Genomic DNA, 72,089 nt, shown 5'->3' with positions numbered 1-72,089 from the left:
GGACAAGAATGGCGCGGGAGATCACACATATTTTTCGGCGAACCCGTGACCTTCGAGGGTTCTTCCAAACACTCACAATCGTGCACGGTGAAGCAAGGGTATGAAAATGGTCCACTCTCTTCCTTCTTCATTTTGGTACATGGTTTGGATGTTGGTTTACGTGTTTTCCATCGGCCAGAGCTATAGCAGCTCCGGTGTTCTTCCCTGAGCACCATGCAGGCCATCCAGGCCATTTCAGAACACCCACGGGCCTTAGCCCGTATTTGGACCAACCCAGCTTTCTTTTTTTGGTTATTTGGCCTGCAGGTCGTTCCTTGCATGGGCTGAGTGTTGTGTGGTGCACGTGTATGAGTGTGTGTGGTACACGTGTGTGAGTGTGTGTGTGTGTGTGTGTGTTGTGCCATGTGTATGTGTGTGTGTGTGCTGTGCTTGCATGTGTGTGTGCTGGCGTGTGTGTATGTGTGTTGTATGGGTTTGGGCTCAAGCCCAAACCACCCCTTTTGTTCTTAAACTATACAAACCCAAAACCCAATAGGTCCTAACCCTATTTAACCTAAACCTAAACCCTAATCCGGATCCAAACCCAAGACCCATTTCCATTTCTTGAAATTCTATAGTTGGATAGTTTGATAAATTGTACATTTTTATGCTTAGGTGAAGTTGCTAGTGGGGATTTCCTTAATTCTTTTTCGCACAACTCTGCTGCTACGGAGTATCTATGAGTGGACCCCTTCTAAAATTTGCATAATTTTATAGTTTATTTGCATAAATGAAATGCATGCCTTACAAGTTTATGAAATGATTTTATGTTAAGCATGTTTATTGAAATGTTGATTATCGTCTTGTTATTTTGTAAGGAATTAATTGTTGGCCTATGTTGAGCTATATTTTAATATATCGTATTTTCTATAAAAACCATGAACTGGTAGACTATCTGATGGATGACGATAGGATGCTGGAACATGTTTTCAAAACCCCTCTTTATAGTATAGACGATGGATGACTTTATACTATAAAATGGTTATATTTGAGAGGTGTAATTATTTGTGCGTACCTAGTGGACACTATGCCGCCTGGGGCGAGGATCTGGTGTTGGCAGTTAGGCCAGGAGAAATAATCCCTAGTTATGGGTTAAGGGACACGGAGTAGGCATTGGGCTGAGAGTTGGTAATCTCTGGCTACAGGCGCAGAGACCACGGTGCTGGCATAGGGCCAAGAGTTATATTTATTCAGTGATTTTACTGGCAGTACACCATGCTTACGAGACGATCTGTGAGACGATTAATATTTTGATTTCCGTGTTATGTCTTTTGAGATGTTTTCGGCATGCTAGGATTTTTAGTAAACCTATCACTTATTATGCTAGTAGTTTTCTTTATATAAACTGTGGGGGTTAGTACCTTGATAACTGTTTTATTATTATTGTATATATGAAGTTGGTCCAGTCACCGTTGTTTTGCACCCCCATTCAGGTCTTAGAAACGAGGACTACTACACAACGTATGAGGCACTCCCTTACAAGTAGCAGTCTATCACTCACTTGGGTGATATCTTGTAATGATCTTTCCTTTTATGATCTTGAATTAGAACGTATTCTGTGCACTCTGATACCAATCTGACATGCCCCGATCCGCGCAAAACAAACATGAGTGGACCAAGTTGATATTGTGAAGCTAAAAATATTTACTAGGCGACACATGGATTTTTGGACAAAAGAGGACAAAACTACCCTTGAGGCATACCAGGATTCCTACGCACGAGCAGTGGGCAATCATCTTTCAACCAAGTCAAAAGTGCCCAAAATAGGTAACAATTTAAAGCCTATTTCATCAAATCCTTTCTATAAGGTAATTCCCAAAACCTAATTTATTCTATATGTTTTATATTCCATTATTTAGCTAATCAATTAGCTAATAATATATTCCTTTCATATTTCCTAAAAATTGACTAATTAAGGGATTAATTACCTAATCAATCCCTTAATTATCAATTGAAACACCCATTCAAACCTAAAAATACTAAAGGGCCGGCGGTCCCCATTCAAAACCTAATCCATCACTTTTTCTACCTTTTTTCACCATTTCTTCCCTTTTATTAGCCAATTAATTCCATAACTACCAAAACATTTCCTTTTATGTTTAATTAGCCAATTAATTGGCTAATTAAACCAAAATAAAACCTAAAAACCCTACTTAGTGGCCGGCCACATTTCCTCTCTAAAGTGAACCAACCTAGCCCTATAAATAGGCTCCTATTTTCACCAAATATTCATTCCAATTCTCTTACAAAAAATCCCAAATGCTCTAAACATTCTTTCTCTCTAAAATTCTAACTTTGGCATCAGAGGTTCTTTGGCCAAAGCCCCTCATTCATCGTGGGCGCGTGAAGCTTTTGGCCTTAACCTAAGGTGCTAGTTGTTTTGTAGGTGCAAAATCGTCCAAGATCGAGGAGGAAGAAATTTGCATCCACAAATTAGTGCTTTCATTGAGGGTTGAAATCCATACTCGTAGAAGACTCTCGCACAAAAAAAGGTTTTTACTTTATTTTCTAGTCCATTTGAATATTTTTCATACGTTCTTATTATTAGAATTTTTTACTTGCAAAGGTTCTTGGATAAAACGTATAAGAAAAATATAATGGCTAGAAATTTAGAAAATTCCACAAGGAAAATTCTAATATTCAAGAAATGGGATTGCGGAGATCCGTGAGGCTAAATGTGACAATAAGTGGAGCGGCACCACCACCACGAGTTTCCACCATGGGAACCACCGCGATGGCTACCTCAGTAGCTACCCATGGCAAGGTCCATGATGCCTTCACCATGGCTCGAGCCGTGCCATCCAAGGCCCACGGCACCAAGGCCACGGTTCAAGCCATGTCACTCCAAGTTCAACGCGAATTTAACGCGTTACCAAGCCAAGCTTAAGCCTCGCACCCATATGCATCACACTCTGAGCAGCCTGCTCCCGTGGCCCAGCATGCTCCAACCGAGCAGCCCACTCATGTGGCTCAGCCTGCTCCCGCCGAGCAGCCCACTCCCGTGGACTAGCCTGCTCCCGCCGAGCAGCCTACTCTCGCAGCCCAACCTGCTCTCGTGGCCCAACTTACTCTTACGGCCCAGTCTGCTCCAGTGGCTTTCTAAGCAGCCCAAGTCAGCCCAAGATTATCTCAACCATCCGGAACTACCATCGAGCCGGGGGTATTCTCACCATATTTTTTTGCGGATTTGACATTTCCTTACTCAAATCTCGCGCCCGGAGTCTACCACCATTCCATTGCCCAATTAGGCACATTCCTTCCAAGCTTTTCTAATCCAAGTGGTGAACAACGCTTGTTTCGACAAGTCATAGAGTTGACGAGTACCCTCGCACAACAGACGACCTTGGTGAACCAGCTCTTGCAGCTCACTGAGATGAAACATGCCCCAGACGAGGTGTCCCGAAGTAGGACAAGGGCAGACAAAGAACCTCTCCAGCAACGTCCTGGCGAGCAGTTACTCGACCAGACACAAACTGAGCATTCAGGGAGTGTACACTCTCGATTGGTCCCCCGAGATAACGTATACTCCCATCTTAGAACGCGGAGAAGCGTGCACTCTCGATTAGGCCCACAGGCGAGCATACATTCACAATTAAGGTCATACTCCGATAGTCAACATAAGCAACCTTATAGGCGAAGTGTTCATTCCCAACTAAGCCTGCAAAGAGCATCCTCTATCTCACATCGGAGTAGGCACCACGACGGACGGAGAGAAGAAGTCACTCAATCCGGCTCAAGTTCAATAGACAGCCTGCGAAGAACTCGCTCACCTGCTAGGAACACACCACACGCACTGTATCCGCAGCATAGATGAGCCAAACACATGGAAGAGCAGCCTAGACCAGCAAGTTACAACTGCAGGCAGCCGAGAGCTCCGCTACCCCAACAAAGGTAAATTCAAGAAGAAGTAGAGAGATTCTTGACTAAGTGATTGCGCAATTTCCAACGCAATAAGGTCACCGATAAGGCACTACGACGGAACATGACCAACATAAGCAGGTCACCCTTCAAGGACAAGATCGAGCAGGCAGAGCCTCCACGCGAGTTCAGTATGCCACATTTCACATCTTTCAAAAGGGATGAAGACCCGGAAAGACACTTAAAGCACTACCGAAGCGCAATGATCCTCTATCAAAACAACGATGATCTCAAGTGCAAGATATTTGCCACCACTTTACAAGGTGAGGCGTAAGATCGGTTCTACATCCTGCCGCCACAATCCATCTGAAATTTTGACGAACTTTCTTTGGTTTTCACCAAAGAATATTCATCCTATCGCTCGGTCAAAAAGAAGTCTGACCATTTGTTCGACGTCAAGAAGAACCCAAAGGAGTCGCTTCGAATCACTCCGGAGGCCAATCCTCAGCACAGAAGGCTGTTAACGTAGGCTACTACTGGCCTACCATGCACCCAGATACTAAGGAGTTAATATTAAAGTGTGATCGCTGCCAACGTTACAAGCCGGTACCAGCACTGCCTGCCAGCAAACTACATCCGCAGACGAGTCCTAAGCCGTTCATGCAGTGAGCGATCGACCTGGTATGGCCAATGCCTCCCGCTACTGGGGAAAGAGGCATGACAATCGTGGCAACCGATTACTTCACCAAATGAGTAGAAGCAGAGCCCATGATGATCATGACTCAGACGAATATAGAGCGCTTCATATGGAGGAACATCATTTGTCGATTTGGCATCCCTCAATCCATTGTCACTGGTAACGGCCCGCAATTCATGGGCAAGGATTTGGTGAAGTTCTTCCAAAAGTACGGCATCAAGCAGCACATGTCCACGCCGAGATATCCTCAAGGCAATGGGCAAGCCGAAGCATCAAACAAGACGATCCTCGACTGCCTCAAGAAATCCCTCACCAACAAGAAGGGAAAATGGTCAGACGAACTCCCCGGATGTCTATGGGCATATCGTACCACTAAAAGACGAGCAACCGGTGATATTCCTTTCTCTTTGGCATTTGGCTAGGAAGCAATCACTCATCCCAATGTCATCAAGCCAAGTATCATCGCTCTACTACCAAGCATTGAGCATAACAGTAAGGAGATGGCTACAAGCTTAGATCTGGCAGAGAAGAAGCGCGAGTAGACCATCACCTGTATCACAGCTTACCAACATCAGCTCTTCACCAGCTACAACAAAAGAGCCAAGATCCGGCAGTTCAAGCCCGGAGATCTAGTCCTAAGAAAAGTCTTCATCACTGCCTGCAGAGAAGGTTCTAAAAAGATGGATCTCATCTAGGAAGGTTCGTACAAGATCAGCAGAGTAGGCGACAAGAGTAATTACACATTGGCCAACATGAAGCGACAAAAGGATTGAAAAGCAGTGGAACGCCTACAATCTGAGAAACTACAATGTGTGACCTCTCATTACATTAAAACCTGAAGACTCAAAAAGCTCGACGGGCACCACCTCACAAGCTGAAGACTATCCAGTTGTTATGCAGTTCTTACTTTACAGCTAAGTTCTCGTTCATTTCACTCGTTTTTTCAATGAGGAATTCAGAAGTGATCACAAATTGGCTCGGCTGCATACTTACAACAAATGATCACTCATGCACTTCAAAAGAAGATTATGCTCTACTTAGGGACTCATCGCAGGAATTGCGCCCCCCGAGGGACCAACCATGCTCTCTAGTGCGAGAAGGTAAACTAATTGCTCTCCAGTGCGAGAGGGTAAACCAATTCCCCGACACCCATATGGGTCAGCTTTCCAAGACGGGAGGATAAACTTTACACTCCGAATATCCAGACGTGGATGAGCCTGGCTACCCTAGTATAACTAAATGCATGATGGCTTGCGCAGGGATTCCTAGAAGTAGCCACAATTGTCTTTGTCAAGACTTATCTAACTGAAGGATTTTTGGTCTCTTGGCCTAATCCATGGGGAACCGGGCCCTAGAGACGGAGGGGGAACATTATGCAGTACGCCCTACAGACGGCAGACCTGGAACCCTAAAGTTGCTACCGAGTGCACTAAGGTAGCCTACGGATTCTGGAAGACTTCCTACGGCTTGCCCTTCGAGCAGTAAAATCGCGTTAAACTTATACAACCGCATATTCTTATGGAAGGTTAAACAAGCTAGCATGCATATATGAAGTTTTATCCACTGCCGACATGCTACGTAGTCAATAAGCTTCACCTCTGCCAAGCGCGGAACAACCTACACCAAGTCCTAAAGTGTTGTGATACTTCCTACGCAACCTACAGAATTGGAGAAAGTCAAGTTAACAGCCTAGTGGTTACGCGGACTTGTCTGCTTCTGTAAGTAAGGCATTCGGCTGCCAACCCTATGGCTAACAACTTTGTAAAGTTCTACACCAACACCTATAGCTGCATAGGCTATGCGAGCTTGTCTGCTTATAAAAAAGTAGCATGCCTACCACTGGTCTATCAAGTCTAAAGGTTAAGGCATGAACAAAAGAAAAGAAGTTGAAGAAAAACGAAGGAAAACATGTTTATAAACAACTAGCAACGGCCGAATGAGTTCAAGCAAAACAAGAGCTACAAGGAAAAACAAATAAAATCCTAAAGGCTACCTAGAAGACTATAGCAGCTTGGACATCCCACGACTACTCGGTCGCCATACCTTCAGCAGCCGCGACGCTCTTAGCAGTGGTATCATCCAGCGCTTCACCTCTAGCTACCCCAGCCTGGGCACTAACTTCTCCAACTACACCAATGGAAGCCTCAAAAGTAAAATCAAGCAAGTCTTTCGGAGAAATAGAGAAGGTCTCGAAACCCCAAGCCCAGCATTTTCACTTTTCAGCTGCTCATCCTCCTTGAGCAGACCAACATGGATGCTCTGCATCTCATCCACTTCCTTCTTCAGACTTTCAATATGCCTTGAAGTTTCAACACTTAGGGTTCAAGCCTATCGATGATTCTCTTGAAATGGATCACTTGGTTATAAGCAGCAATCAACTTTTCATCATTTGCAGCAGAACGAAGCTAAAAAATGACATGCTTAAGATCTTGAATCTAAGGCATGTGACATCTAATCTCCTTCTCTGTACTTTCATGTTTAACTTGGATCACGTCAAGATCTCTTGGTGAGCGGTCTCAAGCTGCAAAGAAGTGGGGGCAGAATATTAGACCCCTTCAAAGCAACGAGCTCAGAATCTACCGTAGTATTTGCCATCTCCTTAGCAGCCTTGCTATATCTGCATCATAGCAAGCAGAGCAGTCATTCTATATTGGGTCGTATGTTTGGCAAATCAGCTTGGGCAAACAACCTTTCTGACGCCATCAACAAACTTGGCACAAGCGTCCATGTTTTCAAGAGATCTGGTTTCAAAAGCATATAGATCTTAGCAGCCTCCCCAGAAGCAGGCTTAGTGGATTTCTCACAGCTGCCTACGCGAGTAGTCTCTTCATTCCCAGCAAGCGAATCAGTCTTAGCAGTATAAGGAATGGGCATTGGTGCCACTTTAGCAGCAGAGTCCACCTTATCGTTCTTCATAATAGCAAGCATCTCCAAAGGTGAACTGGACTTAGCTCCTAACAGACGTCTCGGTACAAAATTCTGCACTAGGGGCATGACAAGGCCTTTATGCCGAACAATCCTATCAGCAATCGTACTAGCCATTCTTGACATGGCAGGCGCCATATGCTCCGATCTAGCAGCCTCATTTTTCGCCCCCTTGGAAAAAGTCAAGTCAATCACAAGCCTGGAGGCAGTCGGCGAACTTGCTCGAGCAGCGAAATAAGTCTTTGGTTTTTTCTCAGCTGACATCTCTTGAGCAGGCAGGGAAAATCCATTTTCCCACCTTCACTTGCAGCAGGATCCACAACAGTGATTGGATGAGCCAATGCATCCGTCTTGATCCTATTCACCTCCTCTTTTAGGAGCAGCCCACGTTTCTCCTGACGAAGAGAGTTAAAGTAGCTAATGTCATTCGTGGTACCTAGCTAGGGAGTTTAACCCAATATTCCAGTAACTCATGAGGCCCACAACCTCTTCATTGCTCTCAATCGCCAGCCTAGCTCTCGTCATGTCCAAAAGCGTAAAAAGACATGAACTATTTGACTCGCCAAGTATTGCACCCCAGCGCCACAATCCGCGACCCCAGCCACACAAGCTGCCCTTGGTTCTAGGCAAGTTGAGCAACTTAAAGCAGTGGTCCCTGCCACAATACCTCCTCGACCTATGCCGAGCCGACTCTTGGCCCATACGAGCCGACGTGCCGCACCATCCTGACGACTGCCCCGCGGTAGCACCATTTAAGAAGAAGACAAGGAAAATTAATTTTTTCTTACCTCAGTGCGGCATGAAGAAGACGAAGAAAGCAACGAAAGACAGTCATTTGCACGGGCAAGATGTAGAATATTGCTAGAGGAGGGGAAACAAATATCCTTTAAGCTATCTCTCTCTTGTAGGGTAGAATAAATCACTCTTCAAAGTTGATTTAATAACCCACTTAAGGTGGACTTAAATAGGCTTGAGAGAAATTTATTTCCCTTTCCTAGAAGGATCTAATTTCCTATTAAAGAGAGAATCTACATCAAAATAGGAAGCAGTCCTAAGTTTCCTAAAGCAAGAAGATCTCTACATCTGCTGCCCTTTTTTTGCAAGCATCCCAGCAGGTGTGGGGGCATTTGTGGAGCCAAAAATATTTACTAGGTGACACGTGGATTTTTGGATAAAAGAGGACAAAATTACCCTTGAGGCATACCAGGATTCCTACTCATGAGCAGTGGGCAATCATCTTTCAACCAAGTCAAAAGTGCCCAAAATAGGTAACAATTTAAAGTCTATTTCATCAAATCCTTTCTATAAGGTAATTCCCAAAACCTAATTTATTCTATATGTTTTATATTCCATTATTTAGCTAATCAATTAGCTAAATAATATATTCCTTTCATATTTCCTAAAAATTGACTAATTAAGGGATTAATTACCTAATCAATCCCTTAATTATCAATTGAAACACCCATTCAAACCTAAAAATACTAAAGGGCCGGCTGTCCCCATTCAAAACCTAATCCATCACTTTTTCTACCTTTTTTCACCATTTCTTCCCTTTTATTAGCCAATTAATTCCATAATTACCAAAACATTTCCTTTTATGTTTAATTAGCCAATTAATTGGCTAATTAAACCAAAATAAAACCTAAAAGCCCTACTTAGTGGCCGGCCACATTTCCTCTCTAAAGTGAACCAACCTAGCTCTATAAATAGGCTCCTATTTTCACCAAATATTCATTCCAATTCTCTTACAAAAAATCCCAAATGCTCTAAACACTATTTCTCTCTAAAATTCTAACTTTGGCATCGAAGGTTCTTCAGCCAAAGCCCCCTATTCATCGTGGGCGCGTGAGGCTTTTGGCCTTAACCTAAGGTGCTAGTTGTTTTGTAGGTGCAAAATCGTCCAAGATCGAGGAGGAAAAAATTTGCATCCACATATATATATATATATATATATATATATATATAATAAAACAATTATCAACATACTAACCCCCACAGTTTATATAACGAAAACTACTAGCATAATAAATGATAGGTTTACTGAAAACCCTAGTATGCCAAAAACATCTCAAAAGACATATCGCAGAAAAACATCGCGGAAAACAAAATATCAAACATCTCATAGATCGTCTCGTAAGCGCGGTGTGCTACCAGTAAGATAACTGAACAAATATAACTCTCGGCCCTATGCCAACACTGTGGTCTCTGCGCCCATAGCCAGAGATTTCCAACTCCCGGCCCAATGCCTGCTCCGTGTCCCTCAGCCCGTAACTAGGGATTATTTCTTTCGGCCTAATTGCCAACACTAGATCCTCGCCCCAGGTGGCATAGTGTCCACTAAGTACGCACAAATAATTACACCTCTCAAATATAACCACTTCATAGTATAAAGTCATCCATCGTTTATACTATAAAGAGGGGTTTTGAAAACATGTTCCAGCATCCTATCGTCATCCATCAAATAGTCTACCAGTTCATGGTTTTTTATAGAAAACACGATATATTAAAATATAGCTCAATATAGGCCAACAATTAATTCCTTACAAAATAACGAGAAGATAATCAAAATTTCAATAAACATGCTTAACTTAAAATCAGTTCATAAACTCGTAAGGCATGCATTTCATTTATGCAAATAAACTATAAAATTATGCAAATTTTAGAAGGGGTCCACTCACAGATACTCCATAGTAGCAGAGTTGTGCGGAAAAGAATTAAGGAAATCCCCACTAGCAACTTCACCTAAGCATAAAAATGTACAATTTATCAAATTACCCAACTATAGAATTCAAGAAATGGAAATGGGCCTTGGGTTTGGATCCAGATTAGGGTTTAGGTTTAGGTTAAATAGGGTTAAGACCTATTGGGTTTTGGGTTTGGATAGTTTAGGAACAAAGGGGGTGGTTTAGGCTTGAGCCCAAACCCACACAACACACATACACACATGCCAGCACACTCACATGCATGCACAGCACACACACACACACACACACACACACACACACACAGGGCACAACACACACTCACGTGCACCACACACACTCACACACGTGCACCATACAACACTTAGCCCATGTAAGGCACGGCCTGCAAGCCAAATAACCAAAAAAAGAAAACTGGGATGGTCCAAGTACGAGCTAAGGCCCGTGGGTGTTATAAAATGGCATGGATGGCCGGCATGGTACTTGGGGAAGAACACCGGAGCTATTACAGCTCCAGCTGACAGCGAACACGTAAACCAACATCCAAACCATGAACCAAAATGAAGAGGGAAGAGAGTGGAGTATTTTCATACCCTTGCTTCGCCGTGAACGGCAGTGAATGTTCGGAATAACTCTCGAAGGTCACGAGTTCGTCGGAAAGTGTGGGTGAGCCTCCCCTGCGCCTTTCCCGTCCTCAAAACCTTGGAAGAACAATGTAGATTTCAACACACAACGCCCAACAACATCAATGGCAATTTCAAAAGGAATTTAAACTTACCTAGTTGGAAAAATAAATGGAGAAAACCGCCAGAGGTCTTTTCTTTGGATTTCCAGATCTCGCTGTGACGGAGAGAAAGAAAGAGATGGCGCAAGGAAGATGATGATGATGATGGTCTACAGCAAAAGCCACATACAGGTCTATTTGGTTGGTCACGGTACAAAGAGAGAAAGGGAGAAATGAGAGTTCCCGTGAGAGAGAGATATTTCAGAAAATGCAGAGAGAGAGCTCGGGAAGAAAAGAAAGCTAGGAAGCTGCCATTTGGCAGTTTAGGAGGAATAAGGTATCTAGATCGACGGCTAGGATTAAATGAGATAAGGGATTAAATTGATAGACTTAAACATGTTTCAGGGAGGAATATAGAAATATAGATAAAAATGTGGGGGTGGGTATAACAATCTACCCCCTTTACAGAAATTTCGTCCTTGAAAATGCGAATTTACAAGAAAAGAAAGGGATATTGGTTCCGCATTGATTCCTCTGTTTCCTAAGTAGCTTCTTCGACTGCATGGTTCATCCACTGTACCTTTACCAAAGGAATAACTTTGTTCCGCAACACCTTATCCTTTCTATCAAGGATAACCACTAGTTCTTCTACATAGCTAGCATCCAAATTTACTTCCAATGGCTCTAACTGGATGATATGAGAAGGATTTGGTACATATTTATGAACCATGGAAACATGGAAAACGTTATGGATCAGTGACAACTCCGGTGGTAGCTCTAACCTATAACCAACTGCACCAATTCTCTCAATAATCTGATAGGGATCGACGTATCGAGGACTCAGCTTTCCTCGCTTACCAAAATGAACAACACCCTTCCAGGGAAACAACTTCAAGAACATAAAGTCGCCCACTGTAAACTCACGATCCTTGGAGTGTTTGTCTGCAATGTTTTTCTGTCGGTCTTGTGTTGCTTTCAAATTCGCCTTAATTAGTTGGATATTAGGGTTGGTGGTATCCACAATCTTTGGTCCCACCAATGACCTTTCTCCTGCCTCTATCCAACATAATGGCGTCCTACACGCCTTCCCGTAAAGTGCTTCAAAAGGCACCAAACTAATACTCGAGTGATAACTATTATTGTAAGCAAACTCCACCAACATCAAATAGTTATCCCAGCTACCTTTCCACTGTAACACCAACACTCTCAACATGTCTTCTAAAGTCTGAATCGTCCACTCGGACTAACCATCAGTTTGTGGATGATAAGCAATGTTGAACAATAATTGAGTACCCATAGCGGCATTAAAGGCTTTCCAAAACCTGGAAGTAAATCTGGGATCTTTGTTTGACAGGATGGAGGCAGGTACACCATGTAGACAAACAATATTATCGACGAATAATTTCGCCAATTTCTCCAACGAGTAGGTCTGTCGAACTGGTAAGAAATGAGCGGTCTTGGTAAGCCGATCGACAATTACCCAAATACCATCATACCTTGACGGTGTTCTAGGCAGTTCGTACACAAAGATCGTGCGACCAGGAATCAACAAGCAGCCCTCTCTCCCAGGTTGTCTCTCTCCTCTACTTCACGGTGAAGCCTTCACCATCATGAAAATCAGAAACCAAATATCGAAGAAGCTTTCCGGCGACCTTCATAAAGCCAAATATCGGAGAAGTCATTAACATTGGATTTGAACTGCTGGGGACAAAGTAGTAACGAAATTTTGGGGTGGCAGACTTCTTGTGGGGGCTCGCTTTTTGTACTTCAGACGGCGATGATGATGGGGATTTGGGGAAGGAAGGTGGAGATCACTGTGAGGCTTACGAAACTGGGTTTTGTTACTTGATCCGGAGGATCCGGACGGATATGTTCCAAAGAGGATCCTGTCCCGCATATTTTGACCATTAGATAATAAATGTATTAAGTTAATCCATGTGGTGTAATTAGTCCCCATAATATTATCTCTATTTCCAATGAAAACAAGGGCTCAAATGAAGGTGGAAATCTGGTGAGGGACCAGATATATGTAACAAGTTAGCACCATATCTTTTGTTGTTTTGGTTGTAATCACTTTATTTATTTATAAGGATTTTTTTATTGAATTTTCTAAATAAAAAATCCATGCCTTTTAGTGATTTGATTAAATATTTTTTTGTCATAATTTTGGTGCTGTATGCACATTATATTATAACAAATTTCTTATAATTTAGCATTTTGATTACACTCTCTCCATTAGAGATAATTGTTAAAAATAAAAAAAATAAAAAAAGTTTGGTTAGATTCAAGTTATTTTCATAATAATGCTACAATTTAGCAATAATTATCTACGATTTAAGATATTTTCTTTCCAAAATAGTTTAAAATATTTTTAAATCCCACAAAATCAAACGTACCGAAATAAGTTTTTCTTTTAGTAAGTTAAGAGAAAATAGGATTGAGAATAATATAAACATACCAATACACAATGTGTACAAAATAAAAATAATGTACCAATATTAACAATATGTATCAAATCAAATGTACCAAATTGCAAATAAACGTACCAATTAATGATTTTTGTAAATTCAAACGTACCCGCAGATAATACATACGTAATGTATTGTACCTAATAATAATTCGTCAACAACTATATTTTAAAAAACAGCAAAAAAATATAATTTCACAAAAACTTTTAAAAAAAAAATCACTGAGCTTTTATGTTGATCACCAACTATTTGAGAAAAAAAAAAACCATTTGGAAAAAGAAATAATATTAAATGTTTGGATACCAAAAAAAAAATTGTGATCGAAAAAACATATGTGGAAGAAGAGAAAATATAATTTAATTACTAATACATCCACTAAATAAGGAAAAGTGCATCATGTAGATAAAAGAATAAATTCAAAAATTATTTTAATTTAAAAAAACTATAATAATGACATGTAATTTAGCTTGAGGTGACTATCGGTCAAAGCACTTTAATCAAATTTTAAAAAGGAACAGATGTTTAATATAAATGATATAGAAAAACTGTAAGGAATTCTAATTTTCTCTTATTTATAACTGTTGTTTGACTTAACGACAAAAAAAAATACAAGAGTTGTCAACTAATTCATAATTCCGCTTTAAGAGAATAATAGCATCATCGAGAAAACCTATACGCTCAGCCACAAGCACATCAAGTCGTCAAAAGAATTATCTTCACTCACACATGAAAATTTACGAAAATAAATTACAGTGCATATTTTCACTAGACGGGGCACTGCCTAATACAGTAACAATTAGACTTTGGATCGGTCCCTAGTTGTTAATGTTCTTTTACTGAAGTCTTGTTGGTTTTAGTTTTTTGTTGAAGTTCCTAACATTAATTTAATAATGTAACTTAAAAATTGGAATTTGTAGTTGTAATTGTTTATATTAATGAGATTTTAAATAAAACCCATAATTATCACTTAGTACTACAATCTAGTGATATTCATCTTCACTTGTAAATGAGAGGTTTTAGGTTTGATTCTCGCCAAAAACGAATTTGAACCACATTATTGCTAGTCTATTGTGAAGCTAAGCCTACCTCCTACCCCTCCCCCTAGTGTTATAAAAAAAAATAATAATAATCTCTACTGATTAATAAAACACTCATTGTCAACTAAAATCCTATGAAATTACCAGTTTAACCCTCTAATTAAAAAAGAACATGAATAAGAAATATGGGACAGAAATGTAATTTCACACAACCAAATTTTGCTTTTTTTTTCAAAGCCTTACATACATGTAATCCTAACATATCTTTAATTAAAAAATTAAAAAAAAATTATATTCTCCAATATTATATAAAGTATATAGATAACGCTAAGGAGACCAAAATCTTAAACCGAATTTGCAAATCAAATGATGTTTTACGGTAAGAAAAATCGACACTTAATTAATAATCCAATCATCTACAATCACATCATTTGGTTTTGCAAATTTGGTTTAAAAAGTTTGGTCTCCCTAGCATTGCTCATAACCTTACCCATATATATATCTAAACTATATAATAGAGCCCACTTTGTCAACCAAAATATGGTGAAAATATTATTTGGTCTTCTATCACAATAAAAAAGTTAAGGGCAGTAATGTAATCACATAACAAAATTTTACTGTTTTTTTTTTTTAAACCTCACCTTCAAATGATTTTAATATCTCTAATTTTACAAATAAAAAATAAACCTCTCTCCTTTTGTCCCTACTCACACATTCTCTCTCTTCCTCTCCTTCAATTTTAATTAAAAATAAAAAATTTCACATCTATATAAACACGGTTACATTCATCAAAATTAACCAAACTTTTTTTATTGTACCAAAATTTGGGTACATTCTTCAAAATCATACAAAATAATAATAAATATAAGGTTTAATAACATTAGTATATTTCTTCAATTAAACTTGACATGGATACATTGTCAAATCAACGAAAAATAATGTACCCATATAAGTTTAAAAAATAGTTTTAAAAAAATTGAATGGATTTTTTTATTATAAAAATGAGTACATTTTATGTTAAAAAAAAGGTACATTTTGCATATAAATAATAGTATTTTAAAATGGTACATTTAAGATTAAAAATATTGAAAATTATATGAATGGGTAAATTTAAGATTAAAAATTGAAAAAAAATTTTATAAAAGATTAATGATTTCAGAATTATTTTTTAATTTTTTATTGTGGAAATGTTTTGAATTGAAATTAATTAGGAATTTAGTAAAGGTGTGAGTATTAAAATCCTAAATCAATTACTAATTTAAAAAAAAAAAAATATGTAATTGATATTTAAATTCATAGTACATTGATGTTAGAGATTTTGATCAAAATCTAAAAACTAATAATACTTCAATCAATGAATATTAGTAGCTAAAGACCGAATACTAATTTTTTTCTATAATTAATTTCGAGTGATTTAAGCTGCAGTTGTCACTTGTTTGATTCAAATTGTTTACGAGCCTGGCCTAACTTGTTTTGAAGTTTCAATTGTTCGTGGGAATTCGATTGAGACTTCATGATTTATGTCTATGCGGAATTATTGTGAATCTAAGTTGAGTGTTAACTCAAATTACAATACGCATGCATAAATAGGTAATTACAGAGACACTCGTACGTGGCCATGCAGTGAGTCTGCAGTTCTCCATGTCTCTTTATATATATGGGATGCTTCCCCATGCGGATCACAACCATTTGTCCTTTAAGGGCTCTTGAGGAACTCCCCGGCGAAAAGCATTATTTTTTTGGTTTAAGATCATACTTCATAATTAGTTAAGTGCTCTGTAAATTAAGATAATCTAGGATGTGGAAGCTTAGGTTTGGAGCTGAGGGTGCAAATACTACGAACCCTTACTTGTTCAGCACAAACGAGTTTGTGGGAAAGGCAGACATGGGAGTTTGACCCTCATGCAGGCACGGCAGAAGAGCGAGCGCAGGTTGAAGAGGTTCGCCAAAACTTTTACAAGAATCGTTACCGGGTGAAGCCCTGTAGTGACCTTATCTGGCGAATGCAGGTACATTATATGACTATACAAAATGCATATCTTGTCAAACTATGAATCTAAACCTTATATTATAAGAGGAATTAATCTGACTAATAATTCATGATTTCATAAGAACATTTTTTTAAGTAAACAGTGACATCCTACCACTAGGCGCACTCTACATTTTCGAATCTGCACTCTACGTATATAAACTTGCATGTTGTTCTACTTGGGGCTGTCATCCCATGCACATAAATTAAGGAAAAAACATGTCATATGGAAGATGCTAAAGTGATCAACAACAACGACTGAGATATATCCCACTAAGTGGGGTAGGCTGTATGAATCCTAGAATGTTATTGCGCACGTTTTTGAGCCAACTCTTCAGTTAGCTTCAAGTACCCCATATTTTTGCTTATAGTCTCTTTCAAAATCTTCCTAGATCTTCCTATACTCTTTTTTCCTTGAGCCTCCGTCTCATAGTTGCATTTTCTAACCGGAGCATATGTGGGTCTTTGCTTCACGTGTTAAAATCATCTTAACCGATTTTCTCTAATCTTATCTTCAAATGTGGACACTCCAACTTTACCTTGGATATCCTTGTTCTTAATCCTATCCTTTCTCCGACCAAGGTATTATACCTGCCTCACCCGAATTCGAATAGAAAAGAGTACTTGATAAAAGAGAATTTTACAGCTAAAGTCTGCATTAAAGCTTTTATACTTCATTCACATCTTTTTTTTTTTATTATTTTTTTCTAACTGTTTCTTTGACTGGAATAAATGTAGCTTCTCAAAGAGAGAAATTTCAAACAAACAATTCCACAAACAAAAGTAGAAGATAGTGAGGAATGCACTTATGAAAAGGCCACGGCTGTATTCAAAGGGGCTGCTAGCTTCTGGTCTGCTCTGCAAACACCCCACGGTCATTGGCCTGCTGAAATTACTGGTCCTTTGTTTGGTACTCCTCCCTTTGTGAGTAGTGTATAACTCTTTAATTTCCAAGCTCCAAAATCAAAGTTTCTAACTGCAAACTGCTGTGCTATTGAAACTTATAATTTGACTACTAATTTTCCCCATTTCTTATTAATTTCAGGTTATGGCCCTGTATATTACTGGCCATCTTAATATGGTTTACGCTGCAGAACATCGTAAGGAAATGCTTTCGTACATTTGTCATCAGGTAAACAAACCGGGAATTATTACTAGCTATTAATATTTTACTGAACATTAATAGATTTTGTTTTTGTTTGGTAATTGAGTATGAAGAATTTTGAACATTGCAGAATGAAGATGGTGGGTGGGGATTACATATAGAGGGTCCTAGTGTGATGTTCTGTACACTTCTGAACTACATTTGTATGCGTCTACTCGGAGAAGGACCTGAAGGCGGTCAAGACAATGCTTGTGCAAGAGCAAGGAAGTGGATTCTTGATCATGGCGGTGCAACACACTCAATCATCTTGGGGAAAGATTTGGCTGGCAGTATGACCTTGTGTTTGTAACCCCTTTTGCACGCCTGGCTCATGTATTTTAGGCCATTTTATTATAATCGTATTCTCAAATCAAAACCTTAATTATACTAATTAGTGTCTGAAAAATTATCCTAGCTACTGTACTTTTTGGTATAATTTATTTTTGGGTAAAAGACTATTTACCACCCTCATGTTTCGTGGTTTTCAACATTTAGTACATCAAGTTTTTTTCGTCTCAAATTCACACCTAAAGTGTAAATTTTGGGACAGTCTCATACATCCGTTAGTCAAACTGTTAAATCTACCGTTAATTGTGACGTGGCGCCCATGTGGACAATGATTAGGCGCCACGTGTCATCCACCTTTTTTTTTTTTTTTCATTTCTTCTTTCTTCTTCTTCCTCTGACTGCAACTTTTTTTTTCTTCCTCCTTCTTCTTCCTTCCTCCTTCTTCCTTCCCCCTTCTTCTCCTTCTTCCTTCTTCTTCTTCCTCCGAATCTGGGGAAGTTTTTTTTTTTTTTCTTCTTCTTCTTCTTCCTCCTTCTTCTTCTCCTTCTTCTTCTTCTTCTTTCTTCTTCTTCCTCCTTCTTCCTCCTTCTTCTTCTTCTTCTTCTTCCATTTTTTTTTCTTCCTCCTTCTTCTCCTTCTTCCTTCCCCTTCTTCTCCTTCTCCTTCTTCCTTCTTCTTCTTCTTCTTCCTCCAAATCTGGGGAAGATGAAGGTCTTTTTTTTTTTTTTTCCTTCCTCCTTCTTCTTCCTTCTTCTTCCTTCTTCTTCCTCCGACTGCAACTTTTTTTTCTTTTTTTTTTCTTCTTCCTTCTTCTTCCTCCTTCTTCTTCCTTCTTCTTCCCCTTCTTCCTTCCCCTTCTTCTTCATCTTCCCCAAAAAGAAAAATAAAAACCTTCATCTTCCCCAGATTTGAAGGAAGAAGAAGGAGGAAGAAAAACAAAAGTTGCAGTCGGAGAAAGAAGAAGAAAGAAGAAAAAAAAATAAAAAAGTAACCCAGATTCAAAGGAAGAAGAAGAAGAAGAGGAAGGAAGAAGGAGGAAGAAGGAGGAGGAAGAAAAAAAAATTTAAAAAATTTAAAAAAAAACTTCCCCAGATTCGAAGGAATAAGAAGAAGAAGGAGAAGGAAGAAGAAGAAAGAAGGAGAAGAAGGGAAAGGAAGGAGGAAGAAAAAAAAAAGTTGTAGTCGGAGGAAGAAGAAGAAAGAAGAAAAGAAAAAAAAAAAACGTGGATGACACGTGGCGCCCAGTCATTGTTTACATGGGCGCCATGTCACAATTAACGACAGATTTAACAGTTTGACTAATGGATGTATAAGACTGTCCCAAAATTTACACTTTAGGTATGAATCTGAGATGAAAAAAACTTGATGTACTAAATGTTGAAAACCACGAAACATAAGGTTAGTAAACAGTCTTTTACTCTTTATTTTTTCATGTTTGTTTACAAATATGTCAAATGACTTAATTTGTTATACTGTAGATACTCGGCTTGTATTAGTGGGAGGGAAACAACCCTATGCCGCCAGAGTTCTAGGCCAATCCATCTCTGCTCCCATTCCATCCAGGTATATGCACAACTTCTTTGTTACTGTTTGAGTTCAAGTATATTGTGTGTAGTTTCTGTGGTTTGTAACTTTCTCATTTTAATTAGCACTTGATATATCCAGCAAACATTCTGTGCTATTCTCGCATGACGTACTTGCCTATGTCGTATTTGTTTGGAAAAAAATTTGTTGGCCCCATTACACCCCTCATTCTACAACTGAGAGCAGAACTCTACAATGAACCTTACAGTGAAATTAGACGGAGCAAAATCCGCCATCGTGCGCAAAAGTGAGCTTACATCGTTTGCACCTTATACTTTCAGTTCAAACCATACTGCGCAATTTTCTTCTTACTTAAAAAATTATGTGCAATACTGGAGGATAACTACTTTCCCCATGGTAAGTTACAATGTTTGATATGGGATAGTCTATACAGAATTTGTGAGCCTCTTCTTGGTCGCTGGCCCTTCAAGAAGTTGAGGGAAAAGGCTCTTCAATAAACGGTAGAACACATTCATTACGAAGATGAGAATACTCGAAACATTACAATTGGAGATGTGGAAAAGGTAATCAGATTATAATTGCAGAAAAAAGGTAATCAGATGAGAGTAGTCTTTACATTGCAGCTCTTGATAATGTAATGTCGTATGAATTTGGCAGCCGTTGAATATGCTTGCTTGCTGGGTTGAAGATCCCAATGGGGAATCAAATAAGAAGCATATTGCAAGGCTTGAAGATTACATATGGGTTGCAGAAGATGGAATGAAAATGTTAGAACAAGGTTGAGAATTACAACAACAACAACAACAACAACAACAACAAAGCCTTTTCCCACTAAGTGGGGTCGGCTATATGAATCCTAGAACGCCATTGCGCTCGGTTTTGTGTCATGTCCTCCGTTAGATCCAAATACTCTAAGTCTTTTCTTAGAGTCTCTTCCAAAGTTTTCCTAGGTCTTCCTCTACCCTTTCGGCCCTCAACCTCTGTCTCGTAGTCACATCTTCGAACCGGAGCGTCAGTAGGCCTTCTTTGCACATGTCCAAATCACCGGAACCGATTCTCTCATCTTTCCTTCAATTTCGGCTACTCCTACTTTACCTCGGATATCCTCATTCCCAATCTTATCCTTTCTCGTGTGCCCACACATCCCACGAAGCATCCTCATCTCCGCCACACCCATTTTGTGTACGTGTTGATGCTTCACCGCCCAACATTATGTGCCATACAACATCGCTGGCCTTATTGCCGTCTTATAAAATTTTCCCTTGAGCTTCAGTGGCCTACGACGGTCACACAACACGCCGGATGCACTCTTACACTTCATCCATCCAGCTTATATTCTATGGTTGAGATCTCCATCTAATTCTCCGTTCTCTTGCACGATAGATCCTAGGTAGCGAAAACGGTCGCTTTTTGTGATCTTCGCTAGATTGCTCCGGTCATTAGTGTGGATAAGTATATAAATGGATAGAGATAGGAAAGCAAACACAAGATGTACGTGGTTCACCCAGATTGGCTACGTCCACGGAATAGAGTTCTCATTAATTGTGAAGGGTTTACACAAGTACATAGGTTCAAGCTCTCCTTTAGTGAGTACAAGTGAATGATTTAGTACAAATGACATTAGGAAATATTGTGGGAGAATGATCTCGTAATCACGAAACTTCTAAGTATCGGAGTGTGGTCTCGTCTTAACTTGCCTTATCTGTCTCATAGGTAGATGTGGCATCTTCTCTGGAAGTACTCTTCCTCCATCCAGGGGTGGTATCTTTAACTGGTGGAGATGCACAAGGTAATGTATCAATTTCACTTGGAGCTTACTTGTAGTTTCAGGCTTGGTCAAGCGCGATACATACCATGTAGTAGGAGTCCCCCAAGTCGCCAAGCTAGGGGATCTGCTGAAAGAGGTGACAGACAAGGTAAGCAATCAGAGCTCCGGCTGATTGTTCACATTCTCCCTATCTTGCAAGCAACATGAAGGATAAAGAGAAGAAAATGAGAAGAGATGATATGGGATACTTTTGCTTTTGAAGAAGTAACTTTCCACAGGCTTATTCTTGAACTGAGCTGGAGGGTTTTCTGGTTTCCTCCAGAGTATAAGGCCGACTGAAGAATTTGAGGGTCAAAACAAGTCCATCAAATCTAGAGTACGTTCGACCCTACTGATATGGGATATTTTTGCTTTGACAGAGTAATGGATGTATCGGCACGTGTGCTGTTTCGCTTGTCTCCACATGCTTCCTTGTATCCTTCTCCCTTGCCCTATCTGTTCCTCAGGCAGATGCGGTATCTTCCCTGGAAGCATAAGATGTTGAAGATGAGTACTCGAGAGCAATGGCAGGTAAGTAATCAGGTAAGGGGTTCTAGGCAGTCAGTTCCTAGCTGGAAGCTTGATTCCAAGTGCTAACTTATTGCTCTCTTTCTCCTTGTCTTGCAGATAAGAACAAGGCCAAAGGAAAAGACAGGGAAAAAGCATGATATGGGATACTCTTGCTTTTAACCCTGATGATATGAGATATTCTTGCTCTAGTATAGCTTGTTTGCAGAGGTATTATCAGGGGGAAAGAAAGCTGAATATTTCGAAAGGCTTCGTTGGGAGTGCCCACTCAGATATGAGGAAGGGTTGAGCATTTTTGCAGGTCTGCCTGTCCGTTGGGGATGGAGGTCGACATATATAGGAGTCTCCTTAGCAACAAGTAGTAATGCTATTCATTTACCCTACTTGGTCATAGCACGGTAGTGGGAGCTGTCAGCTTCACATGTTTTAACTCTGTCAGAGCACTTTGAAAAAGTGGTCCGTGGTATCTGGAAAGCGGATGTTGCGTGTGAAGATTACAGACAGCTTTATCCAAGGAGATCCGGCTCTTGAAGTTGGGAAAGTGTTGCCTCTTCGGTTTTCGAACAAGCAATTCTATCGGGGATCTGGCTCTCGAGATTCGGAGAATGATGCCTCTTCGATTTTTGAGAAAGCAATCATGCTGGGGGTCTGGCTCTCGAGATTCGGAGAGCGGTGTCTCTTCGATTTTTGAGAAAGTAATCATGTTGGGAGTCTGGCTCTCGAGATTCGGAGGGCGGTGCCTCTTCGATTTTGGAGCAAGCAAACTTGTTGGGAGTGTTTTCTCGAATGTGAGTAAAGGTTGGGCATGTTTGCTAGTCTAGCTTGCCACGAAGCACAGAGGTTGACACACAGAGACTTTCCAATTATCCAGCAATGGTACTGTTCCTTTACCCTCTCTTCGATTTTTGAGAAAGTAGTCATGTTGGGAGTCTGGCTCTCGAGATTCGGAGGACGGTGTCTCTTCGATTTTGGAGCAAGCAATCTTGTTGGGAGTGTTTTCTCGAATGTGAGTAAAGGTTGGGCATGTTTGCTAGTCTACCTTGCCACGAAGCACAGAGATTGACACACAGGGACTTTCCAATTATCCAGCAGTTGTACTGTTCCTTTACCCTTGTGGGTAATAATATGGTAGCTAGACCTTCAAAATTTATGTGTCTAAACTTTGTTAGTGTTGTTTCTTTGCTATTCTTTTACCCTTCTTGGTCAGAGCGATGTAGTGGGAGCTGCAAGCTTCACGTGCTCAACTTTGGCAGAAAACTTTGGCAAAGTTATCTGTGGTACCCATGAGCTACTGTTGCGTGTGGGAAGTGGGTGATTGAACAGTAAGACTCATGTGCTTTCTACTTCACCAGAAGTCTTCGACAGAATGCCTATAATTTCCGCAAAGCTGAGTGTGCGTGTGACAGGTGCTGACAAGGCTGGCAAAGTAGGTGCCTCTTCGATTTCTGAGATCGGTCCTCGTGGTCTCTGAGCAGCCCAGCTTTTGAGAAAGCAAGCACCTCTTCGATTTCTGAGATCGGCATTCGTGGTCTTTGAGCAGCCCAACTTTTGAGAAAGCAAACGCCTCTTCGATTTCTGAGATCGACCCTCGTGGTCTCTGAGCAGCCCAGCTTTTGAGAAAGCAAACGCCTCTTCGATTTCTGAGCAGGCGCCTCTTCGATTTCTGAAGCTCTGTCGAGTGCAAATTTTTATAGGGGCTGGCATTAAGTTCCAAAGCACACTTGAATCTCCACCAGTAGAAACTCCATTCTTGCACTTCTAAGATCTTGATTTGTCCGACCTCTTCTCTCTTCAACACCTTTGAAAATGTATGGCCCCTCCGACCGTCGTTTTGACTTGAACCTTGTTGAAGAGGCAGCCCCGCCTTCTCCAGACAACATATGGCGCCCATCCTTCGTCTCCCCTACTGGTCCTCTTACCGTTGGGGATTCCGTGATGAAGAATGATATGACCGCTGCGGTGGTGGCCAGGAACCTTCTCACTCCCAAAGATAACAGACTACTTTCCAAACGGTCTGATGAGTTGGCTGTTAAGGATTCTCTGGCTCTCAGTGTTCAGTGTGCAGGTTCTGTGTCAAATATGGCCCAACGCCTATTTGCTCGAACCCGCCAAGTTGAATCATTGGCGGCTGAAGTGATGAGTCTCAAACAGGAGATTAGATGACTCAAGCATGAGAATAAACAGTTACACCGGCTCGCACATGACTATGCTACAAACATGAAGAGGAAGCTTGACCAGATGAAGGAATCTGATGGTCAGGTTTTACTTGATCATCAGAGATTTGTGGGTTTGTTCCAAAGGCATTTATTGCCTTCGTCTTCTGGGGTTGTACCGCGTAATGAAGCTCCAAATGATCAACCTCTGATGCCTCCTCCTTCTAGGGTTTTGTCCAGTACTGAGGCTCCGAATGATCCCCCTCCGGTGCCTTCTCTTTCTGGGGCTCTACCGACTGCTGAGACTTCTCCTAAGCAACCTTTGTGAAGGCTCCCTCTTGTTTGTTTATTTTCACTTATGTATATGTACATATTTGTAGCTTATCGGGGATATCAATAAATAAGCTTTCCTTCATTTCAACGTATTGTGTTAATGACACCAAAGCCTTCTTCGCTAAGTTCTTTGAATTTTCTTTTGTTGAAGCTTTATGAGTGGAGCATGTAGGTTGAGGTAGTGTTCCCTTAATTTCCTGAGTGAGGAAAACTTCTCGGTTGGAGACTTAGAGAATCCAAGTCACTGAGTGGGATCGGCTATATGAATCTTAGAACGCCATTGTGCTCGGTCCTGTGTCATGTCCTTCGTTAGATCCAAGTACTCTAAGTCTTTTCTTAGAGTCTCTTCCAAAGTTTTCCTAGGTCTTCCTCTACCCCTTCGGCCCTGAACCTCTGTCCCATAGTCGCATCTTCTAATCGGAGCGTCAGTAGGCCTTCTTTGCACATGTCCAAACTACCATAATCGATTTTCTCTCATCTTTCCTTCAATTTCGGCTACTCCTACTTTACCCTGGATATCCTCATTCCTAATCTTATCCTTTCTCGTGTGCCCACACATCCAACGAAGCATCCTCATCTCCGCTACACCCATTTTGTGTACGTGTTGATGCTTCACCGCCCAACATTATGTGCCATACAGCATCGCCGGCCTTATTGCCGTCCTATTAGACAAAAAAAATGACTGAGGCACGTTAATACGTTTTTCTTAAAGTGATATTGGCCCCCACTCTAATACGAGTTTGCTAACGGGTTTAAAGAAAATCACTTCCAGGATACAACAAAGTTTGGAATTTTAGTTTAGCAAGTACTGAAATTCCCTTAAAATCTTCTAAAAGGAAACTGTATGATTTTGATGGAGAGAAAGAGGATAAGAAACTATTGTTTGAAAAATTGTATATATTCAAATATGCAGCCAACATGGGCTATATATAGATACTATGGAACCCTTTGAAGATGGATCAAAGTGTGCATATAAAAAAGTCATGTTCTTTCCTGCATCATTACCACCGAATGGATATATCTTTTAATCAAAGTCGCACCCTACTACATCCTTTCATTTTCTAAAAAGACAACCTGCTGCATCCTTTCATTTTTTTTAAAAAGATGCAATCCTATTACTACACAGCAACTGCAGCCATCCTTCCACCAAAAATGAAGGGTATTTTATGTAGAACCTTTTCTCTATTTCCTTCCACCAAAAATAAAATGGCTTCTAAAGATATAAAATCAGGACCTAATTTTTTTTTGTTTTTTTGACCCTTTGACTTTTTCTACATTCTAGAACCTCTTCCGGTTCCTTTTTCTTTTTGGTGTCGGAAACTGAACTGAGATTTTCTTTCGACACTGATTATTGATTATGTTCTTCAACTGAACTAGGACTAGGGTCATTATAGAATTTATCCTCAAAGAACTCTACATCTCTTGACTCAACAATAACATTTGAGTTCACATCAAGCAATCTATATGCGTTAGAGTTCTGAACATATCCCACAAAAATACTTTTTATGCCTCTAGGACCTAACTTGGATCTTTTAAAGTCGTGAGACCTATAAAATGACAAACACCCCAAACTCTTAAATAATCCAAATTTGGCTTTCTGCCCTTCAATACTTCATATGGTGACACATGAGTTTTCTTAGAGGTAATTCTGTTTTGTATATGGCATGCTGCAAGAAGAGCTTCACCCCATAAATATGTAGGAACATTTGCATTTATGATCATTGAATTCATCATATCAGTGAGTGTCCTATTTTTTCTTTCTGCTAAGCCATTTTGTTGTGGAGTGTAAGGTGCAGTTTTTTTATGAATGATTCCATGTTCTTCACAAAACAAAGAGAATTCATTTGAAAAATATTCACCACCTCTATCACTCCGAAGGATTTTAATTTTCCTTTCCTTTTGGTTTCAACCTCAACCTTATATCGTTTGAAAACCTCAAAGGCTTCATCTTTATTAGACATTAAATAAACATAAGTAAATCTAGAACAGTCATCAATGAAAGTAATAAAATAGTGTTTTCCTCCTCTAGTTAAAGCACCATTAAACTCACATATATCATAATGAACTAAATCTAATATTTCTGTATTTCTTTCTACTTTTTAAAAAGGTTTCTTTGTAATTTTAGCTTGTGTGTAGATTTCACAATTTTTAAATGTAACATCTTTACAAGAAATTAAATCATGTTTAGACAAATATTTTAAAGATCTATAATTTAAATGTGCTAAATGAGCATGCCATAAAGTAGAAGAAGAGTCAATAATATAAACAAAATAATCCACTTTATTGATACTGAGTTTGAACATTCCATCAAATGAATAACCCTTGCCAACAAATACACCATTCTTTGACATTATAAATTTATCGGCTTCCAACATCACTTTAATACCACTTTTACATGGTAGATTTGCAGATACAAGATTTTTCTTAATGTCTGGGACATGAAAAACATTTGTCAAAGTCATTGTTTTTTCAGAAGTGAATTGTAGTTCAACAATCCCTTTTCCAAGAACCTTAGCACCATTGTGATTGCCCATTAGTACTTCTTGACCATCCTCTTCAGTTTTGTAGATCTTGAATTGTGCTCTATCATTGCAAACATGTATGGTAACACCAGAATCAAGCCACCAGTCAGAAGATTTAACGGCTGCAGCCATGTTCAATTCAGTGATCATGCCAATTTGCATTTCAGACACCATAGCAATTATATATTTAGTATGAGTTTCCTCTACCATATTTGCTTTGTTTAATTTGGCGTCCTCATTTTTCTTGAACCTGCAATCACGAAAAAAGTGCCCTTTCTTTCCACAATGGTGGCAAGTTGCATTTTTCTTGCCACTGTTGGTGCCAAAAGATGTCTTTTTGAACTTTCCTAGGTTATTCGCTTTCAAGTTCTTTTTAAACTTATTCTTGCTCCCTTCAACATAATTAATCTTAGTGAAGTCTTGTGAGGAAAAATATTTTTCTCGTTTTCTCATTTCCTCTTCAATTTGGATCCCCTTCAAGAGATCTTGGAGACTTATATCTTATGCCATATGCAAAAGCTTATTTCTATAATTGTTCCAACCAGGGGGTAATTTTGATATGATAGCCCCTACTTGTAATGCATCAAGAACAATTATTTTTGACTTTACGAAGCTTTGTGACTAAAAGTAATAAATCTTGAACTTGGTTCACAATGGATTTGCCATCAATCATAGTGAATTCATAGAACTTAAACATGATAAATTTATCGGTACCTTTTTTCTTCGATGTATACTTCTCTTCAAGAGCATTCCAGATTTCTCTTGGAGATTGAGTTGTAGAAAATAAATTGTAGAGCCGATCCGACAAAGTATTCAGGATATGTCCTCTGCACATCAATTCATCATCTTCACGCTTCTTTTGGTTGGCAATAATTTGTTCAATATCTGCATCATTAGGTTCTGGAATTGGCTGCAGATTTGGATCAAGAACATAGGCAATTTTCAGGGTCATCATCATCCAGCGTATTTTGTCCTTCCAGGGCATGAAATTGGTTCCATCAAACTTGTCGAGTTTCCAGAAAGCACCGTCATTCATTGCAGACAAAGCCATAGTTTCAGACATCTTCTCCGTTGCGAATATCACTTTAAGATTGTTAGAATAAGGTTGAGAATTTGATAGAAAAATGACTTTGAGGCACGTTAATACGTTTTCCTTAAAGTGATATTTGCCCCCACTCTAATATGAGTTTGCTAACTGGTCTAAAGCAAATCACTTCTAGGATACAACAAAGTTTGGAATTTTAGTTTAGCAAAAACTGAAATTCCCTTAAAATCTTTTAAAAGAAAACTGTATGATTTTGATGGAGAGAAAGAGGATGAGAAACTATTGTTTGAAGAATTATATATATCCAAATATGTAGCCAACATGGACTATATATAGATACTATGGAACCCTTTGAAGATGAATCAAAGTGTGCATATAAAAAGTAATGTTCTTTACTGCATCATTACCACTTAATGGATGCATCTTTTAATCAAAGCTGCACCCTGCTGCATCCTTTCATTTTCTGAAAAGACAACCTGCTGCATCCTTTCATTTTTTCTGAAAAGATGCAATCCTATTGCTACACAGCAACTGCAGCCATGCTTCTTCAATCTAAGAGACACGCCAAATGGAAGGAAAAAAGGCACGGTATTGCAGCCAAAAGCACATCACTGCAGCCTTTCTCCCATTATACACGCAAGCAACACCATAAATATATATATATATATATATATATATATATATATATATATATATATATATATATATATATATAGGGCATGGCATTGCAGCCAATCTCTCACGCAACACCATATATATATATTAATGAAATACACCAACAGAAAATGCAGGTTTGCATTACTATGTATGCGTATCCCAGGTTTTAATTTCAGTTTCTTGGTTAGCCACCAAAGTTTTGACTTTGATACTTTCGTTCATATATATGCAGAGTTTTGGAAGTCAGGTGTGGGATGCTAGTATGGCCATTCAAGCGTTGCTTGCTGGAAATCTCAACAATGAACTAGGATCTGTACTTACTAAAGGACATGAGTTCCTAAAGAAATCGCAGGTTTCTGTACTCAAGTGCTACGATAGCCTTTTCTTATTATGTTATTTCATTTCACTGTGACATCAAGCTGAATTTTGAGTTGGCTTAAATATGCATCCTCTTGTAATGTTACAGATTAGGGAGAATCCTTCCGGTGACTTTGTAGCCCATTTTTGCCACATTTCTAAAGGAGGATGGGCCTTCTCTGATCAAGACCTCGGATGGCAAGTTTCTGATTGCACAACAGAAGCTTTGAAGGTGATTTATTTTTATTTTCACGTCAAGAATTAAGCAGTGAGCATTACAATTATACGATATTTACTATGTTTTGCAGTGTTGCCTATTATTATCGATGCTTCCACCAGAACTCGTTGGTGAACAACTAGAACCTGAGCGTTTATATGATGCTGTCAATATCATAATTTCTCTGCAGGTGAGGATTAGATTGAATTACAAACATGGTTTCTAGTACATCTTTAAATGGAATTGAATTTTCTCACTACCTACTCCCTTATTATTTGAATCAGAGTCCGACTGGTGGTGTATCGGCATGGGAACCAACGGGAGCTCCAAAGTGGTTGGAGGTAAATAAATCTTTTAAGTGATCAAAAGAATTAAAATCTACACATTGTTTAATTGTGTATCTTGACATGCAAATAATTCATATTTCTACTTCAGTGGCTAAATCCTATAGAATTTCTGGAGCATGTCGTCATTGAATATGAGTAAAACTCAATCCAACCTCTTCCATTGTCTAGTTCTTTAAGTTGTAGACTATATTCCTTGAAGACTAACATAAGATCCAATCAGGTATGTCGAGTGCACCTCATCTGCAATACAGGCATTAGTTTTGTTTAGGAAGTTATACCCCGGTCACAGGAAGAGACAGATAGATAATTCCATCACTACTGCTGCAGCATACATCGAAGACATACAAAACACTGATGGATCATGGTACATGTTCCATGTTTGAAACATTTTTGTTTTACACTTGTGTTAGAGGAATAATGCTAAAAAAGCAATCGGATTAATTCACAGGTGTGGAAACTGGGGAATCTGCTTCATGTATGGAACTTGGTTTGCAATTAAAGGGTTAGAGGCTGCTGGCAGGACTTATTACAATTGTGAGGCGGTACGAAGAAGTGTTGAATTTTTACTCAAAACGCAGACAGATGATGGTGATTGGGGAGAGAGCTACACCTCTTGTACAAACAAGGTCCTGTTCCCCAAAGTACTCATAGTTACAACATTTCATCTTTAACCATCAATTGGACTAGAAATTTCTCACTTCAGAATAAATTTATTAGTGGTTCTACAGATCTATACACCTCTTGAAGGAGACCGATCTAATTTGGTGCAAACTGCAATGGGACTAATGTCTTTAATTCTCAGTGGACAGGTCAGTACATGAGTGTTTACACATCAAGCTATGTGCTAGCCACTTCCCCAGTTATTCTTCTATATTCTTCTCTCCAACTGGTCTATTTTCAAACTTATCTTTCTTGTTTGATAATAGGCGGAAAGAGACCCTACTCCTATTCACCGAGCTGCAAAGCTGTTGATCAATTCTCAATTGGAAAATGGTGAATTCCCTCAGCAGGTAGCAGTCTTGAATACCATATATTCTGCAGCAGGGGAATATAAAAAGGATAGCCCTTAGTTAATAAGTGCTAGCAAGTAGTAGCCGCAGGTCACTCATCCTTTCCCTTTTTTTCCTCATGGCAGGAAGTGGTAGGAGTTTTCATGAGGAATATCACATTGCACTACGCCCCATACAGGAATACTTTTCCAATTTGGGCTCTTGCAGAATACTGCAGTATGTTACAAAAATGGAAGTAGAGGCTAACAAAAGGCTAAGCAGTAAGCACACCGTTAAATAGAAGGTTATGTTTCTTCTTCTTCTCATTAGTTTAGATACCAGATTCCGAATCAACCCTTCAGGTTCTGTAAGAGTAAAAAGCTGGCATCGAATGAAGATTCTTACGGCGTTTCAATGGGGAGTGAATCAAGTTGGAGAGCAGAAAGTACTAAAATGTAACAGATTTTCAAGGAAACCTCATATTCATTTAGTTTGTATGAGATATGACATTTCACAATGCATGATACATGTGTGTTTAAGTAAAATGTAAATATATATATTTGCATAGATTTCATTCTTCAGCGGTTACAAGTTCATCAACTCTACAGACATAAAAGACGAAAGGAAAAAAATTGACACAACAAAAACTAGGTTTTATTGGTTCTGGTTGTATTGGCAAGTCCAATGAATTTCCTTTAGCTTGTGATCCAAGGCTCAAGCAATCTTTTTTATAGGCAACGAAACCAGCGTGCGGTATTCTCCAAGAGCCCACAATGGGAAGATGTTTCTGTATGCTGCATAGTGCAACATAGCATTCCTCATAAAAACTCCCATCAGTTCCTGTTGTGGGAAATCGCCATCATCCAATTGACCTTTCATTAACACCGCAGCAGCACGGTGAATAGGAGTTGGATCTCTCTCAGCCTATAGCAAAGAAAACAAAGTCATTTAGAAATTTATGTTTGGAGGAAATTGTGAAGAGCCAAAACAAAACACCTCTGAAATGTTTAAAGTCATATACTGACCTGTCGACCATGAATCAGACCCATTAATCCGAGTGCAGTTTGGACCAAATTTGTGCTATCTTGAGCTGTATATTTCTGAGGACATAGAACAAGTAAAATATTAGGATTATGCTTTCTTTGACGTCAAAAAGGTTACATTTTCGTTACTAATGAATTTGATTGGTACCTTGTTTGTGCATGAGGTGTAGTGCTCTCCCCAGCCACCATCTGCCCTTTGTGTTTTTAGCAAAAAGTCAACACCTTTGCGCACTGCCTCGCAGTTGTTGTATGTCCTACCAGCGGCCTCCAGCCCTTTGATTGCGAACCATGTACCATACACGAAGCAGATTCCCCAGTTTCCATACCATGAGCCATCAGGGTACTGTATGTCTTCAATGTAGTCTGCTGCCCTCGTGATGAAATTGTTGATCTCCTTCCTTCTATGGCCAGGGTACAACTTCCTAAACAAAGTTAAGGCCTGGATCGAAGATGAAGTGCATTCGATGTACTCGTACTCAATGACAAGGTCCTCAAGAAACTCCACAGGGTTGAGCCACTGAAGAGGGAAAACAATTTAGTATATGCAAGTTATGAGACATAGTGAAATGACGAAATCTTTTAAATTCTTCGAACAAAGTATAAGATTTTCAATTTTTATTACCTCCAACCATTTTGGTGCTCCTGTTGGCTCCCAGGCTGATACACCACCATTTGGACTCTGAAGAGTCAAGATGACATTGACAGCATCATACATACACTCAGCTTCCATTGGCTCACCAACGAGTTCTGGGGACATATTTGCGAAAATGCAGCAACACTGAAACAAAACATGTTACAAGTTAGCAACATTTTCATCATAGATGAGAGGCACAATCTTCAACTTGAGTTAAGTACACGAGTAAAATCACTCACCCTCAGTGCTTCTGCAGTACAATCCGACACTTGCCATCCATGGTCACGGTCAGAGAATGTCCACGCGCCCTTAGAAACGTGACGGAAATGAGCTAGATAGTCACCAGATGTATTCACCCTCACCTACAATGTTACATGTAGGATGTGTACTTTTAGGTTAACTGAAAATCTCAACACATTTGAGTATGTCAAAGACAGTTTCCATGACTTGAATATGTACCTGAGATATCTTGAGAAATTCGTGTGCTTTCTTAAGGGTAGGTGCCATTTCAGTATTTAGATTGCCAGCAAGCAAAGCTTGAATCACAAGAGCACAATCCCATGACTGGCTTCCAAAACTCTGCATCTTGATTCCATCCTCTCCGAGCCAGATATAATCAGTAACTCTAGGAAGATGCTTCTTGAAAGCTTCTCCACTAGGATCCTCGGCCCAGCAAGCAAGCATCATTAATGGCTTTTCCACACATCCGATTGTAATGTAGCGACTGTTCTCATCTTCGTAATGAATTTGGTCAATTGTGAATTGAATGGCATTGTCTCTGATCTTCTTGAAGGGCCAGCGTTTTAGGAGAGGCTCAGCAATATTGTAAAAACTGTCCCACATAAAACGTTGTACACGACCATGGGGATAGTAGTTATCGTCCTGAATTAGTCAACAATGCAAAGAACAGTTAGTTTATGCATGTGAACAAATTTCTTCAAGAACATAATAAAGTTGAACAATAGCAAGAACTATATTAGGACAAAGAGGTATAACTCACCGGTGCACACCAATGGCGCACTTTAGACCAGTTAATTTCGCTGTAAGGTTCACAGTAAATTTCTTGTCTCAATTCCTCAACCAGAGGAGTGATCGGGCCAACAAATCTTGTGGCGTAAAAGTAAGACATAGGTAGGTAAGTCAACCTACAGTAGCAGAACATTTTTGCTGCAGATATGAAGTAGTACCAGTTAGAAAGACGTGTAACTATTTTGAGTAACAAGAAACTAGGGTGTGGAAGAAAATTGTGCTTACATGGATGAAAAGGAAGCAGTGTAGACCCAGTCCAGAATTCCGGGGGCATTGGGTTGCTGCCTTCCCAGTCATACACACCAAGAATCTGCAACACAAATCAAGTTAAACCATTTGAACAATAAAATGATCCCTTAAGATACATTCCTTGAGTGTGCATCCTTTTGCAGTATGAAATACTACTTTTATTTAAATCAACAAGTATGTTATACATACTGCCATCCAAGTTTTTCCCCATGATGCAGAATAGTAAGCACCACCACGATCAAGAATCCACTTTCGTGCCCTTGCGCATGCATTGTCACGCCCACCATCAGGGCCCTCTCCAAGAATACGCATCATACAGTAGTTAAGGCATGTAGTAAACATCATACTAGGGCCTGATATGTGCAGTCCCCACCCACCATCTTCATTCTGATGGTTGTATGTATACCGCAAGATTTCCTTCTTGTGCTCAGCTGAGAAAATAACATTGAGATATCCTGGAATGTATGCAGCCATGACCTGTAATTTTTTGGCAATGAAGAAAAAAAAAAGGAACAATGAGTCAGCTGTCACATACAAGTGCACCAAACGCCCAACTTTTTTACTGTCACTTTTAGAGCATCTGAATTTTTTACTGTATGGTAAATAAGGAGCAAATTACTCACCAAGGGAGGGAAGTAAAAGTTTGGGCCAGCATTTTCAGCAGGCCAATGTCCGTGGGGTGATTGCAAGGCATTCCAGAAGGTAGCAGCCCTCCTGAATGCAGCTGTGGCCTGATCATATGTAATCTCCTCACCCTCCCCAATTCTTACAGGAGGAATTTCTTGTTGGAAGTTTTTTTCTCTTAAAATCTGCAATTGGTCAAGGTAAAAATATATATATTAGTAAAATAAAATTAGTAATTTATTTTAAAAGTGCATTAATTTGTACCCAATTAAAAAAATAAATTGTTTATCTGATATGTTATCATACAAATACATGGAGAAGTCATAGGGAAAGAGTTGCCTTCCTTGTATCCTTCCCCTTTCCCTTTCCCTTTTACTCACCTGACCTAATAATACAAATCACCTATGAAACTTGATTATTAAATTCTCTGAATTAATGCAATATAAATATCATTAAGCTAAATAGTTATTAGAAGTATAATATGCTTACCCACCCACCAACTCAAATGTTGCCTTCTTCTATTTTTTAATTTTTAATTTTATATGAAAGTCCACTTCTATTTAAAAATAGAAAATAAAAGAATGAAATTGTAAGCATTTGTGTACCAATATAAAAGTCCAATTAGTTCAAAGGAAAGTTCCAACTAGGGGCCAACTTTGTTTGACCAATAAAAAGAGGGTTTGGGAAAAATAAAGAAGACGGCTAATGCTGAAGAGATTAAATTTGTAGACATAATTTACAAACTAAATTATGTGTTACCAATATGAATGAGCACGTTTATAAACGTTTAAATGATAATTCAATCATAAACTTTCATGTCATTTAATTTATAAAATTTTGTCTACAAATATAATCTCCCTAACATTACCCAAGACAGATAATAAACAATGCTACACCTACCCAATGAAAAAAAAAACAATGCTACACCAACCCACTAACTAACGAGGCATGCATCTCACAAGGTGTTCTCTTTTCTTTGGCCGGCCACCACTCACAGTCTCACACTTGAACAGTTGGGAGTTTCAAAGTTCACAAGAGTTGACCAATGTTAATTATTCAAATTTTTTGGTGGAGTAATTTGTAAAAGAAATTTTTTGTTTTTTGTATCATATATATATATATATATCACATGCTTCAATTATTACATAACAAATAACGCAACTTAGTGAAATATATAAAATTGATTACATTATTGATCAGCTCTTAAACAGTTATGAACTTATTGTATAAAATCGATAACATTACTCATCAGCTCTAAAAAAGCTGTGAACTCATTGTACATGTTAATAAGATGATCAACACTATAATAAATTTTATGTGCTACTCATCAGTCATCATATATAGGTAGAACTACATCCCAATATCAAGATAAAATAGTATACGCTAGAAAAATGGTTGGGGTTGGATTTTTGATAATTAAATTCCTTCTTTTAATCTGAAAAAGCATAATCTTCTCGAGATTAATTTTAATCATTATTTTTATAGCATAATCTTGATAATGTGTAGCTCCACTAATGTGGTACCAATACCCTATACAATAAAATATATTCAGCAATTAAACTCAGAAATTTATAAATTATATATTTTTTAATAAAATGATATATTTATGTTAAGGGTTGAGATTTAGACAAGCTTAAAACTTGTCATCATTTATATATAAAAAGAAACAACACTAACTTTATTAATAAGTAGCTATAACTCATTTATCAGAAACACAAAACATTACCTGAAAACGCCATAGGAGGTCACTGCTAGGCGTGACCTTGAAGCGATTTTGGTAGAAATGCTCACGAGCAGCTTCAACTTCTGCTCGTTCCTCCTCGGTACCTGCATCTGGGTCGAACTCCCATGTCTGCCTTCCATGGAAGTTGTTTGTGCTGAACAAGAAGGGGTCGTTTGCACCTTCTCCAAACTTAATCCTCCACATCTTCTTTGATCACTTAATACAAATACATAACGAAATTAATTAGTAAGGGATTGAATATAGATCCAAGCAACTAGTTCTATGTAATTAAAATATTCAAGTAGGTTTTTATTTTTCTGAAAGGAAAAAAAAAAGCTGGTTGAATATGATTGAAAAATATTTATCTAGAGGCTAGTGAAATGTTGATCCATCTATGGTGGAGCTCCTGTTAGGGTTTGTAGCTGTATTGATTGTGAATATTTACCCCAAATGTCAGAGTTCGAACTATCTTTCCGTTTTAATCTTTTTGTGGAAAAGGGAAAAGGGAAAAATAATGATAAAAGAGGTTTAATTGAAAAGATTGATTAAGTTCTACAACTCACTGAAAGCTCTTCTTGATCATACGTAACTCAACCTCAATCATCCATTTGAACTCTTGCTACCCAAAATCTCTATGTAATGACCGAGAGAGAGAGAGAGAGATGATGATGATGAACAAATTGTAAACTTTAGGATATATATTTTTTAACATGTGCTAACTGCAGATAGATAGTACTGAAAAGGCTCTGGCCTTTAAGCTTGAGGACTCACCGATTGCAAAAACTGGCTCCGATGATGAGGAAGGAAAGGAAGGAGTTTGCTTGAGTTGCTTGGCACAAATGCTAAGTCTCTGTGTGATTATTGATGCATGGGAAACCCCACTTTATACGGTCACATACCCTACAGAGGCCGACAATAAAAAATAGCCATCCCCATTTTTTGCAATATTTAATCACCATCTTGTGCTGTGTGAGTATGCGTGTAACCAGAGAAATTAAAAGGTTTATCGCTTTTGGTCAACTTTGGTGTTTTCTGAATTTCTCAGGCTCTTTGTTATTTGCTAATGTTATTTTCTCACAATTTTGTCCAAAATGCGTAATTTATAAAAAGGAACATTACATATGGTTTTTTTTTTTTTGGCAGAAACCGCCGGATAGAATCGGTCAGAAGGACATATAGTATCAAAGAAATAAAACATTCCAGGAATCCTCATGATGCTATATTTTGGATGTATGCTGAAATTTGATACCCCAAAGGAAGAAATGTGCCGAATGGATAAAAGGTATAAAAATTGTCTCTCAATAAAATCCTGGTTAGAGTGGATGAAAAAAATATTTTCCTTAACATGCGTGTGGAAGTCAATCTTAGCACCCTATACTTGTTTAAGCTACCACTAAACCAAACAAAAAATGTCATTGTTCTTGTTTTCTGAAACAAAGTGTTTTTTAAACTCTTAATTTAGAAATGTTGCACTTCTAAATTAGTAAGGAATGTGATTGTATAAATCATTGGGATTCTGTAATATTGTTTAGATAGTCTCCTAGTTGTCATGTATTACTTGAAAGACGAGGATTCTCCATTCCTTATTATTATAAATAAAGGCACAATGTGATGAGAAATTTTCACCACAGAATCAAAAATTCTATCTTCTCCCTGTCTTTGCCGTCGGCCCCTCTCCCTCTCTTTACCCTTAATCAAATAGGCCTATAACATGTTATTAGCATGCTCCTGATGCTGCAGTAAGGAACTAAAGGTTCTTAGAGGGTGTTCTTCTACAACTAGCACCCAAAGGCTTTCTTCGTTTCCATCCAATCCAGATTCTTGTAAAACACAAAAATTGATATTTTATAAGTCCTGATAGCATGAAAATATTCACCATGATGCATGAACCCCAAGTTTATTATTGCTTTATATTACATAAATTGCTCAATTATATGTTGTTCATCCATATGAAATATTATTATTTTGATTTTGCATACCCAATATTATATTTTTATTATAGTATTTTGCATATGCAATATTATATTTTTATTATAGTATTGGATACTACTATGTTGAATTGTGTGAGTACAAAGAAAAACAAGAAAATAGAAGCAGAAACTAGAGATTTAAAAACCCTAATCGCGAGCCGCACTGAGAGAGAAAAAAAAATTGTGGCCAAGTCGCGCTGAGCCACCGAGCAGTGGTCTGAAGCCACGCTACTAATCGCACTGAGTCACGCCAAGCATGGCCTGAAGCCGAGCCACACTAAGCCAACTTGCATCGAGTCGCGCTGCAACGCTGTTCCAGAATGACATTGTCTTGGTGTCAGGTTTCCATACCTTTGGGCATGCTACTGAGCGCGAAGCCCAAGCTCAATTCCTATGGATTTCTTCCACTGTCTAGCATGCAATACTTCTCAGCCTGCCTTGCCTCGATGGGCTGTCCTTACTCTTGAAACCTGGGGTTGCTGATGCTGGGTTGTTTCCTTATTAGCCCAAAGCCATTTTTTGCTTGTTTTTATTTCCAACCCACACCTAATTTTGCAGGGATGGTCACGGCCACACCCATATTTGGGCTTTCTCATTTGTTCAGCTCACAACCAATATGACCTGAACGTCTATATTTTCTTCCTTCCACGATCGACACCTATCTGGTCTCAATCTAGTGAATTAATTTAGTAATTCGCAATCTATTAAGTTGGGAGCCAAATTTTTGGCCCGCAATCCACTTTTGTAAATTAACAACTTAATTATGTTTTTATTTAAACAATTGACATCCTTTCGTAGTCCCAAAGCTACTTACACCAAGCCCCCAAAGCAACCGCAAATCACTACACTAGTTTATATATTGCATCTTGTGTTCTTGTAGATACCTTTTTATATATGAATCGGAAGTTCATCTAAATTGAATATGTAGTTTCTAATTAAGTTGGGAGACAAATTTTTGGCCCGCAATCCACTTTTGTAAATTAACAACTTAGTTATGTTTTTATTTAAACAATTGACATCCTTTCATAGTTCCAAAGCTACTTACACTACGTCCCCGAAGCAACCCCAAATCACTACACTAGTTTATATATTGCATCTTGTGTTCTTGTAGATACCTTTTTATATATGAATCGGAAGTTCATCTAAATCGAATATGTAGTTTCTAATTTAATGCCTTTGAAACTTAAAGTTTTCATACAAAAATACGCCCATGAAACCTGAAGTTTTTCATGAAAATTAAACGAAAACATGTCTATAGAACATGAATGTTCTAGTTTAACCACAATCTCGTTCCTTCCATTGCAACGACATTTTAAACTTGAACAAACAACTTTACCACTCTAGAAGTCTCTAGAAGAAACTACCTGAAGCGGGTTTAAGATCAAAGCTCCACCTCACCACCAAAAGTCTCACAACCACCATTGAAGAGGCTACAGACGAATCGGTTGACAAAGCTGACAAAGCAACAACCATGATTTTCATAATGAAAAATCTGTATGATGCATTGCAAACCGAATACCTCGTTGAAGAGGATACACGACTCTTAGGCTCTCTTTAGCAAAGCAATTCGATCACCAGAAAAATATCTTCTTGCCTGAAGTAAGACATGATTAGCAGCACTTACACTTCCAAGACTTCACATCTTTGAATGAGTACAATTCTGAAGTTTGTCGAATCTGACCACTTATCAAGTTCTGTAATGAGGACTTGATTGAACAAGATCTTCTGGAGAATGCCTATTCAACTTTCCATGCCACTAATATTGTCTTGCAACAACAATATGGGGCACAAAAATTCACTAAGTTTTTGGATTTTCTCTCTGTCTTACTACTTGCTTAAAAGAAAAACTAGCCTTTTTTATGAAGAACCATCAAGCTAGACTTATTGGCTCGAACGTTGCACCTAAAAAGCATGCCACCACTTCTCGAGGCTACAAAGGATGCAAGAAGCATCATGCCCATGCAAAAGAACCCTAAACCACGGCCCAAGGTTGATAGAGCAGAGGCCCTCCTAAGGGAGAAAATCCGACCCCGACATGCGATTCCCTAGGTTCCAAAACTTCTAACTTCAAGAATAGGTGCAAAGCTTAAACAATCAAACTTCTAATGATCTTGATATGTGTTACCAATGTGGGTCCAAAGAATGTTGGTCTTGCGTTTACTAAACTTCCCTTGACGCTATTGCTAAGTATCATTCATGTCATCAGAAGATTGAGACAAACTTTTCACAAGTGGATAATCCCAAAGGTACAACCACCGAGATTTATGATTTTCAAGAGGCATCTGCTCTGATGGAAGATTAGATCAATTTTTTAAACATTTTGGCCGAGTTCCCCCTAGTGGCCGACCTCACTATTGGCTGTACACATTAATGGTTGAACACATAAGTGGTCGAACCCCCTATTTTTCATGGTTTAATTTTTCGAACAATTTTCTATGTATTTGGACTATTCATTTGGTTCTTTGTTTTAAACTTTTGGATAATTACTTTATAGATACTATTTCACGATAATTAATGTGACCAATTCAATTAATTTATTTCTAGCTATGTCTTGTGGAAAAGTTAGTCATATGGCAAATAGTGCAACTATGCACACCATATTGCATGAATGTCATTATTCCACCAACTTCGTACCTAAAAATTCACCTCTAATAACCCTTTCCAGCCCCTCCAACTTGATTGAAGGGTATGACATTGCCAATATCATTTTGTCCAATGGTACTGCATTAACCATTAAAGAGGTTTTCCTTGTCTCATCTCATTACGGACTAATGTCATTTAGCTTTAAAGATATTCGAGAGAATAACTATCATGCCAAAACCACTGAAGAGAATGGTTTAGAATATCTTTGTATTTCATACGAATATAGCTAGAAACGTATTCATTAAAAGATGGAACACCTCCATAATGGATTGTATGTTTCAACCATATGAGCAGTGGAGGCCTGCCATGTGGCCAGCCAGAAGTTTGGGTTTCAGAGCACTTGCTTACTTTGGCATGTTCGTTTAGAACATCCAAAAAGAGATATGATGTGTTGTATCATCAATCATCTAAAGGGCATCCTCTTACCAGAAATTTCAAAATCATTCATGGGAATACGCCATGTCAAGCTTGATCTTTGGTGAAATTGTTAACTTAACCCTCAAATACAAAGATCATCTTCGGAGTTACTTCAGCAGATTTAAAGGGATATTTATGGACCTATTTGTAAAGACCCGAAATTTCTAATTCAAAAGCCATACACACAGGTAGGCCACAATAAAATAATGGTTAATTATAATTCTAACTAACCACACTAAATAATAATAATAATAATAATAATAATAATAATAATAATAATAATAATAATAATAATAATAATTTTATTTAATTTATAGCAGCATCTAACATCCTGGTTAGACTGCCTACGTACCCTAAATGAAGGGATCAAGCTAGTCGTAGTTCACATTACGCTTCTAGAATAACATACTAAAATCTCATTATCATCCGACGGTCGGATCTCCGCTCCAATGCTCCGCCAACTCCTAGAAAATGGTGGCCCTCAATTCGCCAACTTCGATGCTCTGCCGCCCTAACCAAGACTTGGGACATGTTCCTAGGTCCACAAGGAGTCAACCCATGGTGGTGGTCGACGGTGGTAGATTCAAAATCGAAATGATAGCGCTCGTGGGTGCCTTCAGACCCACTGGAGAAGACGACGAGAGTTCATCGTGAAACCTCAACCACAACCGTCCTACTTAGGTGGGAATGGAAGTTGGGACAATGAGGAGTTAATTGGTGGTGGTGCGTTGCTCAACTCGTTGGGAAAACTGACGGAAATTCGTCTGGAAGGCAGCGGAATGGGTCGGGTCTCATGGGTCAACTCGTTTCCCTTTTCTTTTTCTTCTCTCTCATGCCCTCATTTACCTCTTCCTAATTGGGCCAAATCTCCCTCCCCCATTATCCTTTCTATATTCCTTCTTCATCACAACCACACATGTGGCACTCCCATTGCTCCAGTTTTTATGGAGCCTTCCAAATTAATGAGGTAAAATGTCTATTTTACCCTCAACTTCAATCATTATTAACTTCTTCATTATAACTCCGTTTCACGAACGGTTTTCGCCTATGCGCTCATAGGATCAAACTCTATCCATATATGTCAAGAAATACAATAAAATATATGAGGATAAAATACGTCCTCGTAAAATTTCGTTTTAATCAACGAGGGGCATTTTCCACTTATCAATAAATTTTTCTACGTTTTCATATATTTTAAATTTTCTAGGGTATTACACTATTCAACCAACATGCAAACCATTTAAATATTTTATGGTTTAGTTGATCCATCAACATGTTGGTCACTTGTTTTCCTACTATCCACACCCAATGCTAAATTTGAGAAACTCTAGCACAAATTATTAAGCTTAGGCTCACCACCCTGATTATCCAATTAAGTCGATTCTTCTGGATAATGTTGGAGAGTTTACGCCATAGACTTCTGACGATTATTGCATGGTAGTTGGGTTTGAATTTGAACATCATTTACCTCATGTTCATACCCAAAATGGCCTAGCAGAAAAGTTCATTAAGTGCCTTTAATTTGATCGCTCAGGCCTTGCTCATGCGCACTAAGCTCCTGGTCTTTGCTTAGGCCTATGTAATTTTGCATGCAGCTATGTTGGTCTATCTGAGGCCTACCATTACCTAGTCATTTTCACCATTATAGTTAGTTACTGGGAATGAGCCTGACATTGCGCACTTACATATATTTGGGTGCACAATGTATATGCCAATACTGACGCCACTACGTACCAAAATGGGTCCTCAGAGATAAATACGAATCGAATCTATTTCAGTTATAATTCACCATCCATTATTTTCTATTTAGAGCCTTTGACAAACAATATCTTTACCGCACGTTTTGGGGATTATCACTTCGATAAGACAATCTTCCCATCATTAGGGGAAGATAAGAACATTAATGTTCCTGAAGAACATTGTGGATTGTCATGGATTACCCACACTATGTCACATTTAGATCCCTGCACTCCATAGTCTGAAACTAAAGTTCGTCGTATTTTAGATCTACAAAGCATTGATCAAAGCATACCTGATGAACTAGCAAAAGTGAAGAAATCACATATACTAGCTACAAACGTGCCAGTAAGAATATATGTACCTCACATACATCAAAGCATCACCCCTGAATGACGAGTTACCCCCAAATGACGGTTGGCCACATCCATTACACGGCTCGGTGCATTGTGGCTAGCCAATCATCTAATCCTACCTCAAACTGTGGCAAACCTGTTGATTCGAAGAATTCATAACCCTGAAATAGGAAACCTACGAAACACCCTAGTGAAACTAGTATGAATCTGATCATCACCTACTCAACCGTTTCAACGCATGAGGTTATTCTACATTACAGAAGCGTCTTGAAAAAGACGAATCCGCTCCCAAGAATCATGAGATTTCGATCTATTATGCTTGGATAAGGTTTGGAATCGGAATGAGATAATAGTCGATGATGCATTTACATACATTGTAGTTATTGATATCATGCTAAGTGATGACATTGAAGCGCGTTCCATTGATGAATGTCGATGTAAAACTAATTGGTTAAACTAGAAATAAGCAATCTAGGTCGAACTTGATTCACTTTCAAAACACAAGGTGTTTGGGCCCATAGTTCCTACACCTTTACATGTGAAGCATGTGGGCTACAAGTGGATTTTCGTAAGAAAGCTAACGAGAAGAATAAAATAGTGCGATATAAGGCACTCCTCGTGGTGCAAGGTTTCTCTCAACACCCTGAGATTGATTACGAGAAGACGTATTCCCCTGGAATGGACATTATAATGTTCTGATATCTTATTAGTTTAGTAGTTTTTAAAAAAACTGAGTTGCAGTTTAGGACATGGTAACCGCGTATCTCTATGGGATCTTGATATAGAAATCTATATGAAAGCTCCTGAAGGACTTATATTGGTTGGAATAAATAGTTCTAGATTATGGAACATCCTTCTAATTAGATTGAGGCGTTCACTCTACAAATCGAAACAATATGTGCGGATGTGGTATAACTGTCTGAGTGAGTATTGATTGGTCAGGGATATATGAATAATAAATTATGCTCATGCATGTTCATTAAGAACTCATGTTCCAAATTTGTGACAACTGCAGTTTATGTCAATGACATGAATCTTATTAGGACTTTCGAAGAGCTTAAGAAAATTCGATATTGCCTAAGCCTAGAGCTTGAGCATTGTTCGAGTGGTATTCTGGTTTATCAATTGAATTATATCCATAAGATGTTGAGACACTTCAATGAGGATAAAGAGAAACCTTCACGTACTCCTATGGTTGTTTGTATGCTTGTTGAAAAACAAGATCCTTCCCGTCATAAAGACGATGAAGAAGAGGTTTTGGAGCTTGAAATTTCATACCTGAGTTTAATTGACGCTTTATTATACTTAGCTCAATGCATTATACCAGACATATCCTTCATTGTTAATCTTCACAAAAGATATAGCAACGTGGCTACATGCAAACATTAGACTAGTGTTAAAGACATATTTCGTTACCTCAAAGGTACTACAAAGTTGGGCTTGTTCAATCTCTATGCATCCTCGAGTGAAACCGTTGCCCCTCTTGATCCTCTAGTTGATTCTCACCTTGTTGGTTATGTTAATGTAGGTTATTTATGTAATCTGCGTAAGGCATGTTCTCAAACAAATACCATTGGAGACACCACAATATCTTGGAGGTCAACCAAGCAGACCTTAGTTGCAATTTCTTTGAACCATGATGAAATTCTTGCCCTACATGAAGCTACGTGTGAATGCTTTTGGCTGAGAGCCGTTATGGAGTATAGTTGACACACTTGCGGATTACTTCCGTCGTTCACGATCCTACAACAATTTATGAAACCAACAATGCCTGTATCAACCATATCAATAAGGGATACATCAAAGGAGACAACACCAAGTATATTATGCCAAAATTCTCACATCAGGAACAAGAGCATTAGAAGATTGAAGTCAAGCAAATCCATTCTCAGGACAACCTTGCCAGCCTCTTTACAAAGTCATTGGCGATGTTTACTTTCCAGAAGCTTGTTCAAGAAATTAGTAAATTATCTGATTTGAATTGCTTGTAGTTTTCATTTGGAAGTTTTTTCAAACTCAAGGGAAATATCCAGAAACATACTCACTTGATCTTAATGTACTCTTTTTCCCCATGCTTAGGAGCATTTTTTTTCTTTTTTGAATTTTTGCTACCTAATGAAGTTTTAACAAGGTACCCATCCTGGGCTGGTAATATCTTTGTGTGTGTTCTACTTGCGTCATTAAGGCGTTTTGTTTTGACTTAATGCAAACTCTCATTTTTCTCCTTAGACTATTGGTGTTTTATCCTATCATGGGTATAAATAATGTATTTAAAACTTATGGTACATTTGAAAATAAACATACCGACTTTTGGTACATTTAGATTCCAAATGTACCAAAAAACAAAATGTACAAGAAATTCAAATGTATGATGAAATCAAATGTACCCTTATTATAGGTAATCAAACGTACTATTATAATCAAACGATGGTACAATGAAACGTACCTATAATAAAATTATAGAAATTATAGAAAAAATGTTTAATCAGATTCTTACAAGAAACAGATGTTTAATCAACGAAAATAAAAAAAACGAGACACTTGTATCAAAACGCCTCTAAATTTAAAAGTGCATTAGATTCCAAGTTTTGGTTCTACGCTTCAAATTACATTTATGAGGTAATAATCAAACTTGGAAAAAAAAAATATTTGACAGATCAAAAGAGACCACTTGAGTTGTTTTTTCTTTTTATTTTTTTTATTTTTTTTAATAAACGATATTATCTACATTAAAAAAAATAAATTTAACTTAACAATGAGTTAGCAATCAGTGATAAATCTTGAAGCTAAACAAAGCAAATTTATAATGCAGTACGTAAACTTTGACTACTTTTTCTTTTGGGTCCAAAATGTTTGACTACTTATTAGTGGTCGATATATTTGTTGAAGGTTCTTGCAATCTCACAAGAGAACTTTTGGTGTTAAAAATATAAAATGGCGGGCTTGACCTTTTCAACGCCAATTATTGAAGTATTTAATCCACCACCATCATCGACATTTAGATTCATAATTAGATTTTATCTGATTTAAGCATAGATTTTTCGTGTAACCCATGAATTAAGGGGTGTAGTCAAATAAGGATTTAAATAGATTTTAAAAGATTTTAAAAGACTTTAGAATTCAGGTGTAGTCAACTAGGATTTTAAAAGAATTTAAGAGAGTCCATTCAAATACAGGGGTAGTCAACTAACACTACGTTTGGATGAGAGAAATAAACTTGGAATTTGTATAAAAGTCAGAATTTATAAATTGACATGCACTAATTCCCTTGTTTGGATTCATAACTATAGAAATTTAGAATTTCCGCGTGAAAAATAACTTGGAATTTGGGACCTCTAATTCCCGAGTTTAAATTCTATGTAAATAGCCGTCATTTCTCAATTTCTATGATTGAGAGTTTAAAAATAACAAATTCCATATTCAATTTCATTGTTCTTTTAGGTTAACCAAACAAGAAAATTAACAAATTATAGAAAATAAAATCATGTCATTTTAATTTCCATCATTTTGAAATTCCTTAGTAATCTTAAATTTCTTTATCCAAACATAGTGTAAAGGCTTTTTAAGGATTTTAGAATCATGGTGTAGTCAATTAGGATTTTAAAGGATTTTTATTTTTATTTTTTTTTCAAAAGATAGATTTTATTTATAATCTAATTGAAATATTTACATCCATAGCAAGAATATTAAATAAAAATTCAGGACCTATCTCGTCTCACACAAATGGACCACCATGTTTGGCAGTAAACGAGGCAACCGTGAGCAGCCAGGTTGCTCCCCCGCAGCACAAACCCTATTTTGACATCTCCAATATGCTTCACCAAAGAATCAATATCAAACAGAAGACATTCCAAATCAGCATCCACTTCAATCTCCTTGTTAATCATTCGTAATAGCACCTGGGCATCCAATTCAATCTCCACCTTCGTAAATCCTTCGTTTTTGCAAAACACAAGCGTTGCACAAATGGCCTCCGCTTCCGCCAAGATTGCAGAATTAAAAGGCCTCTTTTCCGCCCCTCCTGCTCTCCGCAAACACCCTGCAAAATCTCGAATCACCCACACATAACTCCCCAGCCCCGTCTTCGAATTCCATGATCCATCACAATTTACTTTCAAAGTACCAAACTTTGGTTTCCTCCACCCTTCAGTTGCTTCACCATCCTCCTGTGCCCCAATTTCTTTTGAGTTAACCAAAGAATCCTTCGCCTCCTTCTCAAATACCCGATGCTCACCCACATGTCTCCTCCATACCTCAATTGCCTCCATTGGATTCCATGTTTTCCCTTGAAACACCACATCATTTATGCACTTCCAAATTCTCCACAACCCGAAGACCACGTCCTAGAGAATTTCTTCCTGCCTTGCCATTCCTTTAATACGTGACAACAAAGCCTCCCAACATCCCCTAAAGTCTTGTCCCACTAGAGACAATGAATCAATTTGTAAAGGGTAGCAAAACTAGAACACTTTACTAAATACACACCGGAAAAAAAAGATGTTCCTCCGTTTCCTCCACAGCGTCACACACCGCACACCTACCATCCACATTCATAAGTCTCTGAAGCAAGTTCCTTCTTACCGCCAACCAACCATTGCAACATCTCCACATAAAAAAAAATTAGTTTATTAGGAACATGAAGCCCCCAAATTCCTTTCCACAACCGGTCCCCTTCAACCTTCCCACTTGTCATGCCCGTACCTCTTCTCCCAAACTCCCCATTCGCTTGCAACTCCATCGCCGCCTTATACCCCGTTCAAACCGTATACCCTCCATGTTTCATATGATGCCAAATAAGCCTACACTTACAACTGAACAAACTCAATGGTATTCCCAAAATTAACTTTGACTCTTCCTCATCAAAAAGCTCATGTACCATCTCCATATTCCACCCACTCAACTCAAAATCAATCAAATCGCTAACCCATTCTGGCCTCAAGGCATTTTGAGTTTGAAGTTTGAAAGTGTTAGGTATAGGAATCCAAGGATCTCCAGTTACTCTGATATTCGTTCCATCCCCCACCCTCCAGCGTAACCCCCAAGAAATTTTTTCCCCTGAAAAATACCTTTCCAACCCCATGATGATTTACACCTCAACTTTGCATTCAAAAAAGTTGTGTTCGAAAAGTATTTATCTTTAAGTACCCAAGCCAACAGCGAGTCCGGAGTCATCATCAAATGCCACCCAATTTTAGCCAAGAACGGAAGGTTCAGCATTGTAAGTCCCTAAACCCCAATATGCCCCCACCTTTCTCTTCTTCAATTTTTCCCATGCAATCCAAGGTATTCTAGAATTTTTTTTGTTTCCCTTCCACCAAAATCTCGCTATTTCCCGCTCCATCTCTTTGCGTACTCACCGGAAGCTTAAAACATGACATCGTGTAGTTTGGCATAGCTATTGCAACCACCTTAATTAACACTTCCTTACCCGCTTGCGACAAATATTGCTCTGCCCATCCATTAAACCATGCATCCATACCTTTCCGGACTTTTTCGAACACCACATGCTTGGAATGCCCAAAATCTACTAGCAAACCCAAGTACTTCCCAAAACCATCCCTATCTTGAATATTAATCCATTGCCCAATTGTCTTCCTTGGCCGTTTAGAACAATTAGCTCCAAAAAATAAGGAGCTTTTCTCTCGATTAATAAATTGCCGGGAACCGTCCGCATAACAATCAAGCACCTCTAGTACCCCCTGGACCTCCTGTGCTGAAGCTTGACAAAAAATCACCAAAGCATCAGCAAAAAATAGATGTGAGATAGACGACATACCCCCCGGGGCAACCTGCATATCGTGGAGCACCCGAATTTCTTTGTTTCGACTTAAAAGTGCCGACAAACCTTCTGCATAAATAAAAAACGAGAATGGAGACATTGGATCTCCTTGCCTAAGACCCCTCTATGGTTGAATGTATCTGCTTGGCAAACCATTAATCAAAACGCTATAAGTAATAGTGGAAATGCATGCCTCATATCTCTTGCAAAATTCTTCACAGAAACCCAGTTTACGCATCATTGCCAACAAAAAACTCCACTCCACCCTATCATACGCCTTCGCCACATCTAATTTCATTGCCAAATGTTGATCTTCACCAGCTGGCTACATTTTTAAAGAATGAAAAATCTCATGAACAACTAGGATATTGTCTTGGATTTACCTCCTCGCCACAAATGCGGATTGATTCATAATAATAATTCTCGGCAAAACCACCTTCATTCGGTTCATGATAATCTTCGCAAAGATTTTATATAACACATTACATAAAGAGATCAGTCGTAATTGTGTGATCTTCCTCGGGCATGCAACCTTTGGGATTAGCACTATGTGTGTATGATTGACTTTTTCCAACAATATACTTGAATGCTAGAAAGCCTGCACCATCAGAATAATCTCACCCCCACCACCTCCCAATGATCCCCCAAAAAAACCACTCGAGAACCCACCCGGACCTGGCGACTTAGAAGTAGGAATTTGAAAAGCTGCACTTCAAACTTTTTCATCTGATATAGGCATCATCAACTCCTCATTATCCCCCACACTAACTCTTAGATCAACCCACTCCGTCACCTACTGAACCCATCGTGGGTTACTTGTAGTTAATAAGTTAACAAAATATTCCCCGCCATATCCTCAACCTTAGCCAAGTCCTCCCACCATACCCCGTTATCATCCTCCAAACCTCTAATACGATTACTTCTTCTCCACTTTACCGTTTAAGCATGAAAGAATTTGATATTTTTATCCCCTTCTTTTAACCATTGAATTCGTGATTTCGCCTTCCAATAGAGTTCCTCCTCCCTGACTAATTTTTTCAACTCCATTTCTTTTTCTATAACCTCAGCACCGGCATAACACTCAGACTTATACGCACCATGGAGTAGTACTAGGATGGGTGACCTCCTGGGAAGTCCTCGTGTTACAACCCCCCACCTCTTCTTTTTCGTAATATTTTTCATGCACCGGATCCTATCAGAACTCCAAAATTAAGTGAGTTTGGGCGAGAGTAATACTATGATGGGTGACTCCTGGGAAGTCCTCATGTTGCATCCCACATCCCACCACCTTTTTTTACTAAAATACATTGAGATTTTGTTCCTCGAAAGAAGGAGATCTAAGGTTTGGGTTGCGACGAACGTCAGTGACCAAGGTTTTTGATGATTTTGAGTGCAATCTCAATGATTTGTCAAGTATTTTGTAGTGTTAGTGTGATCTGGCATAGGCTTCGGCGTAGTTGTGCGAGTGAGTGTTTGTTACGCAGTGTTAAAGAGTTATGTTTGTACTAGGGGAAGACTAGGGTTTTGGTGGAGTGTGGTTGGCTTAGGAAGAGTAAGACTTTGAGAATGGCGCAGCATGGAGAAGTGTTCAAAGGGGGATTATTTCGCTGACTTGGGAATGAGGTTTGGTGCTAAACTTTCCCTGTCAGAGAAGGAGAGGGTGGGGATTACTGTTGGCCGATGGAAAGTTGATGAGGCTTTGTTAGGGTTCCACCACTGCTTGTTGGTGGAAGTCTTAACAGACAAGGAGGTGAATAGAGATGCCTTCATTGATTATTTTACTTCGTTATGGAGAGGAATGGAGGGTGTCTCTATTAGAGAACTCGGTGATCGAAGGTTTTTGGCGAGATTTGTGAGGAAGCAAGATTTGCATCGAGTGTTAAAGATTGATATTCCATGGATGTTTAAGGGTAATCTAGTCATGATTACAAACTGTACGGCAAGGGAAAATCATCTTTGGGATTCCTTATCGTTAGGGATGTTTTGGGTGCAGTTCCACAACGATCCCCCGTTGTGCATGACGGAAGGGGTGGCGTTAGCGATTGGTGAATGTATGGGATAAATCTTCAAGTAGGGACTGCATTGGGAGGTTCCTGAGAGTTAAGATGCGTTTCAATGAAGGATTTTATTGAGTCTATGCAAATCTATATGTATTAAATTTTTTAGAAGGATTTCATTGAATGAGTAATTTTATAGGATTTGCGAAGAGATGGTAAGCTTAGAAAGACTATAAAGAATCTTATCTCCACCCCTAGGATTTCTTTCTAACCCCCTTCTCTCTCTCTCTCTCTCTCTCTCCACTCTGCAACCGAGCTTTCTTTCTTTCTCTCTTCCCATTTCATTGAAAATATTTATTCTTGTTAGATTGCTTTTTGGAGGTGTATAACACACAAGCCAAAATCAAACTAATTATCCACTGCATCCCTCCCTGACAAGGTAATCTGCGCATTCATTGCTAATACTGAGATTGTTTTCCTACTTACATAGGATAGGAGTGAACCTATTTACAGTGTTGGGAGAATTGGGCATTTTAAATTAAGGGTTAGGAGAACTGGGCATCGGGAAAACATGGAGGATTGGGAGAACTAGGCATTTTACATTGGATGGCAAGGCATTTTATTAATGGGTGGAATTCGTCAGGGAGAACTGGGCATCGGGAAAACATGGAGGATTGGGAGAACTGGGTAAAGTTCTTAAATTTTTTTTTCAAGTTTTTTTTACATTTTTAATCCTTATTTTCTATTTAAAAAATAATTCTTTAAATGACAAGAAATCCCTCAAAATCCATTCAAATCTTTAATCAAAATCCATAAGAATCCTTGAAAATCCATTTGAAAGTTGTAAGGATTCTACAATCCTTTGAAATCTATCACTCAAAAAAGTCTTTTAAAATCCTGTGAAATCCAAATTGACTACATCCCTTAAAAAATTGGTGCATTTGACACTTTCAAAGAAACCGTAAATACAATTTAATAATATTTTTATTTATTTATAAATGAGAAATTTTAGTTTCAATTCAAATGAATAATGATCAGATATAATACTTATAAAGAATATATTTCCACAAAAAAAAAAAAAAGAATATATATCGTTATACAGAAAGAAAAAAAATGTTTTAAAAAAATAATACTAATGAATTGAAATTTGAAACCGATGCAATAGATTTCTGTTGAATTCAAAGTTGGCGAGCATACGTGAAGTCAATGATGCCGAGGTTGTGTATTGTCTATCTATATTATCTATCTATATCTATCTATATTATTAAGAGAACACACCATGTCAACCTTTTTGCCTACTTTTTTCATTTTTGCCCTCACTTTTGAATATACAATGTTGAGATGAGGAGAGTAAAATAGTAATTTTATACCTTTTGACAAAATGAAAATCATAAGGGAGGCAAAATAGTAATTTTGTATCAAAATTTACATAAGGAGGGCAAAGTAGTAATTTTGTATCAAAATATTTATGTTGATTCACAAAACCGGAAGGGTCTTGGAACAACATATATCTGACCGTGAATCTACAAAAAAGTAAATAACACAAGATGTATCGTGGTTCACCCCAAGGTTTGGGCTATGTCCACATTGATATTGTATTTCTGAGAGAGAGGGGGGGCTTCTCTATGAGAGTGAGAGCTTTGAGAGGGTGAGGGTGTAGCCTAAGAAAATGGCCTCCCCTAATGAGGAGTGTGAGAAGTCTTTTTATAGAATAAGGGCTCATCACTTATTACATATTTGCCCCCTTCCTTTATTACATAATTGCATTTAAGTCCCCCGAGTATTTATACAAGATCTAAATACGGATACCTTAAGTATGGTACAAACAGTAGTTCCCCAAGTCTTCAGTCAATAGAGTCTTTTGTCTAGAGACTTGAAATTCAGTCCTTGTGTGGGCCAAAGTAACTAGATGTCGTCTAGAAGTGATACTCGATATGAGACGGTGCTCAATCTGAAATGATGCTCAACTAGAAGTAGCACATGTTGCGAGGCTACTCTGCATGTGGCTTATGTTGCCTTGGTTGGCTCGGCTTGTGGCGTTGAAGGTGAGGGAGTCCCTTTTTATAGAATAAAGGCTCGCTCCTCAATACATAAGTGATGGGTTAGAAGTGATGCTCACGACGAGGTTGTTGCTCAGCTGACGACGATGCTCTCTAATAAAAGTGATGGAGTCCCTTTTATAAAATAAGGGTTCGCTCATCTACATAAACGATGGGCTAGAGTTGAGGCTCTCTAATGATGGTGAGGGAGTCCCTTTTATAGAATAAGAGCTCGCTCCTCAATACATAAGTGATGGGTGCTTTCTAATGAAAGTGAGGGAGTTCCTTTTATAGAATAAGGGCTCGCTCCTCAGTACATAAATAATGGGCTAGTCCCCCAAGTATTTTTCATGAGGCCCAGTTGAGGCCCAATATATGGTACATAATGTAGTCCCCCAAGTCTTCGATCAATAGAGTCTGTTGGCTAGAGACTTCAAATTAAATCCATGTATGGGCCAAAATAGCGGTTGTTCGGAGGCGGTATTTGTATACCTTGCATTGAAGCTTTGTAGGTGAAGCTTTTGAAGCTGGAGCTCTGTAAATAAAGCTTTTAAAGCTAAAGCTCTGTAAATGAAGCTTTTGAAGCTAGAATGACATGAGTGATGCTCATGAATGTTTATGTTGATTGACATAAGTGATGCTCATGGATGTTGACATGAGTGATGCTCATGAATGTTGACATGAGTGATGCTCATGAATGTTGACATGAAAGATGGTCATGAATGTTTATGTATGATTGTCATGAGTGATGCTCATGAATGTTTATGTATGAATGACATAAGTGAGCATGGAGTACTGGGCGTACTTTTGATCATCTGGTTGGTGATAATAACGGCAGGTTGCCGAATAATTTTAGAGTACTGGGCGTACTTTTGATCACCTGGTTGGTGATAATAGCAGCAGGTTGCCGAATAATTTTTTGTAGTACTGGACGTACTTTTGATCACCTGGTTGGTGATAATAGAAGGTCTGGCTCTTTTGGGCATATGGGTCTTCGCCCTTCATATAACACTCCAGCCCATTATTTTAGGCTTGCCCTTTTTTTTTTTTAATTTTTAATGACCCTCTGATGAGGTTTATACAGATGTCTTCGAAAAGTAAGGAAAATAAATTACATCATTCAAAAAATAAATCCGATCCTCTGTTTAATGGGTCACGCCCATAAATCTCTTTTTTGCATGTCATCATCATCGCAATTATGTCTGCTCTTTTTATCTTCTTTTGCTTTTTGCTTTGCTTTTGCTTTTGTTTCTGTTTCTTCTTTTCTCTTTTCTTTTCTGCTTTGCTTTTACTTTCTCGACATGTGAGCAGAACCGTCTCACATAACTGCACCACTGTAAAATGCTCAATAATTTCTCATTATTCCAAACTGTTGCAGCAACGTGACTCTTAAAGCTCTTTAGCAATGATGTATATGTTGGCCCTCCTGGAAAAGGCTCTGTCGCTTTAGCATCAACCCCTTTCCTCTTCTTTGACTCAGTTGAACTGGTTTTCATCCTCATAAAAAACTGGATCCCACTTCTGCCCCGACCTGACGCATGAACTCAATAACCTTTCTTCTTCGTCGAGCAGGTTCGGTAAAGCTGCCTTCCTTGTACACCTTTCCACCAGGAATATTCGCATCAAACAAGTGAATCTTTCTGTGAGTACTTCTGATGTTTCCAGCATCATTAACAACAACATGGGTGTTACACAAATGTTTATTATCCGATCCCTTTTCTTGGAACCCTCCAAGTGACAACCAAATCCCAGATTCTCTTGCTAGAAAACAGTGCTTTTGCAAAATTTGACCCTCTAGAAGTTCTGCTATTTTCAGACTGTCACCATCTTTGGCACCAATAAATGAAAAGCTTTTCGAAAAGCAAATCAATTTTGCTCCGGCAGCAGTTTGATGAGGTGAGAGCAGGTGGCAAAATTGGACGGAGGTCATTTGGGCGGCGGCGACTCAGATTGAATTGGCGGCCATGTTCGACTCTCCAAGGATGATGACGCGGGTGGACTGGGAACGGATTGGAGCGCCGTTTCGGAGGATGGGCTGACACAATAATTAGGTAGGGAAAGACAAAACGGCATCTATGAATTTGAGGTCAGAAAAGGAAAGTTGTCAGGTCGGGGATTCGGAGCAGGAGCTAGTGCCTTTCGATTATCTCCGATTGGCTGTAACTCAGTAACATCTCATAGGCCTGAAACTGCTTCACTTTGGCACGGAAGACGGCTTTGAGCTTGGCGACGGAGGAGGAAGGCTGGACACTGGGGATAGTGCAAGTGGTGGAAGTGGCGGAAAGAGGAGGAGCATCCTCTTTGTAGTTCTTCACTGTGAATTTTTTTGTTGTTTTTTGTTGTTGGAAGACGGCTGCTTTTGCCTGGGGTTTGGTGGTCGCGTTGCCTTCTTCTTGGGCTTTGTGGCCTCATTGAGCTTAATTTCCTGTCTGGCATCAAACTGGGAGATGATTGCATGGAAATGTGGGATCCATAAGATCCTAGAGAGTAAAATTGAGAAGCTAGGATCAAAACTAGGGCTGGCATTTTGGACCCAACCCGTTAACCCGACCCGACCCGACCCAACTCGTTAATATTTGTATTTGGGTGGATGCTTAACGGGTCGGGTCGTTAACGGATGAACTCGTTAACAACCCGTTAAATAACGGGTCACTTTGGGTCAACCCATTAGTACCCGTTAGTTGATGATATTTTAGTAATTTTAGTAAAGTCTTAATGACAAAAAATAAACTTTATGAAAAAAATAAAAATAATAATAATTGTTAACGAGTGTTAACGGGTGAAACGGGTGACCCGTTAGCTTAACGGGTTGGGTTCGGGTGACCCGTTAACTTAACGGGTCGAGTTCAACCCGACCCAAACCCAATAAACCCGACTCGTTTACAGGTCTAATCAAAACGACGACGCATCTGAAGCTCAGCTCTCTGCCGATTATGTTGAAAACCATCGAACATCGCAGACAGATGAATCCCGAAGAATTCTGAGCCTCCTGAGTCTGCTGATGTTGTTGCTATTGTTGCTGCTGCAGATTTGCTTCACTTTTCCCCATTTGAAGAGCATCTGGGATTTCCCCTCACTCCCTCTCTCTAAAGAGTATAAAAATGGCAGGATGAGAGATTACGAAGAAGATGAAGAAGATGTGAGGGACAAGTGTTCATAGTGGGTATAGTTGCCCTGTTTAAACCATTTACAAAGACAATCTACTCTCTCTCTCTCTCTTTCCCCTTCTCCCTCTCTGTAATCCCTGGTTGCAGATCGAGTAGGATCTCAGGTTGTGCAGATTCACGGTGGACAGTGGTGAAATTTAATGAAAAAATGAAAGAGAACCGACATAGTTTTTTGTGTTGATTCCCACAAACGGCGCCAAATGTTGATGCACAAAACCGGAAGGGTCTTGGAACAACGTAAATCTGACCGTGAATCTGCAAGAAAGTAAATAACACAAGATGTATCGTGGTTCACCCCAAGGTTTGGGCTACGTCCACACTGATATTGCATTTTTTAGGGAGAAAGGGGGCTTCTTTATGAGAGTGAAAGCTTTGAGAGAGTGAGGGTGTGGCCTAAGAAAATGGCCTCCCCTAATGAGGAGAGTGAGAAGTCCTTTTATAAAATAAGGGCTCCTCACTTATTACATATTTGCCCCCTTCCGTTATTACATAATTACATTTAAGTCCATCGAGTATTTATACGAGATCTAAATACGGAGACCCTAAGTATGGTAGAAAACAATTTACATAAGATAAAAATATGCACTTATTAAGAGAAATTGTCTCACGGTCATTTTTTCATATAGGTAAGTGAACTCATAATGTTTTTTGAATAGTTTGAATGAACTAAAGCGGTTGCGCTTGAGAAGAACGTGGGAAGAGGTTGACGGTTGTTCACACACACAAAATGTGTGCTCTCTGCTATTGTCAATAAAGAAAAGAATGGAAGTCAGATGGGCTACCAACTCACACACAGGGAGCTCCCTGTTGAAAGTAAGCAAGTTATATATGATGTGTGCTTACTGCTTAGAGACCAAGTAACTTAAACAACAATGCAGCTACCACATTTAACTACAGATGAATCTAAGTTGGATTATAGGTGCATAATCTACTTAATTAATTAGTTGATTGAGACAAGTAACTTTTAAGACAAGTTATATACCTTCAACATGATTCAATGCTGATTGGCAAGAATCATGGAACCAAGAGACACACGGTTGACTATTTGAAACCCTATTTGGTAAGATATATTGTACGTGCCTTGGAGGGACAACATTAAGATTAATGGTGATTTGGTTTATCCTTCTAATAACTACAATAGGCGATTTCAGAGGAATCCCTATTGCTATGATAAAGATGTCCATGCGCTCACAACAATATGGTTCCATTCTAAGAAAGTCGCTATTCTTGTTGGAGCATTACAAACTAGAGAGAGTGGAATGCATCTTGTGATGTGAGAATGTGAGGATAAAGTCTGACATCGGTGAGGAACCAAACCATGCAAGAGCTTATAAGAGGTTGGGCTTCTACTTCCAATTGGTCTTATGGTGAAACCTAAGCTTTCTTCATCGTATCAGAGCAGGTTGTCCCCCCGTGTGAAGCTCAATGGCCATAGACGCTCCATGTCACCTGGTTTGTCTTGTCCAAGTGTCAGGCTTGAAAATTTGTCACAAGTGAGGGAGCATGTTGAGAATGAATTTTGCATTGATGGGAGGAAGGACCTTTGCATGGGCTTATAAGTAATTTGGGCTACTCTCCATATTGTTAATTGGTTTTATGATAGAACATCAACTTTCTTCATGCATCAGAGTAGGTTAGTCCATGTGTGAAGCCCATCGGCTACACGTGCTCCAATTCACTGAATTTGTGTTGTCCATGTGTTATGCTTGAAAATTCGTCACATATGAGGGGGCGTGTGAAAAAGTGAAGACAAAGTCTCAAATCGGTGACAAACCAAACCATAAAAGAGCTAATAAGATATTTGACTACTCTCCATATTATCGAGTAGTTTTATGATGGAACTTCTAACTTTTTTTCATGTGATACTCGAACCATCATGCCTCCAATCAGTGCAGGTTAGTACCATTCATCCTTCTCGTCCTTGTTTCGTGATGCTTGTCAAACTTTGATCCTAGAACCATGTTGTTTAAATCTTTAATACATTCTAACACGGGAACAATGTTTAAGTGCACCCTAGGGTTCACCTTCTTAATTATCCACCCATTTGTAGAAAATTAACAAACTCTTATTGTACTTGTACACATGTCAATAATCAGATTATTTATTTGATTTAACACTGTTTAATTTTTTTTTTCTACAAATAATTAATCAAATTGATCGTCTATATTTATCACAAATGGAAGGTACTTTATCAAAATGATTTTAATTACCAAAATCGTCATCTTCTTCACACATAAATATTAAACAGTCTTTAGTTTGATTGATTTTTTGCGGAAACAATATTAAATAGTGATTTGGCAAGTGAATTATTTCAGTTATGGAATGTGTACGACAATGATATGTTATTACAAGTGAGTTGTACGTATGGTGTATCCAGGGAGATGAGTTTAGGTAGAAAATGTTGATTCGTAGGAAACAAGTTTGAAAGGTGAATAGGAGTAACTAAAAGGGTAAGATTCATTGCGTAAAAGCAAAAATAATGGATGTAGAAGCTCGTGATTCCTTTTGTTGTTGAGAAATTATTATGTGGAAAGTAGGTTTACTTTGAGTTGCAACAAAATAAATTAATTGAGTTTGGTTTGGGCAGTTGAGTTTGAATTCAACAAAATAATATAATTCAACCAATTTCCAATTTTTACAATAAGGGTGAAGGAATTAATAAAGGTGTGTGATATCCACATATCCCTTTTTACTTCTCTCACACTTTTTGGTTTTCGATATTCGGATCAGATGAATTGAAAAATATCAACGAACAAAAATTAATAAATAGTATGTGAGAAGTAAAAAATGATGTGTAGATAATATATCCCTTAATAAATTTGTACCGAAGTGGTCATCACGAGATTCAAATTTAACACTTCTTTTTTACCAAAAAAAAAATCACTAAATATCATTAGACAAGAATATTAAATAGCAGTACTCAACCAACTTAAAGTAGACAGCTCATGTGTTGTTGCATCATTAGCTAAAATGGAAAGTCTTTTTTTTTCTTTCTTCTCATGCATTTATTGGGCTGGTACTCGGCCATATCAAGCATTCACATGCTTGTGCTCAAACAAATTAATTGAAAGTTGTTTTTGTTTTTTTAACAAATGATATTATCTATCATAGCAAAAAGAGGATAAGCTTAGGCTCACAATAAGCTAGTATTAATATGATTTAAATTTGCATTTGACGAGAATCAAGCTTAAGACCTCTCGCTTACAAGTAAAAATAAATACTATTAGACTGTAATACTAAATAACAGATTAAAAGTTGTTTAACAGAGACAAGAAGAATGCTTAATTAGAAGAAATTGTCAAAAACAAGCAAATACTGTGTGTTCAATATGAAGGAAGGTAGATGAAGGGAGTTAGTATGCCAATAATATCTACACTAAGGGCCAGGATGATGGGTTTTGCCATAATAATATAGTTCAATCACGTCATTAGTGAGAATCGAATATAAGACATCTCACTTAGAGCAACTCCACCGTTGCAAAGCCCCCCCCGGGGGTTATTCATTATTTAATCCACCTAGTGAGCAGTAACTGTCCTTAATAAACAGTAACTGTCTTTTGCATCTCCATCCCTACAATGAATAGCCCTGACAATAAGTAATAAAATATTAGTATTTTTTTTATTTATAATTAACATTATATTATTTACTTTGTATAAATTAATATTATATTATTACTTTGTATAAATTAAAATTCCTTTTGGAAATCTCTTCCTTATATTATTTACTTTGTATAAATTAATATTATATTATTACTTTGTATAAATTAAAATTCCTTTTGGAAATCTCTTCCTATCTCTCGAAACTTCTACCATTTTTTTTGCTTCACTTCTGACACACAGCAGAGCAGCACACCTGAATGCCCTTCTTAATTTTTGCTGCACTTATGTAGTCCATGGCTTCGCGAAATGGTGTGGTGCAAAGCGGTGTCGTGAAGCTGGATAGCCCGGTTAATTTCAAATCGTCATCATTCAAGTCCTAACTCCCTCCTTCTCAATCTCCTGGATCCGTCCTGCGCTATTTGGCTCCGCTATTTGGCGACGTCAGTTTTTGTTTCCCCAAATGGGATTCGATTGAATTTTGGAGAAAAATGGAAGCATTATTTCAATTCATCATTTAAATAAATGTTTAGAATTTGGAAAATTTGAGGTAATAGAATAAGCATGGCAAATTCAAATGAGTAAATGAAATGTAGAGGTCGAGTAGCTATAAGGTTGAGGCCCAAAAATGCAGAGGAGATGATGGCTGACGTCGCCCAGACGTCAGCCTTGCGTCACGTGGCCTTCGGGCTCTCTAGATGGCAACTCCTGTCGGGCCTCTTCTTCGGGCATGCTCGGGCTCCATCGCCAGCACATGCTAGACCTCCCCACTCCTTGCGTCACGTGGCCTTCGGGCTCCCGAGCTGGCAACTCCTGTCGGGCCTCTCATTCGGGCCTACTCGGGCTCCATCGCCATCACATGCTAGACCTCCCCACTCGGGCTCTCTGGCCCTGTTTGAAAGCTAGTCCATCGGGTAATACCCCATGGTGGAACTACTCTTACAAATGAAGAGAAATATCACTAGACTGGAGTACTAAGTGACATTATGCTTTAATTATTTGTTCGCAATAGTTTTCATAGATCCCTTCACATAGGTTTGATGTTTAAGTCTTACAATATACAGTAGATGGTGATTGATCAAATATTCAAAATTGATCATTTTAATTTGGTTTCCAAGTCGTGGGAAAAAGTATGCATCGATCGGAGGCTATTGTTTTAAATGAAAATATGATGCGTATGCCTATCAATAGTTGGACAATATGTAATACTTTTTTTTTATTTTTTTTAAGGATAAATCTCAGTTTACTACCCTCAAGTTTCGTGGTTTTCAACATTTGGTACATGAAGTTTTTTTTTCATCCCAGAGTCATACCTAAAGTGTTAATTTTGGAACAGTCTTATACATCCGTTAGTCTGGCTGTTATGTCTCTTGTTAATTGATGACATGGTGCCTATATGGACAATAATTGGGCGCCACGTGTCATTAAAAGATCCACGTGGAAATAAAAAATTTAAAAAAAAATTTAAAAACAAAAAAAAACCAAATCCCCTTCATCTTCCCCAGAATACCCACCCGTACCCACCCTCCCACCCATTCTTCCACTCCCCAATACTCTTTCTTTCGCACCACTCGTACCCAGACTCCCGCGACTCTTCCCCTCGCTCCCATGAAATCGACTGCGACACCCTTTCGTGAGACTACCAAACGCCCTTTCACAACCTCCAACTACAAAGTTAAGTTCATGTGCAGCTACGGCAGCAAAATCCAGCCCCGCCCCCATGACCACCAGCTTGCCTACGTCAGCGGTGACACCAAAATCCTCGTTGTTAATCGCAATATCAAGCTTTTTGTTTTCATCTCTAAGCTCTCCTCCCTCTGCGACACCTCTAATGACGCCGTTTGCTTCAAGTACCAGCTTCCTGGCAAAGATCTTGACATTCTCATATCTGTCACCAACGACGAAGACCTCGACCACATGATGGTCGAGTACGGTCGACTCTACAGCACTTCCGCTAAGCCTACTAGGCTCCAACTCTTTCTTTTCCCTCTTGACAGCAACACTTCGTGTAGCTTCAGCTCCAGCTAGACTAAGTCCGAGGGCCAGTGGTTTGCCGACGCTTTGAATTCAGTTCAGATCGGGTATCTTGATGGATCCTCTCTGATGGCTCCGGTCATGGCCTCGTCGACAAACCCCGATTTCCTAGGGATCGCCACACTGAAGAACCGGTGATATCTCAGGCGGAGATTCAGCGGCAGATCCAGGAGTTGCAGAGGATGCAAATCATTGCTGGTCACGAGCCGACCACCATCTATCACCGGAAAGTGACGAAATGGGAAACCCTAGGGGTTACACTGACGATTATTATTACACACAAAAACTTACATATGACATTTAACCAGCCAAGGGTTGTCTCCGGTGGGAATGCCACCACCTATGCCATTTCCAACTACGTATATGCAGAGAGGCACATGAACACTGGGGGTTTTTTGGTGACAACTGGGGTGGGAGGGTTTGTTGAGAAGGGGTAGGTGATGGGGGTGGGAGGGTGGGCACGGTTGAGGATTCTGGGGAAGACGAAAGGGATTTGGGTTTTTTTTTAATTTTAATTTTATTTTTAATTTCCACGTGAACTCCTTAATGACATGTGGCGTCCAGTCATTGTCCACATGGGCACCACATCATCAGTTAACAGGAGACTTAATAACTAGACTAATGGATGTGTGAGTCTGTCCCAAAATTAATACTTTAGGTATGACTCTGGGACAAAAAAAACTTCATGTACCAAATGTTGAAATTCACAAAACTTAAAGGTAGTAAACTGAGATTTAATTGAGTTGTGGGTTGGTGATTTATCAATAACTGATAGTGATTCCACTTTAGTGTACGCCTCAAATATAGCTATATTCTTTATATCATGGTAGTGCTACCAACTACAATTGTAGTGAATATTTAAAGGAAAACTAATAAAAAAAGGTTTGAAAATTTTGAGTTTTAACAATAAAAACAAAATAAAGGGTAAAATAAATAGTACCATGATTGATTTTTTAGTGTAAAATTATGATTTTTTATTGAAGTGAACAATACCAAAAACTTATTGTTAAAATTCCTAATATTTAAACCTCGGTTGAACATTTTTGTTGGATGATATTTTTATTTTTCAAGAGGTTGTAGGGCCCCTTTCATTCAACGAATCCAGTAATTCGCTATCAAAATTTATTCAGCCGTATTAAAACGTTAAATAACAGAAAGCTTTTATTTTTGTTGTAAAGGCAAACAAAAATGGATTTTGTGAAGAGTTTCGGAAAAGTATCATATTTTTAATTTGAAATATATTTGTTTTTCTTTATAGTTCTGCTAAGTTGTCTCACTCAGTCTCTATCATGTCATTGTCCATGTGCACTGGCACAATATTCAAATCTTTCATCGTATGCCGATCCCTAGCAGGTTGCAGTCAAATATGTTTAGCCCATTTTAAAAAAAAAATTGAGATATATTCGTCATTGGATTTGATTTTAATGAAATTATATGACATATGATTTAATTTTTACTAAATAATTTCATTAAAATCAATCCAAAGGTCAAGAGAATGTCCCTATTTTTTTTTTTAAATAGGGATCCCTCTTGTTAAAGGGCCTGTAGATTTGGATTTTATCCGGATTCAAATTGTGAGGATCTTAAGAATTCTCATATTCTAATTATTTATCATAAATTGTACGGTATCGTATATCATACGGTCATAAATTATTTTAAATTATTTTTATTTAATAATAAACATAAATAGTATCTAACGAAAACTAACCGAACGATATACGATGAATGATCATGATGTAAGAATTTCTAAGATTCCCACAAAGAAGATCTAGAGAAGATCATCATGCTATATATATATATATATATATTTAATGAAATTTGTGTCAATTTCGTTTTCTGAATACCGTATTGTAGAAATATATATATATATATATATATATATATATATTTCTATATTTGTTAAGCAATTTCATTGATGCTCGGAACATGCAGAAATTACAGATTCCTATATTTGTTATTTTTAATTTTTTTCGAAGTATGTAGAATTGATTGTTCATGATCTTGGGTGATCGATTATTAATTCATATTATATATTATAATATGAGTCCGTAGTGTAGCAAATATATTCCTTTTTTTGGAGAGATTAAAGTGATACGATGTTCCCAATGAAGAGCAAGTTACCATTGTAAAACATTAGTGTTAGTCAAGTTAGTTAGTTGTTAGAATAGTTACAAATAGTTACCACTGTAACTATTCTCTTTACCTTTGTAAATCTAGTTTATATAAATACCTCAGTGTAACTAATTATAAAGAAATGAAATCATTTCTCAATATGGTATCACTCGCTTAAGTCCACCGACTTCGATCCTCCTTCTGCTACTTTCTTGCTTATTTTCTTACCTACCAAACACCATAGCTTCCGTCTGCAAATCTTCGATCTTGTTCATCAATGGCGGCAAATTCTTCGCATTCTTCCTCTCCTGTGGCTGCGCATCCTTCCTCTCCGGCGATCGCGGATCCTTCCTCTTCGCTGCCTCCACATCTCAATCCTTCTCCGATGAACCCTAACTCCTCTTTTCAAGCTTCAATCAACTCCATCACGATCCAAAACATTGGGAGTATGATTCAAACAAAACTTAAGCGTCATAATTACCTTGTTTGGCGTTCTCTGTTCGAACCGATCTTCCGCCGCTACAAGCTCACCGGCATGGTTGATGGATCTGAACCGCCACCGCCTCAATTTCTTGCTGATCTTTCTGGAAATTTGTCCTCGATTCCGAATCCGGCCTTCGAGATCTGGTACGAAAAGGATCAAAACATCCTCATTTGGATCAATTCCACTCTCTCTGAGGATTTGATTCCCTTTACTGTTGGTGTTCAATCCTCCCGTGAACTTTGGCAAAATCTTGAGAAGCGATTCGGTGGCGTCTCTCGTTCTCACATTCATCAGTTACGATCGAATTTGCAATTGATGTCGAAAGGCACTTCCACAATATCTGAATAATTGCAACGTATCAAAGAGGTTTCTGCTGCTCTCGCTGCTGCCGGTGCCTCGGTTGAGGAGTCAAATCTCCTTCACCTCATTCTTAATGGCTTGCCTGATGACTATGATTCCTTCGTGGATTCAATTCAATTTCGTCTTGCTGATACTACTGTTGATGATCTACATGGATTTCTTCTCAGCAAAGAAATGGCTCTTGCTCGTCGCAAGCCATCTCAAGGTTCCTCTGAACCGTATCAGGCTTTCACCTCCATTCCAGCAGCTTCCAATGCTCCTCCTTTGCTTCCTACACCTCCACTACATCAGGCTTACAATGCTCAGTCTAATGGTTCTCAGAATTATTACCCTAGCAATAATCGCGGTAATTTTCAGCGGAACACTTCTCAAAGGCCCTACAACAACCGTAATCGTTCCAATCGGTTTAATAATTCCTCAACTAATCGTGGTGGAAATCGAGGTGGAAATCGTGGCTTCCGTTCTTTCACTTCTGCAGTCATTCCGTGTCAAATTTGTGAGGACACTGGACATCTTGCCATTGATTGTTCCCACCACATGAATCTAAATTTTCAAGGCCGTGTTCTGCCAGCCAAACTTGCGATGTATGCATCTTCTAGTACTTCTTCTCCACCACCATGGCTACTGGATTCCGGCGCAAGCTCACATATGACCAATAATATTCATCATCTTCAGAATCCACAGCCCTATACTGGTCCAGATAAAGTCTACATTGGAGATGGCCAAGGTTTGCCAATTCTCCATACTGGTTCTACTTTACTTAAAACCCCTTCTGCAGATTTTCAATTAAAGAATGTGTTACATGTTCCCCACTTGAAGCATGATCTTCTTTTTGCCAAGATGTTCTTGCGTGATAATTGGTGTTCACTAACCCTCAATCCTTTTGACTTCCATGTCAAGGATCTTACTATGGGGAGGATGCTTTTTAGAGCTCCTGTCAGCAATGGTCTCTATCCATTTTATGCTTCTTCTTCAACTGCACCGAAGGTTCATGCTCATTCTGCAATAAGGATCTCTTCTCATGTGTGGCATCAACGATTGGGTCATCCAACGTTCAAGACTTTTCGATCACTGTTATCAAAGTCTATACTGCCTGTTTCTAATAATGTTCAACAATTCTTCTGCTCCAATTGTGTTTTAGGCAAATGTGCCAAGTTACCATTTCAAGAATCTCTCTGTACTACTTCTAGGTCTCTTGAATTAGTTCATGCGGATGTTTGGGGGCCAGCTCCAGTATGTTCTGTTCGTGGCTATCGCTTTTATGTCATATTTGTAGATGATTTTACCAAATATACTTGGCTGTATCCTCTCAAACATAAATCGGAAGTGTTTCACATTTTTGTCCAATTCCAAGCTCTTGTTGAGAATCTGTCTGGTTACAAAATTGGCACTTTAAGATCAGACTCAGGGGGTGAGTTTACAAGTTCTAACTTCAAGCATCATTTGTCTTTCCATGGCATTCAACAACAATTCAGTTGTCCTTACACTCCTCAGCAAAACGGTTGTGCTGAAAGGAAGCACATACATATTGTTGAGACTGCTCGAACGCTCCTTATTGCCTCACACGTTCCTCACAAATTCTGGGTTGAAGGTTTTCTTACTGCCGTCTATCTTATCAATCGCCTACCTCCAGTCAACAAGTCTTCCCCTTGGGAACAATTTTTCAAGAAAGTTCCAGATTACAAGTCTCTTCGGGTCTTTGGATGTCAATGCTTTCCTTGGTTAAAACCATACACCAATTCCAAATTAGATCCCAAGAGCAAGATGTGTGTTTTCATTGGCTACAGCTTAGCTCATAAGGGGTATAGATGTCTAGATCCCTTCACTAATCGGGTTTATCTCTCTAGGCATGTTCATTTTGATGAACATACATTTCCCTTTCATGATCCCCACCTTCTACAGTCCTCCACTCCCCATACCCCAGAAGCTTACTCACCTTTTTCCCTTACCTTTCCCAATCTTTATTCCCCTCATTCTTTCACTTCCCGTGTTCCACCACCCATATCTTCCTCACCTACTCAACCTGCGCCAGTTCCTCAACTTGAGCACGTTAATTCTCCTGCTCCTTGTCCTGCACCTCTGCAACCTCCCTCACCTCCCTCTTCTCCTCTACCAGCCTCTCATTCTCTACACCCTGCACCACATCCTGTACCTCATATTTCCTCTATTCACCCAATGCAAACCCGATCTAAGTCAGGCATATACAAACCTAAGGCCCTTACTGCCACAACACATCATTTGCCTTCTCATTTTGACAGTGAGTTTATACCTACTACATATCTCCAGGCTTCCAAACATTCACAGTGGATGCAACCAAAGATGCTGTGAAATTTCACCAAAAAAAACAGAAAAAAAGAAGTTAATGTGCTCATTGGTACCAGAAAATGTCATCTCTCTAAATGAAGTTAAGTGGCAAAGAACCCTTTTAAATTTGTTTCAGTTAATTTTAAGGCCCAATTCATTGTAGCTAATTGGGATGAATTAGATGGAATGACTGCACGAAGCAATCCCTCCTCAACCAATTCAAAATTGAGAACCTAGCCATATTAACCAATATGAAGATTGAGATGTAGAAATACATTTCAACAATGATAGGTTAACGAGGTTAAGTTTAGGTCCTTGAATGAGTGTTGATTCCCTTAGGCCTATCCCTTTCAAAACTCATTCTTTTAAGAAAAACAACACCCGAATCAAGCTCGTATGAGCAAGATCGTGAAAGGTGATGAACCAATATTTATACTATATATTTCGCCCTTTTACATTTCTTTTCTTGTCTAGTTTAGTTGGAAGTTTTAAGTATTTGTGATACTGTTGCCATATTGTGTTTTTAGGAGCAGCAGGATCGAGTTTGGTGGAAAAGTATGCAAACGATGAAATTTTTTAGTGATTCCAGTTGGAGTTGATTCACAAGAGATTGAAGATGATCGTTTCAAGTTTTCAACTCAAAATTCCTAGCCAATCATTCTCAGTTTAAGAATGAAAACAGGGCAGCATGCTGACAAGACAATTTGGATCTCCAAAGGTTGCATGAGACATAAGCATAATTAAAGCCTAAATTGAGGAAACTTTCTTGCTAGCTTATGAGGTAGACGTTTCAAGCCTTCTTAGGACAGCTCATTCATTGAAATCTAAGGACTTTTCGTCTACCAAACGTATGGAGGCAGGGCACATCCTGTTTGTCCATTTAAATTAGGAAATCAATTTTAATTGACATTTATTTTGTGTCTCCTAATCTGATCCGGAGTATGGATGATTGGAGTCCTTTTAAGTATGCATTAGGGGAAATTAAATAGTGAGGCGATAATGATAAAAGGAGGATTTTTTTTATTTTTTTATTTTTATTTTTTTCAGAGGAGAAGATTAGAGAGCTTAGGGAGAATTCTTGTAAAAAAGGGTGGTTCTCTTTCTTTGATTCTTCATGGATAATTCCTTATGCATTCAAACAAGTATGTATAACTAATTTCCTTTTGCTAGAGTAAGGCTGTGAGCCTCAACATGGTTACGTAGATTTCTTTTAAGTGCTTAAGTGTTGTTACATGCTTGCTTTGATATTTTCAATCACAGAATTAAACTATCTATGTCTTGATGTTTGATCACCATTAGGATGCTTAGAAGAGTCATTAGATGCAATTTTGAACGAATATCACGTTAAAATTGGTTATGCTTCCTGTGATTGAGGATTATAATTTCTCCTAAAGTAAATTTCATACTTTTAGGAATTACATGTCTTACCAAAAGGATTTTCACCAAGATTAATGAATCACTCATGTTTATATTTAGTCCAAATGTCATGGATAAATTGCATGTTGTGGTATGTGTTTTAGCTTGAACTAGCAAGGATGACCGCGCATTACTACGGGATTGAAAATTGTATAACACATTTAGAAGTTCTAAAAAAAAATTATATATATGTATATACAGTAGACAATACTATTCACATACATGTGCAAATTTATTTACAACTCTATCAACAATAAGGAACAACATAGGTGTCCATGGGCAAAATGAAGTTTATAAATTGTCAAATTCCATACATGTCAAACTTCATTTAGGAAGCTGGAACCATAAAGAATAGAGTGATAAACACACATAGACAGTTCACAATACGAAACCGTTGCTTCACTAAATAAGGAGTACCAACAAAATCATGCTTGTTTTGCTCCAAAAGAACAAAGTAGAAAAAGGGAAACAAATAGTCATTTATATTTTTATATTCTGTGGGAAAAACTTGGAAGAAGAAGGAATAGTGAAAATATCATATTTATTTCAATTTTTTAGACAGAGAAAAATAGTACATAAACCAACAATGAAGGCACATTCTGAGAAAGAATTGATGAAAACATATAGTACACATACCTACTTAAACATTTCCTCCTTTTGCACAACCTATATTTGTAGTAGATTAGACTCGGGCATAAATTCAGAAATCAGTTAAGAATGATACCGAAAAGTAAATTGCAGTTTCTTAGTATCATTTCTTTTAGAAAACACTAACAAAATTGTTTCTTAAAATAACAATATGTATATAAGCAGGATTGTGCTTAATTTTCTCTAATTAAAGAAATGGTTTGCACAATTTAGAACCTGATATAACAAAACCATAACAAAAAAGATTTCCAGAACTTGAAGTGCCTTTTGAGAGCTCGGTCCTACCACAAAAATCTACAAAGGAAAAAATTGTTACCCCAAATTAAAGCTTCTTCTCTCACTCAAAAGAAAAATGGAAACTTTATATGGAAAAAAATTGAAATTCTGCATAATCAAAAGTGGATCAAAACTCTAAATAGATTATCTTAACGTGTAGAAGTCTGTTGTTAGAGTTTGAAAACAATTGAAACTTCATTTTAAACACAACACTTAATCAATTGATTTACATTTAAATGGAAAGAAGGTAGTGGTCAGTTTTACCCATCTTTTGTTTAGTGTTGCTCCATTTATAATTTGTATTAAAAGCTTGAAGTTTTACTTTCCTTCCATTTCCCTGTGCATAACAATACAGTAGCTCTCGTTTACCTACAACAAATTGAAAACCATTTGGGGAAAACACCTAAGCCTTTGGTTATTAGATTCTTGGTAGCTAGGCAAAGCAAGAAATTTACACACAACAAAACTATTAAAACTTTATAACCACTTCCCAAATTAGGTTCTCTGACTGGCTAATGATCATATTGGATACAAATTATCATCCCGAACACTGCAATCCTTGAATTTTATTTTTTCTTTGGGGACATTCTAGTTATCATTATTTAACTGAAGAATATTATTCATAGAACAATAATTAGTAGATAAAATGGAAGGGAACAGAATAGCAAAATTTTCAGTTAACAACATAGAGCTAAGTGAATAAAGGTCATACTCAGTGCACAAGGCTCCCACTTTACGCAGGGTCTGGAAGAGGTGAATGTCGGCTAGCCTTACCCCCATTTATGGAGAGGTTGCAACCAAAATGTGAATAATACACAAAATTGAGATAGGAATGCAACCAAAATGTGACTCTTACCTGGTTGTGGTTATGCTTCTATCAAGTGCTGCCCTTAACTAACGAAATAAGCAATCTCTTCACTTAGCACATTTAGTCATCAATCCCTGCACACTAAGATATTATGTATTACATTCTAATTTTTCTTTATTTACATTTTCATTCTATTTCTTTCAGTGTGTAAACTTGTACTAATTCTCCATAATTTTCAGTCAATTCCATTGTAATTTAAATAAATATTGAGTATATACACGCTTATAAACACACAAAATTCAGTTTTCCATACGAAAGCACATATGTCAAGGCAATGTTCCTACTGTATTCATTTAATCAAATGATGCATAAAATATAAAAATTAAATTATACCTCTCATTTATAACCTTCTGATTTCGCTTCATCAGCAGCTAAACCAAAATTTAGATAGTACCCAATATAATTGTCAAATACCAAATAGCAACACCATGTAAAAATCATATTGGGTGTCCACACCCACACTTATACTTTACAAATAAATTCGAACTTTGAATTACATGGGCTTCAAAAATATTTGCAAATAAATTCGAAAGAAGATGAATAAATTAAAGAAAAATCATATCTACTAGCAATTCAGACACACCCAAAGTTGCTATCGAGCTCTGCCGAAGACAACTCTGAATGTTGACAAAGTCTAGAACATCCTGGAAATTCAAAGAGGTCAAATTTAAAGCCAAATAAGCAATCATTTACTGAAATTTTTTCACAAAATAAGTGCTAGTTTCACAAATAAATGAAACCCAGATTAAATTTCTTGATTTTTTTTGAGAAGAAGATTAAATTTCTTGATAAAAACTAAGAACTTCAAAACTTAAGAAAAAACCCATGAATCCAACCATAAAAAAAATGCAAAATTTCGCCCTGGCAAACCATGCATAAACCAAAAATTATATCTTAAACAAAACACATGATTCCAACTCAAAAAAGCTCAAATTTAAATCAACCAAAACAAAAAAAAAAAATATCAAACATGGTTCATTGTCTCTCTTCGGATTGTCAATCACACAGTGTTACCCATATATTATCGTCTTAACATTTCATATACTCATGCATTAGATAAAAAAATGATATCTATGTTAAAATTACATGGACTGCTTTATCATGGTTTAAGAAAGCAACAACAAATCATAGTATCTACATGTTCCTCAAATTATCTAAAACACTAAAACCAAACCCTCACTTCCCACTACATGTTTAAGATACGTGAACCCATACAAACCTCTTCACCATTCACCAATACCCTTGGTGCTATAAATCAAAAAAAAAAAAAAAAAAAATCAATAAATAAAATGGCTACTAACCAAAGCATCCTTTGAACAAATTAAGAAATTCAAATAAAATTAAACACCCAGAAAAATAAACACACACAAAAAAGATATGCTCGAATTGTCAAGGAAATCAAGATACTAATAAATATAAAGGTATGTTTGAATTGTTAATGAAATAAATAAATAAGACAAAGCATTTACAAACGTTGATTATGTCTGATGAGTTAATGATATGTGATTGCCCTGGATTAGTCTTTCCATCCTTTTCAAGCCATGAGGTGATTGCTTCTGGTGTATTACCAAGAATATGGAGGCTGTGTACATAGCGGCCAGTCCAGTTCCAAGACTTGTTATCGAAGCGGTTTACAGGATTGATCTGCCCAAACCCAAATCATATGAAATCGAATCGAGAAAGTGCGAAAATAATCAAACCTGATCTTCCGCAATCGTCCAAATAGAGAAAATTTGGACTTTCTGTGGCGAATTTCTGGCAAATTTTTTTATAGGCGAAGGCTGATGGCGATTTCTTTGGCTCAACAAAGTTGGGTTTTGGCATTCTAGGGATTTTAAGTGGAGCTGATAGTGAAATTTTGGACGAAAACGGCAAATGGAAAACGAAGGGTTTGTGGGAGAAAGATTTGGAGTCGTCGTGGTTTCTGGAAGATTGGAGAAGAAGTGTCGTTTCGTCCCCCTTCCCACTCCAAGATGACGCACAAGTGAAGAGTGTTTTGTCGAAGGAGAAAGTGAGAAAGTGAAGCGATGATGACTCGTACGCTAGACAGTAAAACAGTCTTTTTGTTGTGTGAAAAGAGAAAAAATAACTAACAACAAAAGAATTGGAGTGTTGTAAAATCGACTGTAGGTGCAGTGGAATAAATGAAACAAGACACAAAATTTACGAGGTT

General features: G+C 38.3%; 1 protein-coding gene and 2 pseudogenes across 1 annotated transcript; 2 read left to right on the top strand and 1 right to left on the bottom strand.

The window, feature by feature from the left end:
* Positions 1–16,248: 16,248 nt before the first annotated feature.
* On the top strand, positions 16,249–30,932 carry LOC103432259 (beta-amyrin synthase-like; annotated as a pseudogene).
* A 21-nt stretch (positions 30,933–30,953) lies between these two features.
* On the bottom strand, positions 30,954–68,334 carry LOC103432258 (beta-amyrin synthase-like; the record flags this gene model as incomplete). Its single annotated transcript, NM_001328920.1, is given in 16 exon segments — positions 30,954–31,335; positions 31,437–31,511; positions 31,603–31,971; positions 32,077–32,232; positions 32,328–32,450; positions 32,548–32,970; positions 33,089–33,255; positions 33,343–33,427; positions 33,556–33,843; positions 33,990–34,175; positions 35,717–35,929; positions 36,485–36,609; positions 46,044–46,052; positions 57,484–57,487; positions 59,702–59,723; positions 68,306–68,334. Coding segments are annotated over 11 exon segments (2,283 nt in total). The 3' UTR covers positions 30,954–31,125.
* On the top strand, positions 59,711–61,586 carry LOC103417404 (RAF-like serine/threonine-protein kinase PRAF; annotated as a pseudogene).
* Positions 68,335–72,089: the final 3,755 nt, after the last annotated feature.

The sequence above is a fragment of the Malus domestica genome, chromosome 17 (assembly GCF_042453785.1).
Source record: "Malus domestica chromosome 17, GDT2T_hap1".
Taxonomy (NCBI): Eukaryota; Viridiplantae; Streptophyta; class Magnoliopsida; order Rosales; family Rosaceae; genus Malus; species Malus domestica.
This window is presented reverse-complemented; position numbering and strand designations above follow the sequence as displayed.